Below are 72,089 nucleotides of genomic sequence, written 5' to 3'. Positions count from 1 at the left end.
TGGAGAAGGGAGACACAATATCGAAGTACTTGACCAAGTTCACCCAATGTCAGGATGAGCTTAGAAGTGTTGGTGTTACAGTTTCTGAAGATGATATGGTGAGCCTAGCACTTCTAGGCCTTCCCAAGAGCTAGCACAACTACCAAGACTTAGTTAATGGAAAGGAGAAGCTACCAGAGTGGGAGCGTTTTTGGTCCGAATTGGTGCAAGAAGAGATTCAGTGGAACACCAGAGATGGGACCTCATCCAAAGAAGTGGAAGATGATTTTATATTAGTCAAAAAGAAAAAGAAAGCCAAGGGAAAGAAGTCTCGAGGCAAGGAAGGCAAGAAGGAGGACTTATCCAACATCAAGTGTTTTCATTGTCACAAGTTTGGGCACTATGCCACGAAATGTCCACAAAAGAAAGCAAGCAAGAAGGATCCTTCAGTAGCATTAGCAGGTGAAGCTCTAGCTTCAAATTTTGAACTTGATCTTACTCTCACTACATGCATGGAAAGCACTGTAATTGGAAGCATGTAGTATCTTGGCATCAATGCCTCGTTCCATATGACGGGGAATAGAGATCTCTTCAGTGACTTGGAGGAGAAATACCTCAAGCATAAAATAGAGTTTGAAGATGATGGGGGGTATAATGTGACCGATATCAATATAATTACTTTTCAGAGGGAGTTGACTCCCCTCTCAGACTCATATATGTGATGTATGTTCTAAGACTAAAGAAGAATCTTGTTTCTGTCGCGGTATTGGAAGATCATTGCAGTGATGTGATATTTAGAAAAGGAAATGTTTTCCTTAGACACATCACCACAGGACAGGTGAAACAGATTGATGTGCGATTCAAGAACCTACATGCACTTGAGGTACAAGATGCATGCAAAGCCTTGAAGAGCAAGGAAAAGGTTTGAGATTTGGAGGTTAAGAGGGAACATGAATTACCTCTCAACATGCAACCTTAGAAGTAGCCTCAATAAGTTATGGAGCAACCACAATTGGAGAAGCAGAGAGGAGACTGAGTAGAGACATCCACTCAAGCAAAGACCTCTAGTAGGGGGAAATTTTGAGCCAAGTGGGTAGAGGGAGCACATGCAGCCATACCTCCAGGTGTGAGGTGGGGCGATATGAAACCTTAGTCCAAGAGTTTCAGAAATTGGGTAGGATCCATTGAGGTGTTTTTTTCTCTCATGGATCATTACCTTGCTACGGAGGGCCCACAATATTCAGTAGCAAGAGAATCAATGTGAGTCAGATACTGAGAAGTACAAAAAATGTTGACAATAGAGCATGATGCTCAGTAGCAGAGTAAGCATAAACACAATTTTCCCAGTAGACAGTTGCAAACACAATTTATTCAGTTTATTTTGTTTGGATTCTTTTTGGTTGTAAATGTTGCAGTAGCAAGAACAACAATGACAAGTGTTGCATTCAGAATATTCCAAAGGTACCAGATTAGGATAGAGTTGAATTCCTTTCTTGTTGAGAGGGAGTGTTGAAAATAGAAACAAGAAATGTTAAATATAACATCAAGAAAAAATACTAATTTAATTTTTCCTTGAATTAAATTGGGAATAAAATTGTAATTCCACATCTCATGACAACTTATAATAGTTAACTAAGTTAATTTGACTTAGTTGGCTTAGTTAATTCAAGTTGAGGGTCTAACTAGAGTCATGTAGAGTGTCTCCTACAATTAGCAGCTCTAGTGGAGTTTATTTTGAGTTGTAATTATTTAATTTAGTCTAACTGAGTTAAATTTAGTTGAACTAGTTCCAACTAATGGAAGAATTAGTGGGAGGTCTAGTAGTGGGTGTTTACTGCGGTAGTGGGGTGCTGCCTGTAGTAGTGGGGTGTTGCCTACAGTAGTGGGGTGTTGCCTGAAATACAATAGGGTGCTGCCTGAAGTGCAGTGTGGTGTTGCTTGTAGTACAGTGGGGTGCTTCCTGAAGTGTAGTGTGGTGTTTCCTATAGTACAGTGTGATGTGCTTGCAGTCGAGTGTGGTGCTACTTGCAGTGATCAACTAGTAATCTAAAGATTCACTCATAATTAACTCATTCATGTAAGATCAGAGAAAGACTAGTTGAGATTGGAGTTTAGGGACAATGTACTATCAGTTGTAAAATCATATAAATTAAACATATGGTTTGTGCAGTCAGAGGAAGGCCTATGAGGATTGCACAATTCATAATTGAGGAATTCCCCATTAAATAGGGGCTAATTCCTTGAGGAAAAATGTAAGGAATTAGGAGCTTGGAGGTTTGGAAATTTGGCTAAGTATTGGCCAAAGGCAGTTAGTCAGGCAGAGGATAGAAGATACTTGTGCAGGTTGAGCTCAAGGTTGAGTAGAGCGTATTGTATTCATCCATATTCTTTGACTAGAAATATACAAATAGCATGGGTTTTTAGTAGTGGCTTTCCCCACAAAACTAATATGTTATGTCCGATTTAATTATTTCTCTTATATTCTTCATGCTTTCATCGATTTTTTATTGTTTCCACTGAGGAGTATAGTAGATTCAAGTCAATTGTTTTAGCATATTACAATTTGTAGTTTGAATCTACAAGGAATTTCTACAATGATGATGGTGGATCTAGTTTGAAAATGAGATGAAATAGAGGTCCACAAGGGCGTTGAAGCCTCAATCAAGTTGGGGCCTAGAGAAGGTTGGAGCCTCAATCAAGTTGTAGCCTACAATGAGAAGATGATTGCATCTTTAATGTTGGTGCCTCAATGAGGTTGTATCCTATCGCAAGTGGCTACTTACATATTTTGGGGAAAGTTGTCTCCCTCATGTTGGGGCCTACAAAATTGATGGAAATAAATTACAGATTGAGAAGAAGAAGAGTTGGTGGTTTTATCCCATTTGGGTTTCCACCTAAAAATTTGTGTCTCCTTGTGATGTGACGACTTCTCATGTTGTTTCTAGTTATGCTGCATTGTGATAATTGATGAGATGATGTTTATGATCACTTCTAAATGGATGTGTGATTAATTAAGATTGTTAAATTGTAAAATTGTCTTCACACTGATTCATTCCCACTCTCAATGTGGTATTTGGGCCAAAAATTCTGCAATGGTGCACTTGACTACTTTAAGGATTACATTGAAATAGTTAGCCATAGATTTTGTTGTAGCAATTTGGGTGCGATTTTGGGAGGAGGGTGGTGGAGGGGAGTCTAGGCCCATAGAGGAGTTGGCTTTACCTCTTCTACCATCTCTTTGGCTTCAGGATAATATTTGTCTAACCATCAAATGCCAAGAAGGGATTAATGGGGTAAAATGAGGGAAAACAATATTTGAAGAGAAGATGGAGTGGAAAGACAAAAGAGAGGCCCAAGAGGACTAGATAACTTCATGGAGAAGGCTCATATTGGATAATGAATATAAGAGTAGGTGGTTAGGGGAGGGTTAATGTAAAAATATAGACGGACGCCAAAGAGGGATGACCAAGCGATGGTAGATAGAAAAAGATAAAGTGCAACAAAGAGCTAGAAGTAGGGTAGGGGAAATAAAATAACTACAAAAATAAAGCTTGAAATCACTATAAATTCAAGGGCTAGCACGATAGCTAGATTTCGAAGATACATAACCTAAAATTTATATAATAAAAAAAATCGTTGTGAAAATGAAAAATATCAAAGTTACCTTGAGAACGAAGATGTGAATTTCTTCTTGTCTAGGCCTTGACTTGAAAATATTGAAACTTGGACATTGCTAAAATTCCATAGACCTTAAATATGCTGGTTGCTAAGGACATCACTAATAATAAAGACTCTTCGGGCTAGTTTCCTAGAACACGAAAAAAATCATTATTTATCATAACTCTTTTATTTATGCATGTCTAAAAACATCTATTTCGTCTTGTATATCTTGTCATCACAATCACATTTAATTCACAATGTATAATATTTAACTTCAATAATCTAATTTTCTATTTTTTTGGGTAAGATTATGTAGTTTATATTAGTTTGCAAAACAAGAAGAAGATTACATAACTGTTTTTCTTTTACTACTAGTTTTCCACTTGGAAACCAAACCATTAGTAAAGATTCATTTTTTTTGCATTATTTATCATTGAGGCAACCAATTTGTCACTTAAATTGTTAAGACAATTAGACCAATTACATAACCTATAATTAACTATCAGGGAAAAACATAGGTAGTACTAAAATTATAAATCAAAATATAAACTAGAGAGCTAGCTCACTTGATCATGTCATGCTGTGGGAGAGTCCACCTGGATTGGTGGGGGAGATCCATTGTTGTCATCAAAGGGGGAGAAGATCATGTCTGCTTTCTTTTTGGCCAAAACATAGAATTTCATGTTTAGCCTTTCAATTTTCTCCATCATTTCTTCCATGCCATTCAAGATCTCTTGCTATGTATCAAATCATTCAATGAAGGCTCTACTATGAGAGTTTTGATGTGCCAAAAAATATTACCAATTGCATGTAATAAGTTTGCTTAGACCTGGTACATGGGCCTATTTCAGGAATATAGTTCCTGGTCTCCCTTTTAATGTGCTGATCAGAGATGAATTGGCATTCTTATCAAACTTCTTCCTTCACTTCTGTAATGGTTTCTTGACTACTTCAAGGATTACATCGACATAATGAGCCATAGATTTTCCTGCAGTATTTTGGGCTTGATTTTTGGAGGAGGGTGGTGGAGGGGAGTTTGGACCCACAAAGAAGCTAGATCTGCCCCTTTTACCACCTTTGTGGCCTTGTGATAATATTTTCCTAACCATAAAAACCCAAGAAGAGATTAAAAAGGTAAAATTAGGGAGAGTGAGATTCAATGAGAATATGGAGAGGAAAGACAGAAGAAAGGCCGAGGAGAACTAGAGAGCTTCAGGGGTGTTATAGACATATTTGGGCACTGCAACCCCAAACTCATATGTCCATAAACCAAGGGCTCTTTAACCCCTAAAAGTGTTGTTTCATACCCTAAAGGATCATGGTCAGCTGATTACATCATTTCCCAGAAGTTCCACCTGAAAAGCCACTTAGAACTAGCCAAAATTGGACCATACTGACTGCTCGATGGTCAAGGTGCGATGCATACTGGCTGCTACACTAGCCAGGTGCGATGCATACTGGAGAGGCCTTTTGTAGGGTGTGATGAGTGAGAATGGACAAATGGTAGAGACAGTTTACTAAGTGGAAACTCATGGAATCTTCTAGAAACTTCTCCCATGACACTTGCCTCTCTGAATTCGCCCAGGGATGAGTAAGAGATCAATGAAATCTCCAAGTGGAACCAAGAACTATCAGTGGAATGACACTAATAAAAAAACCAGAGCTGACTCACACCCTTGCAAGACATCTATAAATGGATCCCTCATCTGAGAGATCTGGAGGCTGGAATTTTGTATTTTGTAAGGAAGTGCTGTTGGTTTATCTGTGAGAAGAGACATTGTATTGTTGGGTGATCTTGCTTTTCATGAGGTGAAGAGGGCTTTGATGCTGGATCAGACAGCTGGGTTGTAATCCTCTCTTCTACTATTAATAAAGTTCTTTGAGTTTTCCTCCATATAATTGTGTATTTTTGAATGGAATTATATGGTTAATGTGTTTCTGATTCTGCATTGTTTATGATATTATAGATCAAGATGCTTTGATGGTGTTTTGTTACTTTGACTCTATAGGTATTCTCTGAAGTGGGACAAGTAGGAGAGGAGTGGCAAGCTCTATCAAGGGAGAGATAAATCAAGCAAGGAACCAAGCGGAAGATCCAGGTTGGTCCCCTTTGCTTCCCTCTTATCTATCATACATAAAGGAAATCGCAAATTGCTTTGATTGTTTGTTTCTAAGATAGCTACCCGTCTTAGAGGGACTAGCAGATTGAAAAGACACTAGTTTTCCCGGAAATAAAATGGAAACTCCACTGGGAAGCGAATATTTTGTTTGTTTGTTATGGTTGTTTGCTTTATAAACTATAGATAGAGCCTGAAGTTAGCGAGATAGCCTTCGAACCGCCTTTACTATGCAATTGCGAAGTAGATGAATGCTGCTTCAGTCAATCTCTGGGTTGGTTTATGAACTGAACATCTAACTTACAAGCATTTTAAACGCCCTTGTGGTAGCTCAATAACCTCATAAGATCATACCCATGTACTTTGTTCTTTACTGTTCATAATAGCTCAGCCTTAATCCCTAAACTAAGTTGCAAATTTGACCAAAAACCCAACTCAGTTTTGCTCCCTGGCCCATCACACTTTTTGTCAGTGGAAACCAGTATGCATCGCACCTCCCGTGTGTAGCAGGTGAGATGCATCCCTATTTCTCTGAAGGATAGGTGCGATGACTGAGTGATCTCATTTGTCTCTTAGAAATTTGGTTTTTTGTCCTTGTTTTCAGCTCTGTTTGATTGTATTGCTGCTTATGATCAATATCTCATTACTGAAGCCTCCTTCCTTTGCATACTTCAACCTCCATTGATTATGATTTGTAATTGTTTTTATGTATTTGCCCATCATTTACAATCCTTCTTTGTCAAAATTAGCTTAATCGAACTGTCGTTTTTGATGCAAAAAGTGTCGTAACTGTCATTTTGAGTCAAAAGAAGAGTGTCGTAAATTCTTCCTCTTCTAGATAGTTGATTGTAATTTCGTCATTGTATTTGATTTGAATTGTTAATATTTGAAGTGTCGAAAGAAATTTTCTATTCGAAATCGAAAAGTGTCGTTTTATTCTTCCTTTCGTTTTTTGAAAAGAAATTGTTGAAATGTCGCTTTAAAGAAAAATAATTCAGATCTATACTTAGTTTCTTTCTTGGCATTCTCACATTAAGGAAACGAAAAACAAATACATGCATTTGCATTTGCATTTAGACTGTGTGTGAAAAATGATTTAGGAAAAGTGCATTTAGTGTGTGCTCTTTTCTCTTTGTTGAAATAATCGTAATCTTCTTTCCTTAGTAGCTAGGATTTTCATTGCTAAAAGAAAATAAACGATTGTTTATCATTTTAGATTGCATATTTAGGAATTTTACATCTACATCATGTGGTGAACTTTGAAAGACAAACTTCTAAACAAGATCAACTCTAAAATAAATCTCAATGAACATAAAAATGCTTTGGAACCTAACGCAACACATCTAGAAGTCTAGGCTAGAGACGTGTTCCGGCGTCGTAAAACTTGGTAACTATCGTTTTCATCGAAGGTTGGGTGATTCCTCCTCTTTGATATGACAAGTGCTAGTACGAACTTGTGCTCCCCGTACCGTCGAGTATATATTGGGAGACCACAATAGGTTGATATCCTTTATCCATAGGAAGCCATGTCTGCCGCTCTATCGATCGGAATGCACTGAACACAACATTCGGGAAGATTGACTGCCGTACATAAGTCCCTGGTAATTTCTCTTTAATTTATCACCAAGGTGTATTTTGCAGTTTTGCGATTGGTTTGGTAATCCCTCTGTCTAGATTTCCAGAGTAGTCAATTTCGTTCCTTTTCGACTCCTTAAAAGAAAAGGTCCATCTGAGCACTTGTCACTTCTTGCTCATTAAAAATCGAAGGAGACTAGAGTTATCTTTAGCTTTTTCTCGACTCTTAAAAATTGAAAAAGAAAAGTTGTGTCAAAGCGTCATTAAAATTTATTTAATATGGAACATCTTTTTCCCCTTAATTTTGATTTGATCAAGTAATCCGCAATCGTGGAAGAAAGTCAATCAAAACCCCATCGTTTGCGGAGACTAGCGAGTCAACTGTCTTTGACTTCGGAGACGAAACCATTCTGGGCAAAATGGTCTCATTTAACCGAGTCCAGTTCACTTGATTTATTTGAAACTTGTGTTTCAACATCGTCAGAGACTACAATTACTCCAATCATTTCTGGTACATTTGCCTTTACAGAAGAAACTCCGCGATTACAAGAGGACATTAGAACTGATCCTAGTGTAATGGTAGACACTTTTATACCTGAGATAGCTCCATCTAGAGTTGAACCAGAGACTGAAGTTCACTTACCTGAACATCTGGAAGTTGAGTTCCAGAATTCAGAAGGTGTCACCCCTCCAGTATCTGTTACTGTAGAAGCTATACCTTCTTTGGCTCCAAAAATATTTTACAGACCTGACGGTCTACCTCTTCCACCTGGACTGATTGCCATAGAAGAGATAGTAGAGGATCTTCCATCCAGTACTCCATTGCATTTTGGAACTGGGATCCACTTATATCCTTCTAATCCTGAAGTTAGTTCTCTTAATAATCTTTCATCACAAGTTCCTGTTGAATTGCTAGGAAATCTTTTGGATAGACTAAATATGTCTGAGCAACCATCAACATCTAGGACTGTGTCAACTGACACGGCTACGGTAGAGCTTCCTGCTGCCATTCCTACAATGTTTTCTGGTATACCATCTGTCCCAGCTAGTTATCAACCACCAGCTGAAGTCCACTTAGGGACTGTTTTGACGACATGGTCTGTTCCTATTTCTTCATCTGGAATCTCATCTGGTATTTCTTATGTTGAAACTCAACAAATTGATCATGTATGTTAGTATCAATTTGGGCAGTCCATTCTTCAAAGACCGATCTATCCTTTAAGCACTGGATTGCCACCATATGGGGGGCAGTATGCCTTTTCATTGTTCCCTCCTGGAGAACAACCATATGAGAGCTTACAACAAAATTCAGGTCAAACTAGAATTACATCCAGTGGTTGGGTACCAATACTGCCTCAACAACCAAGGGTTGTATATTCAATGCAACCGGTCCAACCTGTGTCGAATATTCCCACTACACCTGCTATTGTGACTGTATCGCAAATACAAGCACTACCTGTTGTGTGTCAACCTCAAGTCTCTCAGGTTGCAATACAACAACCTCTTGTCTCTGCGGCTCAATCACAACCTCAGGTTAGTGCCTCCTTACCTGGAATGACTCAGGCTCAAACAGGTACCATCACTCCGCATCTTGGTCAATCATCCAGTATTGGGCAATAGAAAATGGTCCAACAACCATGGCTGGTACAATATCAACAACTGCAATTCCAACAAACATACCGAGGACCTGAGCAACAAGGCTTTGTAGGTAATGGACAACCCCATTTTCAAAATGGTTATCAACATCCATACTATAATAATTATGCCCATCAACCTTATCAAAGTTATCAACATCAGATACATTATGCTGGTATGCAAAGACCTACTGCTCAGGCGATTCCATCTTATCCTGGGTATGCTTCGCCAAACCTGAATCAACAGTTGCCTTTTGTAGAAACTCTAGAATTACCAGATCTGAACTGGCTGACGAATGATCCAATTGCTTACGCCCCTTGGTGGCCAACGATTCCTCATAAAATTCCCTTTGATATTCCTAAATTCAATGGAAATCCAGGTGAAGATCCATCGAATCATGTAATGACCTTCCATTTGTGGTGCTCATCTAACACCCTGAATGATGATTCGATTAGGCTTCGCCTTTTTCAACGAACGCTAACTAGTTTGGCAGCAAAATGGTATATTGAATTGCCTAGAGCCTTGTTTGATAACTTCAACACCCTTGCCACAACTTTTCTAACCCACTTTCAGTTACCCATAAGGTACGAAACAGGAACAAAACTCCTTACCAACTTTAAATAGACAACAACCACTCACATATCTTATCATATTCATGAGTGGCGGCGTCGTCGTCGAATGGTAAAGACGTATGTTCCTGATCATATTTTAGCTGAATGGTTTATAAATTCATTATTGCCCTCTATTACAGAGGATGTGGCTAAGGGAGGAGTTGTCACTGAAGAGCAAGTCATTGCTCGTGCACAATATTTAGACTCGATCTATACTTAGTCTGGCATGCTCTATGACAAAATTCTTGACGCTCCTAGACCAGAATTTTCCATTCCTCCCCCTCCTAAATCAAACAGGGGCTCTCATGCTGGCGATGACGTGATCGGTACCACAAGCACGAAAACCGCAAAGGCTACATCTAAAAAAGCCCTAGCAGTTTCTAGTCAAAAAGCAAATGAATAATCTCTTGCCTCGGAGGTTAATGCTGTGTCATCTGACAAGGGTAAAGAACCAAAGCAACCAGGAGGCAAGAAGAAAGGGAAAAACAAAGAGAAGAAATAAGAAGATTCAACTCCTGAGAAATCTTCTGGAAACCCTACTGGGCGAAAGAAACCTAATCAGCCGTGTTTCATATGTGATGAGGACCATTATACGAGAGATTTTCCACGTCGAGCTGAGGTCACAAAGTTTTTAAAGACTTCAAATACCTCAGCGGTATTGACTGATCCATTTCCAAACCCAAAAACTAATCTGGTTGCTATTGATCATGCTTCCCCATCCCAAGTGCTTATGCTATCCATCTCGAAACAGCAAAATGATGCTTTGATATCAACAAGGAATAAAGATTATGGGAATCCACAGTTGTCAAACAACAAGGCTACAGATCAACCCAGTAGTTCGACAACAACTTCACCAGAAGTTGTTCCACCCATCATTCCTGAATTAACTATAAAACCGCCAAAGGGAGTAGTACATAAATCAACATTTAATCCTTGTGCCCAAGTAGCACATAATTATAATATAGTGGAGGATCTGACACAATCGCCATCCGCTATGTTGACACTTGAAGTACTGCAGAATTGCCCCTCCCAAAAGCAGGCTTTGTTATCAGTGATAGGTGGGATTGATCTGGCAAATCCCAATCAGGTGGCCTTTAATCATAAAGGATACGAACCTTAGTTACCGACGCAACTCGCTTTCCTTATACAAGGAAAAGCCCTCAACAAAACTGTTCATCGAACAATCATTGATGAGGGGGCATCTACCTGTATTATGTCAATGAGTTGCTGGAAAACTTTAGGCTCGCCACCCTTGTTACGACCATCAACGACATTAAAAGCATTTGATGGAAGAACATACATGCCATATGGGATATTAAGTAACTTGCAAGTTGAACTGGGGGGCAAGACAATAGAAATTGAAGTCGAGGTCATTGATGGAAACCTTGACTACAATATCCTACTAGGCAGGGCCTGGATTTATCCTATGGCTACTGTTGTGTCAACATATTTTAGGAAGATTGCATTTCCCTTTCAAGGCGGAATTACAATAATTGACCAACTAACCTTTTTCCCCAACATTTCGCAAGTTACTGAAAGCATTCCATTGATCCATGGAAGTTATCAATCTCTTCAAAATATCGGAGTAGGTCTCCTAAAAGAACCTTCCTTAATGGGTAATTTTTCCCTCCCGCCTCTGATTAATCTGGCAGAAGTGGCCACAGTGGAAACCTATCACATGATATCTTCTACATTAACAAAGATTAAGAAGAACTCTGACCATTTTGACAGTGTGGATCATCGCTAGGTGTTGCCCCCAAGCCCTATAGCATTGTTGTAGCAATCAATTTTTTGGGCATGGGCGGTGAACCCAAATCAACACTTAGCAAGTATTTGGATAGATAGGTATCTAGAGTATGGCGCCTCTTCCGATCCTTGGTCTCATGTACATTCTACAGACGAAGGAATCATTCAGTCAATGATGATAGGAGAGGCACCATGGGAAGATCACCACCATCGTTCCCAACTTCAAGATAACAACGAAGATTATTCTAGTGACCTTAATCATCCTTCAGTTTTTGATTTTCTATCAAATACTGTAAATACGGTGGATTTTGAGCGAAATCTGTCCAATATTGAAGAAAATATCGCCATTAATATCTCGACCAAACCTAATGTTGTAGAGAATATACATGTTGGAAAATCTTGTTCTCCTTTAGAACTGGAAATATACTGTGCTCTCTTTTGTGAATTTAGAGATGTCTTTGCATGGTCATATGAAGAAATGCCAGGCATTGACTCGAGTATCATTGAACATGAAATAAAGATGTATCCAGATGTCAAACCAGTAAGACAACGGCTTTGACCGGTTCACTTGAAGAAAGCCACTGCCATTAAGGCAGAAGTTGAAAAATTTTTGCATGCTGGTTTCATTTACCTTGTTCCTCTCACTGATTGGGTATCAAATATTGTTCCTGTGATGAAAAAGCAAGGAACAATTAGAGTGTGCATCAACTATAGGGATGTAAATCAAGCTTGTCCAAAGGACAACTATCCTACACCCTTTATCAACCAGATAATTGATGAATGTGCCAGATGCGAAATCTTTTCATTTTGATTTTCCGGATACAATCAAATCAATATCTGCCCACAAGACCAGTCAAAGACTGCATTTATATGTCCATGGGGCACATTCGCATACCATAAACTACCTTTTGGTTTGAAGAACGCAGGGGCAAACTTTCAGAGGGAAATGAACTACGCCTTCCATGACATCAAGCACATTGTTCAACCATATCTCGACGATCTACCGGCTCATTCACGAAAGCAGACTGATCACCCGCAGCATTTGAGAGCTATATTTCTACGTTGCCGACACTACAAGATACGACTCAATCCACACAAGTGTGTGTTTTGTGTTGGTTCTGGTCAGTTACTTGGTTTCGTAGTTTCTAAGGACAGAATTTGACTTGACCCATGTAAGGTTCAGGCAATCATTGACATGCCTCTACCTTCAAATTTGCTTTAGATTCAGAAACTCCAAGGGAAAGCAAACTTTCTAAGGAGGTTCATTCCAAATTACACCGAACTTGCTAAAGGTTATATGCGTCTTTTGAAAAAAGAAGTACCCTTCAATTGGGATCAGGTTGCGCAAGCTCCCTTTGATGCTTTAAAAGGTTCCCTAGTAAAAGCATCATTAATGTACACTCCTGACTATCAAAAAGATTTTAACCTGTATCTCGCTGAAACAGATACAACCATCGCCATGGTTTTAGTACAAAAAGACAATGGAATAGAACAACCTGTGTATTATTTAAGCCGTAACTTAAATGATACATAAAGAAATTACTCCTATGTTAAAAAGCTGGCTTTAGTAGCTATTCAAGTAGTACAAAGATTTCGACACTATATGCTCTTTCACAAAATTACCATTTTGTCATATTGCAATCCTATGACCTACATTTTGTTGCATCAATTGCAAGGGGGCAAATATTCCAAATGGATAGCCATTTTGCAAGAGTTCGATATGGAATTCACCAAATCTAAATCAAAGAAATCTCTAGTCTTCGCGGAGTTACTTTGTGACTTCCCATCACCGTCCAATGATTTAACATCTAAAGCATCAATCATGGATGAAACTCTGTTTCTGATATCATCAAGCGACTCGTGGTATGGAGATATATTAATCTATCTCCAAACCAAAACCTTTAGGCCGAACACCTCTTGCTCGGAACAACGACGTATTCGATACCAAGGAAAAGACTACATGATCGTCGGTGATACACTTTACCGTCGTGGTGTCAATACAGTTCTGCGAAGGTGCCTCACGCATGAGGAGGCCGAAAAAGTCCTGAATGACTATCATTCAGGTGCATGTGGGGGGCATCTATCTGGTTACGGTACTGCACAAAAGATATTATGAGCTAGTTACTTCTGGCCCACTATCTTCAAAGATTGCATAATTGCAGTCAGAAGTTGCGATGCTTGTCAGATTTTTTATCGCAAAACCAGATTATCACCTGCACCGCTGCATCCAGTAGTTTTTGTTGGGCCATTTGCTAAATGGGGCATAGGTTTCATGACATGTAACCCCACCTCGGTTGGGGGGCATGGGTATATCATAGTCGCAGTCGACTATTTTACAAAATGGGTTGAGGCGATGCCTACATTAAACAATAGCGGTGAAACGACTGCTCTTTTCTTTCTCAATCATGTAGTCTCTAGGTTCGATGTTCCACAGGCTATAGTCACAGATCATGGATCGCATTTTCGAAATCACATGATGATTGAATTGACTGCCAAATTAGGACTGTCCCATGATAGTTCTACTCCATATTATCCACAGGCTAATGGATAGGTTGAAGCGATCAACAAAGTCCTTAAGCGCATGCTGCAAATAATGATTGGAGTCCACAAACGGAATTGGCATTTGATCTTGTACTCAGATCTGTGGGCATATAGGACTTCAGTAAGAAATGCGATCGGATTTACGCCTTTTCAGTTGGTGTATGGTCTAGAAGTTATCTTTCCAATTTAGTGTGAAATTTCATCTCTCAAGCTCGCAATTGATATACTTCCCGAAACTTCAGAGGAAGAGGCTCATTTCTTGGAACTAATCCACTTGGATGAAACCAATCATGATGCTGTGCTGGCTAACGAAGCGCATAAGAAACGTGTCAAAGTGCAATTTGACAAAAATGTCAAGCCTCGTGTCTTCTCGGAAGGTGACCTAGTCTTTCTCTACGATCAGGACTATGATAAATTTGGAGCAGGTAAGTTCGAACCATTATGGATGGGCCCCTACATTGTTAAATGAGTATTAACGAAAGGAGCCTACGAGCTGGTAGATTACGATGGGATTCCACTGTCGCAACCCCAAAACGGGTTGTATCTTAAGCGTTACTATGCTTGATCAAGTGTAGTAATCCCTTTGTAGATATGCTTTTGTTATGTTTTTGTTTTCGTCAAGAGTTTTCATTTTGGTTAGGTTATCCACTTTGCATTTGTTGCAGATGTCGGACCTTTTGGAATCATTCGTTGGGTACGCCGACAGAGCTAGTCGTAGTACGTGGAACCTATCTTCTACAGCCTGGGCCATTTTTTCTCCAAGTGGCGAGTTGGTGAGTTTCAGGGGGATATGTATTGGTCGATCAATGAACAACATCGCTGAGTATAATGCGTTGATTGAGCTTCTCTTTGATGCCATTTCACATGGCATACGCCAACTTGTTGTCAGGTTAGATTCGTAGCTTGTCATTCTATAGCTTACGTGCGTCTATTCCGTTCGGAACCCAGCTATTTATCGTATGTTCCTAAGAGTCAGGATTTTGGAAAGACAATTTGATTCCATTCAATATCAACATATTTCTAGAAACTTAAACACATTAACTGATTCATTAGCAAATTATGTGTTAGATAGACATTTGCAGCATTTGTAAAGAAAAGCATTTCACATTAACATTTGCATCTGGATCACATAACTTAACCAAAATAAAACTCCGAAAATAAAAAATATATAACTGTTTATAGTTTTTACAAAATGTTTTGTGTCTAAGACAAAATTGGTCACATGACCAAGAAACTAAAAAATGAATGCAAAAAAGCATCCTAGACTAATGATGCTGGTGGTAACATGTCACCGCCTGTGCGGTCATACGCAAGAGCCTAGTCCATCGACTTGGCACGCTAGTAGTGTGGTGCTGTAGCTTCAGAGGTAACCCGTCGGTCCTCACATCCTGAATACCAAGATTGAGACCCTTGATCTGATCCTGCAGCACTGCCAGTGTCTCCGCTATGTCTAAATCACGAAGGACAGCCCTCCCTACAGCTTCTCTTGCTGGAACATCAGCTGCCGCCCTTGGGTGTGCCGCTGGTCGCATCGGCCCTACATCTGCACAAGTATATGGGTTCAATTAGTCTTGATAACATTTAAAAACACAAAAACATTATAAAATTGATAAACAAAAATGTGGTCAAATCATTTTTACCTATCACACTCCACTGCTCGCTAGCCGGTAACACCAAATCCAGGTCACCTTGGAAATCCATCCCGACATATGGATACTCCACAAAGACCATCTCCTGACAGTCGAACCACTCAAAGAAGGCATCAGAGAAATAAATATGTGACTGACCAGCATGTCTGGCCATGAGATCAACCCACCTCTGCATCCGTGGTTCCCTCGGCGCTGGAAATCCTAGTGAAATGTACTGAGGTTGCATCAGTGGAATCCTCTCTAAGGCAAAAGCAGTCAAAATGGAACCATAGCCAAAGTTATTGGATCTTCCATTCTTTACCTTGGAGAGCTGTTCTTTTATCATCGGAAGTACTGCCTCGCACCAGTTGAATACCTTTGGTTCCAGGCATTCCAGGGCACACTGTACATAAGATCTGTTTGCCAAATGAAGAGTCGCGCTACCAGCCAATCTAGCAAAGGTGAATAAAATGGTCCTTAAGGACTGATCAGTGACATCCCGAATATTGATCTTGTCGTCTCTGCTAGGCTGAGATCCATCTCTGTAAAACTAACGGATATAATCTCTCACAGATTCACCCCCACGGGTGGATCCCGACAGTGAAAGAGGGGCACCACACCTCGATAACCCCATCAAAAAGTAGATATCCTTGACTGTTAGTGGAATAGATTTGCCTCTAATCTAGAATGACTAGTTGATCGGATCCCAAGCATCGAGAAAATACTGCAACAAACTGATTTGTTGCCTCATGCTAGATATACGGAAGAATTTGAGCAAACCACAGTTTCGCAATGTAGTAACAGTACCCTGATCATGTAAGGCAATCCTGTTCTCTTATTCATGTTCATTTTCACGCCATGTAATGACCATCTTGATCCAAAAAATATCTGAGTCATAGACAAAATATGAATTAGGATCCTGATTTGAGCAAAAACAAGCAAAATTTTCATGAAAAATCACTGTGTAAAGTTTCCTTTCTGTGCCCATCGCACCCTGCCTGTTAGCAAGGTGAGATGCATATTGACTGGCCAATGTCTAGCTTAGTATGCATCACACCTTTCGATGTAGGCCAGGTGAGATGGGTGGAGAACGAGTTCTTCAAACCCCAAGGGCCCAAAAGCAGGGAAAAGCTTGCTCAAAATCAGAAAAGAATGGAATGAAAATGAAGAGCTCAGGGTTGGCTCCTACTTGGTCTTGATGGCGCGGAGAATAGTCCACCGGATCTCATGAAATCAGCTGATGAAATTTGAGGGGGAAAACCACTCCAGAGCTCCAAAATCCCAAATTTGAAATGAAATGGTAAAAATGAGAGGTAAAACTACTTTTTATGTTACTATTCACGTACTTCAAGTAAAATGTTAGTTTTCTAATTCATTTTTCAGGCATGTATATGTATTTCTAATCAATTTGATGGAGCAAGTGAGCAGGTTGAATGACCGAAGAAAGAATCTAACGTGTTAAATGGTAAATCAAACGTCTTAGACCATTATCATGAGCAATGTTTTCGTAAGGTTCAAGCTCGTTAAAAAATAAACCCGCCTATGAGCATAGTTTCTCCCGGCTCAAGCTCATTAAAAAATGAATCCACCCTTAGTAAATAACCTTTGTGATTGCCTTGCTATCAGCCTTTTGAACCTCGGTTGTGTTCCTACCGTCACCTCCATTCTTTTGGCCGATCATATGCTTCCACTTGATTGTTTACCCTTTTGAGAAACAGTTGCAATGAGTGGTCTTGTTAGCCACCCTCTTCACACTGCCATGTTTCGAGAAGTTCCAAACTTACCTGGAACTAGTTGCTACCCAAAAACACCACTCGTTCCTAAAAAATGAGTCTCTTTTAAACTCTTTTTAGACTCATTAAATATAAAAATATTGTCGAGCTATTGGCCTTTCCAGCTCGTTAAAGTAAGGGGAAGCACCATCCCTCCTATACATTTTAATCTTTTTGGACCTGAGGGATTATTAAACAAAAAGATCGAGCACTTGTCTTTTTCAGCTCGCTAAAGCGATCGAAAAGTCATCCCTTTCGTATTATTTTATACTTTTTCAGACTTAAGGGATTATGCTACGAAAAAGGACTGCTAGAGTTTCCTTTTCGTCCCTTTTCAAACTCTCTAAACATGAAAAGGACCGAGTTATATTTGTCGTTAAACTTGTTAAAACAATAACGACAAACTTGTCCATACAGACAAGAACGAGTTTAATTGTCGCTAGGCTCGCTAAAATATAGCGACAGGTTTGCCTGAAGGGAAAATTATAGAACAAGCATATGTTATCCTCCTCAAGCTTGACAAAAATAAAGAGGTACTAGTCAGCAATGACTTGGGAAAAAGGGAAGAAAACTTGAAGAATTTCATTGGTATCAGGTCTCTCTTGAACATGACACTTTCACTCCATCACCATGATTGAGTCGGGTTGAATTATTCCGTTCACCAGTCATATCACCATAGGTCCTCCGTACCATCCATCTTTTGGGGTTAACGCTACCAAACCATCTTAGTGTCGCCGACATGTTCAAGAGAAGTCATTCAGAGAATTTACCATCCAGCAAATGCCTCGTCCGCTGCAATACCTTCACCCTTCATTTTTCATGGCCGCCACTCCTGAACCTTGTATCATTAGATCGTTTTCACCTCCAGAAAAATCATTTGCTTCATTTTGTGTCATAGATGTGGGATACATCAAGGCCCTCCTACGACGGGTCACTTTTTGTCAACATCAGCTCATTATCCAAGAAGTTGACTTAGAAACAACCCTTTCAGTACTTTGAAGCTTGCATGCCTCAATGACAAGTTTCTCACTTCCGACGATAGGTTTACATCAATGAATTTTGACTGAAAGATTTTGCATAGTGTTCGACAACGGTTCATATATTCACACCACATGAATTGTACTATAGTACCTTGAGGGTCATTATCATTATCGGTGATTCCTTCGTGCCTGTTAACAGCTTACATTATCGGCTGGTAATCATGCGATGTCTTTCCATGTTCGACTTCAGAACATCTTTTCACATGGATCGACTTGTACATCGGGCAAAGATTGAACGAGTTTGAAGACCCAAGATCTAGTTTCATCCATCCGGGCTGTGATATATTCAAGAAAATAAAGACATCAATTATACACAAAAGCTGCACAGATAGTCATCTAAGCCAGGGAAGATGACTCTTCATGTGAAGAATCACCAGTCAACAACAACAGATGATTGTCTGTCCTATGTACATGAAAATGAATTTATAAAGCTGAGCATGGGAATGCCCGCCTCAGCTAGATCATGAAAATAATATGATGATGATGTATTGTATTGTATCTTATACAGGTCACCTTCCAGTTCGAATACCTCAGATCCTCATGATAAAGCATTTCACCCGACATCAAAAGATTTACGACCTCATGCTTTAGGGGGCAACTGTTATAGACATATTTTGCCACTGCAACCCCAACTCATATGTCCATAAAACAAGGGCTCTTTAACCCCTAAAAGTGTTGTTTCATACCCTAAAGGATCATGGTCAACTGATTACATCATTTCCCAGAAGTTCCACTTGAAAAACCACTCAGAATTGGCCAAAACTGGACCATACTGACTGCTCCATGGTCAAGGTGCGAAGCATACTAGCTGCTACACTAGCCAGGTGCAATGCATACTGGAGAGGCCTTCTGTAGGGTGCGATGAGTGAGAATGGACAAATGGCAAAGACAATTTACTAAGTGGAAACTCATGGAATCTTCTAGAAACTTCTCCCATGACACTTGCCTCTCTGAATTCGCCCAGGGATGAGTAAGAGATCAATGAAATCTCCAAGTGGAACCAAGAACTATCAGTGGAATGAAAATAATAAAAAACCTAGAGCTGACTCACACCCTTGCAAGACATCTATAAATGGATCCCTCATCTGAGAGATATGGAGGCTGGAATTTTGTATTTTGTAAGGAAGTGTTGTTGGTTTATCTGTGAGAAGAGACATTGTATTGTTGGGTGATATTGCTTTTCATGAGGTGAAGAGGGCTTTGATGCTGGGAGGATGATGCTGGATCAGACAGCTGGGTTGTAATCCTCTCTTCTACTATTAATAAAGTTCTTTGAGTTTTCCTCCATATAATTGTGTATTTGTGAATCTTGTCATTTGTGAATGCAATTGTATGGTCAATGTGTTTCTGATTCTGCATTGTTTATGATATTATAGATTGATATGCTTTGATGGTGTTTTGTTACTTTGACTCTACAGGTATTCTCTGAAGTGGGACAAGTAGGAGAGGAGTGGCAAGCTCTATCAAGGGAGAGAGGAATCAAGCAAGGAACCAAGCGGAAGATCTAGGTTGGTCCCCTTTGCTTCTCTCTTATCTATCATACATAAAGGAAATCAAAAATTGCTTTGATCGTTTGTTTCTAAGATAGCTACCCATCTTAGTGGGACTAGCATATCAAAAAGACACTAGTTTCCCGAAAACAAGGGGTAAGGCACACATCAAACAATGACTACAAGAGTAGGAAGTTAGAGAAGGGGTAAGGGAAAAATAGATAGGGGGCCAAAGAGGGATGACCAAGAGGGGATAAATAACAAAAGAGAGAGTGAAATAGAGAGCTAGAATTGGGGAAGGGGATCTAAAAGAGAAATAAAAATAAAATTCGAACTCACTGATAAATTTAGGGGCTAGCATGATAGCTACAATTTAAAGACACAAACTAGAAATTTAGAATTGAAAACAAAAGATTCACTGTAATATTAAAAAATATCAAGGTTAACTTGAGACTAGAGCGATGAATTATTTCCTATCTAGGCCTTGCCTTGATAGTATTGAAACCATAGGACACTATTAAAATTCCACAAACTCAAAAGATGCTTGTTGCTAAGGAAATCACCACTAATAGAGATTCTTTGGGCTAGTTTCATAGAACATAAATACCACCCAAACCATATATCTCGTAGCTTATAGAAATCATTCCATGAAATGCAGTAAGAAATCAGAAGAACATAATCCATAAACTTTCATGGATATTCCACTAGACAATTCATCACAATAGATTTGATAAAATAATATTTAAAAAAAAACTGAAATCTATTATATTAGGGTTTTATTTCTCTTTAGATTTCTAGATATGTACATTACTCTTAATTGTGAATGCATGCAAATTAAAATTATGCAAAAAATAGAGAAAAAAGAAATAAAAAATCACAAACCATGATTTGACACAAGTTATAACCTAGGAAACCCCTTCATGAGAAAACCCAACTGGAAGGTGAGGCAACTCTCCTCTCTTTCTCTGTTTAGTAAATCACTGTGAGTACAAAGAACTATGGTCTATGGTCCATGGGATACTATAAAGAAAAAATCTTCTGGGTGTGCTCTCTCCCTATCCCTTTTGGATATTTTTTCACATATATGGAACAAAATATCTCAAAAATAATTTATCCCCTCTTCCTCCTAGTGGTCTGGTTATAACACAACCCAATAGCCTACTAGTGGTTAGGTTTGAATACCTCAAATTTTAACCAAAGTTTCAATATGGACTCTTCTAGAATATTCTTCATCATAATCACGTGGTCAACCCATTTTCCATGAGGTATGGGGGTGATTCTTACATTGTTTAAAGGTCTCTATTTGTATAATGTATAAAAAGGTGTTGCACTAAAGTGGCAAAACTTTACTGCCCCAAAAACATTATTTTATGCCTTAAATGCTTTCAGAAGGTTTTCAACCCCAATTTTCTAGAATGGGTCCCTTTGGTAAAAAAGATCCTATGAGATAATTCCTCCACTCTTTCCACTTTGAAAGCATTGAGATAGATGAAAAACAATATAATGATCCAATATGGATCATACCTCCCCATTTTTGGGATGATTTTTGTCCACAAAAGATTTTACTAAATGAGGTGAGGAAATTTTTCCTCCACCTTCTATTGGGTGTAGCATTTAGCTTTTCTTGGATGTTGTCCTTTCAACCTAATCTTCCAAAGGTCATGGTGCCCTTGTCTTGTAGTTATAGATTTCTACAAAATTGTATCTTCTGTTAATTTGCCTAGGCATTTGGTGCTAAATCTTCTATAGAAGGTAGGACTTGTTCATCTTCTTGATCTAGCATGGAAGACTCATAGACTTTCAGATTCTCTACATTCAAAATTGAGTAAATGTGCATGTATGGGGGTAATATGGGTATATAGGAGTTATCTCCCACCTTTTATAATATCTCAAAGTTTCCATATCGCAAAGCCTTGATTTTCTTACCAGGACCTTGTAGCCTCTCGTTGTTTAATTGTAACTATACTCTATCTCCCATCTTGAATGACTTCTATATTCTATGCTCATCATGCATGGACCTATATTTTTCCTATGACTTCTATAGTGTACCTATACCTATATATGGATCTTCCTCATCTTCTCAGCAATTTTTTTTCTATACCTTGCATTAAGACCATGCCCATAACATACCCACTCACATCTATCTCCACTTTGCAGAGATACTACAAGTTTGGTAATGCCATAATGTTGAAATGTGGCAACAAGAATATTCCATTTTAATTTGTCCTTGAATTAAATTGTGAATTAAAATCGAATTTAGTCTTAACAACTACTTGGAAATAGTTAATGAAGTTATTTTGACTTAATTAGTTGGAGAAATTCAAGTTAGAAGTCTTTCTGAAGTCATGCAAGAGTTATCCCTTAAATTAAGGAGATAAGATTGAGTTATATTTGAGTTGTAATTAGTTAACTCAGTTTACTGAGTTAAGTCCAGTTAAATTAGTTCCAAACTGTTTGAGGAACTAATAAAGAGTTAACAGTCAGTTGATGCATGCATGCACTCAACTAGTGTACTCCAGTTAACTGAAGATTCCCTCATTAGAAACTCATGCATGTAGAAGGAATCATTCCTTGAGGATTGCACAGTTCTGACAGTGTGTGAGAGAGTGTTCCACTTGGTTGAAGGTGAATCATCCTAGAGGAACAACACAAGGAAACAGGAGCTTGGAGGGAAGAGAGGAAGGCTTGAGAGAAGCTAAGATTTCCTGTGAGCATCTGTGAGGATTGTACTGAGAGCTGGTTAGCTGTGAGAGCTAAGGATTTGTATAATTCCTATGTATTTCCACCTTGTATGATAATACAGATAATGGGGTTTTTAGCTGAGGCTTCCCCAAAGAATTTTCATGTGTATTGTGTGATTGATTTTTCTTCTTCTGGTTATATTGTTCAGCTCGATCTTTAAGCTTCCCCAAATTGATAGTAGAAGTAGGTTATAGTATTTTTCTTTGATTTATATTGCATTATCGGGTTAACCTACAACATATTTTCTTCATGGTATCAAAGGAAAGTTTATCAGAGTTGTGAACAGTATAGTGAGAAGAGAATTCAAAGTTTGAAGTTCGAGGTTGTAGGTGCAAATCGAATTCATATCATACTTCAAGGTTGGCCAATGGCATTCTATGGCTTGAGACTTGAGCATGCCTTGGAAGGTAGCTTGAATTACATAGCATGGAAAGATAGAATGGAGGTTGTATTAGAAGAAAATGGCTTGAAGGAATTCATTGATCAAGAAATCCAAAATCCAGCTTCAAATAATGCACAAGAGCTCGTTGAGTGGAAGAAGTGTGTGGTGAAGGCGAGATGGATCATCCTTGAGGGAGTCCAAGACCATATTGTCTCGAGTCTCCATGGGAAGGATACTCCATTTTCAATGTGGAAGACATTGAAGGACCTCTACCAGAATAGTAGCGACCAAAGGAAATTGGCGCTCAAGGATAAGCTTCGAAGAATCAAGATGGAGAAGGGTGATACTATTTCCACATACCTGAACAAGCTCACCACTTGTAGAGATGAACTTAGCAGTGTGGGAATAACTACTGTTGATGATGATATGGTGAGCCTTTCTCTCCTTGGCCTTCCAAAGAGTTGGAATAGCCACTAGGACTTTGTGAATGGAAGGGAGAAACTGCTAGATTGGGAATGACTGTGGTCGGATCTTATGCAGGAGGAGATCAGGAGGAGCACACAAGATGGTTCTTCATCCAAGGATGATGATGAAGAAAATCTTACCTTAGCAACTAAGGCAAGGAAAGGGAAGGGGAAGGCTTCCCATTCCAAATCGAATTCTTCTCATGGAGGGAAGAAGGGTGACAAGTCTAAAGTGAGATGCTTTAATTGTCATGATATGGGACATTATGTGACTAATTTCCCATCGAATAAGTCCAAGAAGGGATCCTCAGAAGGATCGGAAGGTGAGGCATTAACCTCTTAGTTTGAAATGGAATTTACCCTCATCACATGCATGGTGTCATCGATGATGGTTTGTGTTTGGTATCTTGACAGTGGAGCCTCATTCCACATGATCGGTGATAAAATTTTATTCAGTGCCTTGGAGGAGAAAGACCTGAAGATGCACATAGAGATGGGTGACGATGGAAGGTATAGTGTTTCAGGAGTGGGCACAGTTTCTTTTCAGAGGGAGCATGGAGCTCCTACCACCTTGATAGATGTGAAGGATGTGCCTGGACTGAAAAAGAACTTGGTATTGGTCGCGATGTTGGAGGAAAAAGGCTACGATGTTGTCTTCAGTAAAGGAAAGGCATTCTGAAGACACATAGCCATGGGTTAGACCAAGAGGATAGGGATTCGGGTGAAGAATCTCTATAAACTAGAGGTAGATGATTGTGCAACATTGAGTATGAAAGCAGAATTGGTGCAAAGCTAAGACATTGGCGAGTTGTGGCACAGGCGGTTGGGCCATTTGCACCATGGGGCTTTGAAGACAATGCAACAAATATCTACAGGACTTCCCAAAGGTAAAATTGAGCAAGTTGACACATGAAAAGGTTGTATCTTGGGAAGGTACACCAAGTCTTCCTTTCATGATCGAGACAGTCGAGCAAAGGGTATCTTAGAGTGAGCTCATACAGATGTGTGTGGACCATTCTCGACGGCATCCACAGTGAAGCAAAGGTATTATGTGATTTTCATTGATGATTATTCTTGTAAATGTTGGATTTATTTCATGCAGAAGAAGGACCAAACCTTCACAAATTTTTGTGAGTTCAAAGCTTTGGTCGAGAAAGAGTTAGGGAAGAAGATCAAGGCCTTGAGAAGTGACAACGGTGGAGAATATGTCTCTCAAGAGTTTAAGGACTTCTGTGCAGTGGAAGGAATTAAATGAGAGTTAACGGCACCTCATAACCCACAACAGAATGAGTTGGCCAAGAGGAAGAACATAACTATTGTAGGGGCAGCACAGGTGATGTTGCATGACCAAGGCCTACCACTTCACTTGTGGGCTGAGGCATGCAACACAATGGTCTATTTGTAGAATAGAAGCCTGCATCGCATACTTGGGATGAAGACACCAGAGGAAGCTTTCTCTGGTAAGAGACTAGATGTGGGTCACTTCAGGACCTTTGTCTCATCGGTATATTGCCATGTGACAAAGGATGTACGAAAGAAGCTTGAGCTGACAACAGAGTTGGGGATACTTGTGGGGTACACTGATACACCTCACAACTATCGGGTGTACTTGCCTACCAGTCGGAGGACAGTGGTTTGCAGAGATCTCAAGTTTGATGAGAAGAAGGCCATTCGAGTTTCCCTTGAGAGGCAGCTCCAACTATAGGTTGTGGAGGAACTGTTGGTTCCTAAGGAGGAGGAGCCTCAGACTAATGTGGAGTAGCCACATGCAGAGGTTCCACTCAAGTAGAGTCTCCAGAGATGGACGGAAGCGCACAAGAGAAGCTAACAGATTGTTGAAGGATACGAGAGATAATGTGGGAGCACCATCTTATCAGCACAGAAAGAGGAGGTCACCTGAGAGATACACTAGATACATGGCCCTTGCTGGGGAATGTGTTGAGACTGAGCCATCTTCCTTTAAGGAAGCAGTGCAACAACCGATTTGGGTTGATGCTATGGTGGAGGAGTATGACTCCATAGTTCATAACAGTGTTTGGGATGTAGTTCTAAGACCAGAGAACAAGTTAGTTGTGAGTTCCCATTGGCTTTACAAGGTAAAGCAAGCTGCTGATGATAGGAGCATCATGTTGTTGCAGTATATTTCAACAGAGGAGAAAGATGCTGACATTTTGACAAAGGCATTGTCAAAGTGTAAATTTGAGTTCCATATAGACATGATCAGGGTGGCAGATAATCCCTTTCTTGTTGAGGGGGAGTGTTGAATTGTGGTAACAAGAATATTCCAATTTAATTTTTCCTTGAATTAAATTATGAATTAAAATCGAATTTAGTCTTATCAACTAATTGGAAATAATTAACTAGGTTATTTTGACTTAATTAGTTGGAGAAATTCAAGTTAGAAGTCTTTTTGAAGTCATGCAAGAGTTATCCCTTAAATTAAGGAGATAATATTGAGTTATATTTGAGTTGTAATTAGTTAACTCAGTTTACTGAGTTAAGTCCTGTTAAATCAGTTCCAAACTATTTGAGGAACTAATAGAGAGTTAACAGTCAGTTGATGCATGCATGTCTATTCTAAGAAAGATCCAGTTGAGATTAAAGTTAAGGACAATGTACTATCAGTTGCATGTGTTTTTTATAAAGAAAACTCATGCATGCAGAAGGAATCATTCCTTGAGGATTGTGCAGTTCTGATAGTGTGTGAGAGAGTGTTCCACTTGGTTGAAGGTGAATCATCCCAGAGGAATAGTGCAAGGAAATAGGAGCTTGGAGGGCAAAGAGGAAGTCTTGAGAAAAGCCAAGATTTCTTGTGAGCATCTGTGAGGATTGTACTGAGAGCTGGCTCGCTATGAGAGCTAAGGCTTTGTATAATTCCTATGTATTTCCACCTTGTATGATAATACAGATAGAGGGGTTTTTAGCTGAGGCTTTCCACAAAGTATTTTCAAGTGTATTGTGCGATTGATTCTTCTTCTTCTGGTTATAATGTTCAGCTTGATATTTAAGCTTCCACAAATTGATAGTAGAAGTAGGTTATAGTATTTTGCTTTGATTTATATTACATTATGGGTTAACCTACAATAAATTTTCTACACAGAATTGGTGCTTGACTGATCTTCTTCTTTAGCTCCTCAATGGCCCTTTGCTTACCATTTAGCTACTGGAAGCTATTTCCACTTGTTGTTATGGCATGAAGTGTCACTTCTATCGCTGAAAATGAGGCTATGAATTTCCTCAAGTACTATGTTGCCCAAAGGAAACTCCTAACCTCATAAACATTAGTAGGCATCGAACATTTCATGATGGCCTCCATATTGGAAATATCTATCTTAATCTCTCTTCCACCTATCACATACCACAAATACACTAAATAGTGCTATGCAAACTCACACTTCTTGAGATTTGCTAGTAGCTAGTGCCTGTTTGGATAAATCAATACTAAGAGGGGGTTGAATCAATATTGAAGTAAAATTTAACAATTTTACACCTTTAATTTTTGAAGCAATTGATCAAGAAGATATAATCATAAAAAATAAAGCAAAAACACACAAGAACATAAGTGACAAAAATGCTTAAGGTGGAAACTCTCCAGCGGAGAAAAACTACTGTACTACTTGCTTGCTTCTACCTTCTAGCACCCACTAGCTAGGAGAACTAACTCCTTTTACAAGAATTTGTTGGCAGCCACCAACTAGGAGCACCAACTCCTTTTATAATAATTTGTTGGCAGCGACCAGCTAGGGGAACCCACCTCTTTAATAATTTATCAAGCCACCACTTGCTAGAGCCACCAACCTTTGTAAATACAACTCAGAAAATAAACAATTGGACAATACCATTTATCTCTTCATTAACACATGAAGAAACATATATAAAGTTAAGAAATATTTGCTACAAACACTTCTGCCACTTCTTTGAGTTGTTACAACAAGATGCTATGGGATAAAATCAATTCTTTATCCTTTCCTTCACTCCTTAGCATACATAACCTACATCAACAACTGATTATAGTAAGCATAGAAGTTAGATAAATATAGTTATCAAATTCAACAAGATGCTACAACCATCGCTCCTTTTTCTCCAACACAATCAACTCACAAAGATGCTTCAATACACCTCACACTATAAAGAGATCAAACCTCAAAAATGGACATGACATAGGAATTTAAACTAATTCACCTAGTTGCTAAATAAGACCAAATAAAATACATGAATACATTCCACTTCTCCTTTGATGACCAAATCAACCTATAATGTTCTTTTTGACTGAATCAAATGCATTAACTATGTTCCAACATTTTTCCTACATGAAAAGCAGTCTTCATATTACTCAACAATGGCAGCCATATGCACATATCAGATTTGTCCTCATCATAGGCCCTATCACTCGACTAATTCTCCATTAATTCCCATTTCTTGAATGTTGTACATGTAGGCCGATGTAACTCCAAGGCTAATATGATATTTCACATTATTGGTTCTGCATTCAACCATATGTTTGACCAAAACAATTCAAAATAACACATAACCACTTAGATTGAATTATTGGACCAAATAAAATTGGCATGTGAACTAGATCAAATTGCAAATCACCAAATCAATTCATATCTAGTGAAGCACTAATTTCCACCTTGTCATCTTGGACAATATCAAAAACCATAACCAAAATAAATGCATTAATGTACATTATAGTAGGATAATCAAGTGTGACTATACCAATAAATTAATGGTGACGAGATCAAGTCGATTCCTTCGCTACCAAATAGACAGGTACACCACTATCGAGCGTTGTTCACATAATAAATGATGATGACTCGTGCTTCCCAAAACCACTGGAAACACATGTATTTTATTGGCCCACAAAATTTTCTATTCTCAGAGCATGGGTCATAGGGCCTTGCACTATTGTCAATGCATAATCATAGAAACATGAACGTCTACTCTAAACTCCATAACTACCAACATTGTATATATTACATTTCCATCTCATAGGTTCTATGAGAAACAACAATTTTAACTATAAGGAAAGAGAGGTATCTCCAACACCATACACATTTACAAAAGTTTACTAAAAAATTAAAATCGGTATCCATTGCATGAAAATACCATTAATCTAATAGATTAGAAAATTAGTCATTTCCATATTATTCACATTCATCAGTAGATCCACAAGCCTCTATGTAAACTATTGACTGACTCAATGTTATCACACCTTGTAGTGCATAAACCCACATTCCCAAAGCAGTGCCCCATATCTTGAGGGGATCCTCTCTATTTCAAATAGATAAATAGCATCTTTTGAGGGTCTTTCCAATTTGTAGCCATAAGTTTTGTATTAATTTCTATTTCCAAAATTGGATTCCATAATCAATGACTCAACATTGGATAAGTACCAATAATAATCACTATCATATCTCTACTTTTCCCAAATGAATTATGTAGTCCGTAACTTGGATTTGTAGCTCTATCAGTACACGAATATGACCTACACACTAATTGTTGAATTTTTATATAGCAGCGGAAGTTATTTCGTTCCGGATAATAATTTATAATATATATTATATTATGTAAAACAAGATATCTCTGTCTCTCTCTCTCGATATATATATATATATATATATATATATATATATATATATATATATATATATATATATATATATATATATATATATAGATATATATATTTATACACACACACACAACAATAATTAATTAATATTGAAAAGACATGTCTATTAATGAAAATACACCCCAACTATGTATATATATATCGGGGCCCTCAATTGTAATAAAAAATCAATCAATATCGCATGTCAATCTAATAATGTTTACTCAATCATAAAAACGTAATTAAGGTTGATATTTTTTCATGTGTGTAATTGTTACTCATAAGGAAATAAATACTAAGATCAGAAAATAAGAAAGAATTCAACATGATATCAGAGCCACGTTAAGAGCCCATGGTATTTTCCAAAACAACTTCGTAAAAAAAAGGAGAATTAAATATAGTTTTTTTTTAATTAATTTATTTTTATTGTTATGTTTACAAGTCCATGATTTTGGTAAAAAATTTGTCCATGGTATTTCCTGCCATATAAAACAAAACAAAACAATTTCTTAAAGTGAAGTGCATGTTAAGACAAAACTACTCCATAGTTGGAAATAAGTTAATTTAATTTTCCATTTACAAGATGGTGTCCAATCTTAGAGTAGAAGATAGGATATATACAACACACAAATTCATATCATGGAAGAATAAAATAATTCTCATCCTACAAGAGAATGACCTCTTGGATTATGTCAAGAAATACCTCCCAAAACTAGAACAGGAAGAGGCCAAGCACAATCATAAGAAGAATGTGATCAAGGTCAAGAGGATCTTGTTAGATTCAATCAAAGATTATATGAAAGGAAGAATACAAGAAGGAAGCTAACTCTAAGGCATCAACTCAGAAATGTAATGATGAAGAAATCATATTCAAAGAGTCACACACTGTCCATGCGAAACTAACCTATGAATGCAAACAAGGAAACAAACCAGAAAACAAAGCAAAAAGAAGAAGTAAATGCGTAAGAAAACAAGAAAGCAAACAAACAAACATGCAAAGTGAGTAAGCAAACATGCATGCAAGAAGACAAACCAAAAGCAAACACTACTCCTACTCCTAAGATAGCGATGCATGAGTCCACTGACGTGAAGTGATACTTCCAATGCAGCCATTGACGCATTGGTCGACCCATGTTGGTGAAGGCATGGTTGCGAACAACACAGCTGTGCAAACCAGCAAACATGAAAGATATAACAATGAAGACAAACACACTTTGAGCTTAAATGTGTCCACAGAACATATGTGAGTGCAAGTGCGTGACATGCAATCCGTGGAATTATCATGGTGCTGTGCTATAGTGTGTGCAGATGTTAAGTGTATGCATTCTCTTGACTGTGACATGAAAGCAAACATGAGGAAGGTAGATCACCTACGTTGCGCAAGTGTGCTTGCTGTGTAATATTCCTCCAATGCATGAGCGATGGGATCTTGTAGTTCAAGTGGAGGAAGCATAATCTATGTGTGAGATTGATCATCAGTGCATACAGATGAGCGAGGAGCCATAGGTGTTTGAACAATTTCTTGATCAGAAGTGAAACTAACCTCAGGACAATGAGGACCTGACATAACCATCAGCTCAAGCTGAAGTGCCTTGACAGTTTGCGGGGTTTCGGCTTTGTCCACAGATATATCACCGTAGACCAATGTCTTAGACATATTAACAAAAACTGAATCAATATCATGATCAGATGAATAATTATAGAGATCACAGAAATCAAGATTAGAAAATTCAGGATGTTTGTCAGCATCCTCATGATTTGATGAATCACACAAAGGGGTAGATGAGAAGCAAGGATGTTCACCCTCTACGTTTCCAGAAATAACAGATGAAAAATCAAGTGGATGTTCAATGAATGAATGGTCCTCTCTGTTGTTGGATGATGAACTAACACACGATGTGTCCTGCAAATGATCAACAATAGGTGCATCAGTGGATGGAGATACACATGAAAAATCATGGATGGCAGGATCGTCAAGGATGTCAGGAAAAAACGGAGGAGGTACGGACAGAGAAGGATGGTCCTTTGTTGCCGGTGGATGTTCAAGCTCCCAGTCATACTCTTCATGAATTCCAGTGCATGTTGGTTGTGTAACACCAACTTCGTCGATGGCTTGATCCTCATTCACAAAAAGTGTAGAGTCTAGAATGGAAGAACACAAGACAATGTCATCTGGAGGATCATCCGAGTATGAAAACGAAGGTTGAGGTACAAAATGCATGTGACAACGCAATGGATTCACAACCAAGCTTGCGCAAAAGGAGTGATGTCAGGAGGATGTGACAGTTGAATAGATGTGTATGTATGCTTCCTTGCATCACTCTGCAAAGGTGGAGCTATTTGATGAGGGGATAGTGGACAGTCACTTGTGACAATGACCGTGTTTGTCCATGATTGCGCAACTCCATCACCGAAGTATGATGAGTGGGGCTTGATCTTGAACTTCTTCTTGGGATTGACTGATTTGTTAAGACAATATTCAAATCTGTCCCAAAGATATGGAAATTTCATCTAGCTTTTCGGAGCTTCAAATTGCAAATCATAGAAGCGCTGCCAAAAATTCATAGGTGATTCATTTGGGGCCTTCCATTTTTTTCAAGAGGTTCTGGATAAAAATGATGGAAAGTAGATTCAATGAGATCATAGAACTGGTCAAGTGAGTGCACGTTTCCAGGAGGCAGACTGCAACACCACCATTGTGGGGATTCACGAAGTGTGTATGATAGCAACAAACTTACCTCTTCTGCATAGAACTTGTCTACATTCTCAAGTAACACATAGAATTATTCTAAGTACTCAGGCTAGGCTACTTCACCTTCACCATCATACACGAATTCGGACAAGAGTTCAAAGAATTCCCTGGTGATGTTGAGAGGTTTGGCATGCGAAAGACATCGTGGAGGGATGAGTGCGATAGAATCCATGTTAGATGTGCAAAGGTTAAAAACATGATGAGAGGACACATCTTGTCATCTGGCTCTCCTTCTAGCACCAAAAATGTTGACGGTGTTGGACCCACCAACATGGTTAGGGATCTCCCCGATAAGAAGTCCCAACTAGATCTCAGACCGTTTGGTGTAGGAGTCCCAGCAGTGGGTTGTACGGTATTGCCTTGACCGCGGTTGTGTGTCGAGGCAAGTAATATATCCTTGTTGGTAGCAAGGGTGTGACATATGCAACAAGTCAAGGAAGGTGCATGAATGGTTCTAACACATGGAGGGTGAGGTGAGTGCGCCCCTTGGAAACCTGTGAAAGCACGGAGTTAAGAAGGAAACACACGAGTAAACATGCATCACAAATTGGAAGGAAATTGAGCTGACAATCCAAAGTGATGGTTAAACCAACAACACATTTCAGTAAGATTCATACATACATATACAGAAAGAGGCACACATGCGTAATCAAAGAGATACATATATCATTTAGAGTAAACAAGATAGCTGAAATACAATACGACATATGCATGAAATGTGCTAGCTCTGTTATATTAAGAAGTGAAAGTTACAGTCATACAGTACAACCATGAACGACCACTAGTCCTGACAGTGGAACGTTACAGTCACTGCCACTTACTCCAAAGAGATGTACTAGCTATGCACAGTGGAGAAGCCAAGGCTCATTACAATACTCTCCAAGCTTTCTCTAAGATACTCTTATTAGAAGCTTGACTGACCAAAAGCCACTACAATGAGTTATGAGGTAGTATATATAGAAAAGGGTGGGGTGACCCTTGAAATTCCCCTTTGTGACTATTCACCTACCCTCATGACTCTTCAACTACTCTATGGTTGTTACATTCGACTGTTAATACTTGAACTTCCACTTGACAAGACGTTACATACAATCTGTACATGTAACCATGTGAGACAAAATAGGCTTGAGAAATCCATGCAAGCTATCACTAACACTTGAACAGTTGTGGTAAGACCAACTCTTCGACATCTTCATGATGATTGACGGTGGCAAACTGATGCCAAGCTTGGTCTTCAGTGATGGTGTTCGCCCGCTCAATGGTGACATCCTGCTGAAGTGAACTCTTGCCTCCATTGCATCTAGGTACACTGATATGGCTCCTATGTCCAACTTGTCTGATAACATGCGCATCATCGTCTTGAGTGCAACTGGACCAGCAACATACTGATGCATAGTGTCTATGCTAATCTCCGAGTGTGTGCTGGTGACCATGCACATCAACTTGTCAAAATACATGTTCAACTCCAGTCGGACTTGATTCTTGTCTTCGCCTTGGTGAGTATGCCAAATGGTTTGGATCGCATGCGTGCACACAATGACATCCATGCTCTTGAATACCCTTGCATGTGATCAACAACATTGTTCACCCTGTCTGCAACATGTTGGCTGCTGAATGGATCTATAGCCTATATGGGTGCATTTTCATCTGTCTGTGGATGTTGCGCCTCCTGCTACAACTCCTTCTCTCGTCTGTGCAGCTCCTGTTCTTCCTTGAGTTGCTAATTCAGCACCTGCAACTCCTTCTATGTTTCTCTTTCTCCCTTCATGCGATCCTCTTATCATGCCATCACCTCATAGCCTTAATCTCCAAAGCTACTTTCATCACAAGTGGATCTACTTGATCTTGCAACTTTGTTCCGCCTCCACACTGTCAACAAGCCTCCTCTTGCATTTTTCGCATGCGGGTGTGCTACCTTCTGCGGTTGTTGATGGTGCTTCTCATTGTGATGCCGCTACTATTTCATCTTGATATCCTTGTCCATGAACAACTTGATGTCTTCATAGATAGGAAAGTTTATAGACACTTTATCGATTGCATGCCCCGTTGTGCTCTGAACGGTGTCTTCGACTTTGCTCTCCTGCAAGCCAATGTACCTATGCTATTGAGAGGCAGACGAACACCTATGATACATAGAGACATCGAAACACTCATGAAAATAAATCAATTATTCGAAAACCAAAACAAACTGAAGGACTGACATGCAACATACTTGTGTGACTGTCTGTGAAGATTGCGCAATTTTCACCCGGAGGCTGGGAGACTAACTACCAAAACTGCGCAAGGCATAGTCTGGGCTGTCGGGAGGCTCACTAACTACTGGAACTACACAATGAATAGTCTAGCTTGGCTTGCTGAGGACTGAAACTCTGCAATGCTCAATTTTAGTCAGCAATGACTTGCAAACCAGCGAATTGCATTGCGCAGTTTCTGGGGCTAGTAAGGCGCTGGCTCCCAGAATTGCTGAATGCAAGCTTTAAGGTTAGTGCTGGGCTAGACTTGCACAATTTCTAGAGGGAAGGCAGAGCCTTCACTACGAGAAATGCACAATGCTAGCTGGGCAATGCAAGGTTCGGGCAGAGGTAGCTCAGACCCGCTGATGGGTGAGTGGGAACATGAGAAGTATGAATGCATGGTGATACTGAGTGTAAACAAGAGTGAATGATCATGCATCCAAATAGTAAGTGCAAGATTCAGAAAACAAGAAAGCATGCATGTGTGTGAAGCGAGTCACGGCAACAACAACCGCCGGTGCAAAATATTTTCATGCATGCGATAACAGTGAGATGCGAACGAAAACTAAAACGATGCTTCTACAAGCTAACATACATTGAAACTACAGCAAGTTCTCATTGAAATCAAGAAGACAACACTCACATAAGCTGAAACACAAAAAGCGACAAAAATGTAGCACAAGACATGCATGGCGGGCTTACCCCAAAACAACTGAGTTGAATGTGCCGACGACTCCTAGATGCGATGTGGGATGTCAGAGCTGCAAGATCGATGTGAGGAGTGAGCTCTGGAGCGTCCGGTTCATAAGTTTTGATAAAATCGAGGCTATGACGCACATGCCAAAAATAGAGGAAAAGCGACACTTGGCGGGAGGTTTCTAAAATGAGCATTTCATGTAACCTCCAGCTTCTAAAAATAGATCCCTAAATCTAGGGATGCCTTTGCATGCTGCCTTGGGAAAAGAAGTCCATGCATGCAAATCAGTTTTGCTCGGTCTCAAAGGGAACCGGTCAACCTGAAGGCACATGCATCGGTCTGCGAGCTTGGGATGAAAATTTGTGCAGTTCCTGGGCTGAGCTGGGCTAGCTGTCCTAGAGGGATTGCATAATTTTTGGGGTCAACAGGTGACTGCCTCCTAGAATTGTGCAATTTCTGGGCTGAGCAGCAATGCTGGGTTAGATTGCGCAGTTTTCTGGTGGAAGACTTCCTGACTGCTCTGTGCAATTTTGGAGCCCAATAGGCTGCCAGGCTGATTTGCGCAATTTTTGGAGGGAAGGATGGTTCCCCTCCAGAATTGTGCAATTTTCTAAGGGAACCCTGACAGACTAATTTGCACAATTCTTGAGCTCAGCAGGATGGCCAGCTGATTTGCACAATTTTTGGAGGGAAGGCTAGTTCCCCTCCAGAATTGTGCAATTTTCTAGGGGAGCTTCTTGGCTAGCACATGGTCTAAGTCCGGAAAGACAACCTATGAGGGGAGTGAAGCAAAATGACATGAACAGGTTGACAAGACATTGAGAAACAATTGAAGCCTATATGCTTGACAGTGCAAGACATGCTGGTGAGGATGGTTGGTAGGGAGGGTCCAAAATGAAGCTAAGGAAAAATTTTGGAGGGTGTTTGTAGTCGTTACATTACTTGGTGACACACTGGTAGAACTCTAGCTCTTTAAATGGACCTTGTTCATGAAAAGTAAGTCTAACACCTCCGTAAGTATTGTTCATTTCTCTGTTTGTCTTGGTTTCCACACTTGCTTTATTGTAAGATGTAGCATCTGCCAAGCCCTTAGTCGGTCGAAACACATTCCAAGACAATTCAACATAGTTGTTTCGATTGGGGATGAGGGGTATATTGGTGCACAAGTCATATGATCATCAGAGTTTTAGTTTCATCTTTGGTGTTGCTCCGCTGCCAACAGCCTGTTGTGGTCACCAACAACCCCCCTTCTTCACTTGACATTAGCAATAACATCAAGCAAAGAGGGGACCCTGAACGAAAATCCCAAAAAATACTTTTTCTAAAGTTTTTGTATTTCTCTCCCTAAGGCTCAAATCGCATCGCATGCCTCACACGTGCCCCTTAAAAGAAAAACCTCCGAGCAATGCGATCGCCGATATGCGATATCGCAAATCGCAAGCATCACGCTATACGACGTAACCATTAAACGAGAACTTGCGATATTTGTGATTTGCGATCTGCGATGGCAGCAATTTGCGATCTGCGATGGCAGCAATCTGCGATCTGCGACCTGCGACCTGAAAAGACTTATCACACGATAGACCCATGCATTAAGCACGCGCCTTGAAAGAATTTAATAACCGCATGCTTAAGTATCTAGGAATGATTGCGTTACATTTATCGAAGAGTCAAGTTATGATGAATGTCAGAATTATGCATTCATTAGAGATTAATGCTTTCACGTCAAGTCTTTTCATTTCACTTCCCCTTTGCGTAGACTGCAAGACACGCAACTGATATAAGTTTATATGCAGGAAACATCTGAGGGAAAGAGGAAAGCGCCAATCAGATAGCAGAGAGAGAATGCCTCCACAAACGGATGCCGCATGCAGCAGAACCGCGGATTCCAGGCTATCAGCCAACCGGCACTGATGAAATTAGACTATCCAGGACTCAGAGTCAAAGGCGCACAAAAGCAGCATGTTCAGAAAAGATCCTAAAGCTCAGACCGGGTAAAGCAAAAAGAGAAACGCAAGTGAAGAAGGACGCTTCAGGAAAACCTGGAACAAAGAACGGAAGAAATTCTCGACATAGGGACTTGCCCATACAGCACGACTCCTAACCCACTCAGTCATTCGCACGACCGGAAACCGAAAAAGGCAACAGCAAAATCAGTTCGAGAAGAAACTGGGACACGCTAAGTATACACGCGGCGAATACACCCAGCTAGAGAAAGGTTTTCGAAAATATCTTCTGGTATGCCGGAAGGAAGTGCTAGCTCCTGTTATTTCCACTTTTATCTCCCGAGCGAAACAAGAAGGCGGCCAGCCGACTCTTCCCAGGAAAGCATTACACTGTTGACAGCACTAAAGAGAATATACAGAAACGGTCAGAAATTAGATTTTAAGTTTAGAAATAAAGTTGCTTTTAGTAAAAGGGCGGTCATTTGAGGCCGATTCCCTAATTTCATGTAATTAAGATTGATTAGTTAGTAGTATTTAACCCTTCTCATGGTTTTTGGAGAAGGGTCCGAAAATCTGTCAAAAAACTTATCCTCAGAACATGCACTTCTGCACCCTCAGAGGAGGTTTTTGATGAATGGATGGATCGAGATTTATTTATGTTTGCATTTTAATATCTGTTACTGATGTTGCACTTTTGTACTCTTAGCAGATGTTAGAACAAGTAGAAATAAATCATTGTTACTTGAAGTTTATTAGTGAAGTTAGTCATAAATGGTACTTTTATCTCTTGGCTAGATTCTGCTAGTATTCCTAAAGTGATATGTGGCTGAGTTCTTTGTATGTTATTGCATGAATGTCTGCATTACCATTTGGCACTTCTGTACGGTGGGGTCATTTATTTATGTTTAACATATAGAAAACTGATTATGCGATATGCTGTTCACAACTACTCTGCCTAACTTCTTATGCAGAATGGTTTATCTTTATCGATTTATATTCTGATATCAGTTGAATGATCTTTATTACCGGCTGCTGTTAGAAATCTTTCTAGATCGCATAACAAAAGAAAAACACCCCGGGTTAGCGTAGATTAGATGTATTTTTCTTCATTAGATTACATTAGCATAGAGTTAATTTAGCAGTTAGAATTAAGACTAGTTTAGAAGAACCCCCCCTAGATTAATACCATCAGACTCTACGCACACACACACACCCATCACATTGGGAAACTGGTCCCATTACCCCCAGTCGGACCCGCTATTCCAAACGGGCAAGGAGCCGCCAACCAGGTTCCGGACCGGGTGGGTATCCCCCTTGTTGTTGACCCGACCTCGGGGCCCTCAACATTTCTGGCGCTAGAAGGAGGGCTTAGCTATGAATGGCACATAATTCAAAATCCAAATACCATTCTAAGAGCAAATCACCCTCACCAACTTCCCCGACTTCCCCAATACGACTAAACTCGGAACTGGAAGCCGCTCGGACATCCACTGCTGCTATACATCCATATACATCAGAACAACTTATTTTCGATCCCCCTGAAGTTCAAACCTTGATCCGTAAACTCCAGGGATTCTCTATTTTTAACCAGAAATCTGATAAATCTAAAGGCAGCTTGACTTCGCAATACAACCCTGCTCATCCCCTGACCCGATTGAAGAGTAAAAAGTTTGGCATTCAGCCAACTGAAATCCCTCTCCCCACTAGGAAAAGAGCAAGGAAAGCATTTCAAGAGTCTGACAGAGAGACTCTTTCATCCACCTCATCCATTTCAACTCCCTCTCCGCGAAGTCAACCACCCACATCTCCACCTCAAATCACTCATCCATCTTCCGCAACCCTTCCCCCACAATCGTCAAAGATAATAACTTCTCTATCTTCTCAACCTCAAAGATCATCTTCTACACTTTTATTAACCAGCAACTCAGTGATGGCACAATCTCCATGGAACAACCCTGGGGCGGTTTTAATGCCTCCACCCCTGAGTCCAATACCTGCCCATCCCGAGAAGTGGTTACCAAAGTTCAATCCAGAAACTGGAATGCTAGCTGAAGAACATATCAATAATTTCATGCTTTCTGTTAATCTCAACGGAGTTACCAACGAAGACGCCATGGTCCGACTCTTCCCCTATACGATGCAAGGGACGGCCGGGTCATGGTACTTTTCACTACCCTCCGGATCTATCACCAGCTGGGATATTTTTCAAAATCAATTTCTCACCAAATTCGGCGATGATAGATCGACAGCGACAATGATCAACAATCTGTCCAATCTTAAAGCTGAGGCTCGGGAACCCATTAAAGATTTTAACTTACGGTTCAACAAGATCCTCAATAAAATCCCCGCTGCTTCCCAACCCAGCGAGGAAGTAAGATGCGAATGGTACATCACGGCCTTACCTTCAAACTTGGCCATCTTCATAGATAGGGCAAGCAAGACAACCTTAGTCGAAAACTTGGCTGAGGCATTGGCAGTCGAAAGACGCGTAGTAGCCCTAGAAAAGAGATCTACAATCGAAGAGCGTAAATCTAAGAAAATCTCTTTCAAAGAAGAAACCAAGAAGAAGCAAACGAAGGATCCTTTCGACATGGAAGGATTACAAAAGGTATTAAAGGCCATGTCAAATGAGATGATTGATATCAGGAAACAAGTAGCAGAATCGTCCCCAAGAAAGCCTTTTAGGAGTTTTAAGAGAAATCCTCCTATGGAGACGAAGCCACCCAGCGTGGTCTCTAACGTGGAATCTGAAGAAGAAGAAGAAGAGAACACCATTGAAACGCATACCGACGATGAAGAAGTGGTGGAACTGCAAGGAATGTGGGATTTCATCCTCCCACAAGAGGAAGATCAAGAAGCACTTCCGGTTAGCACAAGAAGCAGAAATCAACTTGATCCTCCCCAGACTACCCCAAAACAGAAGGGCGCAAGCCCTCCAGCAAAAGAAAAGGTCGCAACAAAGAAGACAACCCCTAAAGCGACCTCATTTAGCCCAGTCCAATCAGAGCAATCGCCTCCATCAAAGACACTAATAGTGTCGGATGAAATGGAGTATAACATCATCGACGACATGAAGAAGACTAGGGCTAATATCACCCTGTACGAGCTGAGCAAATTGAAACACCAACAGAAGATCATGATGAAAGAGTTACACGCCGTACCTACTGCGCCTCTACCTACAGCTATAGCTTCCCATAATATAGGAAGACCCCCAATCAACGCGATCAATAAAATCGATCCAAATGACATCGCTTTGATTGGAGGGAGGTCTAGATCTCACACTCCCCCTTTCCTCCTCACTTACGAGATCTTTAACAGAAACGTGCATAACTGCTTGGTTGATTCTGGTGCTTCCACCAATATTCTACCCAAGTCAATATGTGCCAAACTTAATGTTCAACCGCAAAAATCCGCAGTGCGCATAGTTCAACTTGATCGATCACAAGTCGAAGTGATAGGCGAACTTAATCAAGTGAACATAAGACTATCGTCCAACCCCAAGGTATGCCAGGTCATCGATATTCTAGTTGCTGACATCCCTGAATTTTATGGTCTAATTCTTAGCAGGGATTGGTCCGAGAAGCTCCACGGATATTTTTCGACTGACTGGTCGCACATGTGGTTACCCTTCAGCGGGAAGCCAAATCAAATAAAGGTTGAACGAGAACTGCACCAAAAGTACATAGTGACGGATCTGGAGGGAGAGAACGAAGCCATAGCATACAACAGCAGCATCATAGGCAACTATTCGGTAGACTCTTTCCTTGGAAATTTCAATGCTCACGTATCACCATATTTAGAAAATTCAGTCGTATCCCAAGTAGAAAACTTTTCCCAGACTGATGATTCAAAATGTGTTAGTTTTTTAGATAACCCTGTAAATACTTCTTTATTTTGGAAATTATATTTTGATGGCTCTAAGTCCAACGAGGGAGCGGGAGCAGGATGTGTCTTGATTAGCCCAGACGGAAATAAGACCATGCTCACATGCAGACTAGAGTTCGATTGCACGAACAACACAGCGGAATACGAAGCCTTGGTACAAGGCCTATACAAAGCAATCGGCTCCAACGTCAAATATCTTCAAGTCTTTGGAGATTCCAAGATCATCGTCAAACAGGTATGTAACACCATACACTGCCTGTCTAGTCATTTAAAGCACTACCAATCTTTAGTGCAAGATCTCACTGCGCATTTTACAGCATTCAATATTTCATCAATCCCAAGACTTCACAATGCGAGCGCAGACCTGCTAGCAAACGTAGCCTCCAGACTCATTCCCTCCGAAGACTTTAGTCCAGATAGGTTTTCGATAGAATTAATTTTTAAACCGTCTATCCCTGACAACATCACCAACTGGAGAGTATTCAATGACGACCCAGGCATCGTAAGTTTCCTTACCTCTGAAGGATCCTACTCAAACCAGATAATCGACGAGGACTGTCATGACCACCAAATACAACAAAATGGCACTGATAACGCCATACCCAAATCAGTGGTCAAATTAGAAGATTTGTATGACTTAAAAAGTCGGTTCAAAAGGTCAGCTAACGCCAAACTTTACAGTTCAACTCTGAACTACGAATCAGTGAACTTAGGAACCGATGAGAAACCCCAAAACGTCAATCTAGGCCAAGGCCTAGCTCCTGAAGAAAAATCAGCATACATCCGTCTTCTACGACAGTACAAGAACGTCTTTGCCTGGAACTACGATGAGCTGAAAACTTATAACACTTCTATCATTCAGCACACTATCCCTATGATCGACAACGAGAAACCCGTCCAACAGAAGCTCAAAAAAATCCACCCCAACCTGGAAAATCAGATAAAAACTGAGCTGAATAAGTTGTTGAGAGCCAGAATAATTTTCCCGGTCAGACATTCCAAATGGGTATCCAACATGGTACCTGTTAGGAAGAAAAACGGAGATATTAGAATCTGCATCGACTTCCGGAATCTCAACAAAGCCTGTCAGAAGGACAATTTTCCCCTCCCACCTATGGAGCAAATATTACAGGCTGTAGCAGGCTCAGAATTGATGTCTTTCCTGGATGGATTTTCAGGATATAATCAAGTACTGGTACACCCAGACGATCAGCTAAAAACCATCTTCCGAACTAAATGGGGTACCTACGCGTATCGAAAGATGCCGTTCGGTCTGATCAACGCCGGCGCTACTTTTCAAAGAGCTATGGATATTGCGTTCAAAGGGTTAATCAATAAATCAGTAGTGATTTACCTGGATGATATAACTGTGTACTCCAAAAAACGAAGCGACCATCTCAAAGATTTGAAGAAAATCTTTCAAAGATGTTTAAGGTATGGAATCTCGCTTAACCCGAAGAAATCTTTTTTCGCGTTGAGTGAAGGAAAATTGCTAGGGTTCATAGTGTCCAAATCGGGCATTCACATCGAACCTGCCAGAATCAAAGAAATTTTCGAGATATCCATGCCCCATAACAAAAAGACCATGCAATCTTTCCTAGGATAGATCAATTTTGTGAAAAGATTTGTCCCAGATTTTTCACGTATTATTTCTCCTTTACAAAAAATGATAAAAAAGAATTCAAACTTTAAATGGGGTCTAGACGAGCATGAAGCATTTAACTTAATCAAACAAGCCATCATCGACGCTCCATCCCTAGCAACCCCAAATTTTTCAGAACCATTTGTCTTATACACGTTCGCCTCAGAACATTCTTATGCTGCGATCTTGACCCAGGCAAACAAAGAAAAGGCAGAAGCCCCAATCGCATTCCTTAGCTCAAACTTACAAGGTGCTGAGCTGAAATATTCGGACGTAGAGAAACAGGCATATGCCGTCTTTAAAGCAGTCAAATATTTCAGACCCTTCTTGCTAAAAGCCCATACCAAGGTCATAGTACCATTCCCGGTGGTGAGAAACCTCCTGATTCAGATGGACGTGGGTGAAAAGAGAGCGAATTGGATCACCGCCTTGCAAGAATACGACTTGAAAATCAAGCCGGCACACATCGTAAGAGGCCAAGGCTTCTGCAAGATGTTAGCTGGAGCATCGCAAATCCCCGAAGAATCGCCTGAAGAGGTACACGCGTGTGAGGTAAGCCTAAATGACGCAGAATCATTTTATGCCGACATCATTTATTTCCTAAAAAACGGATATGCTCCATTTCACCTGGATCACATCAAAAAGAGAGCCCTGAGGTTAAAAGCTAAACAATACCAGCTCGTAAATGATGTCTTATTTAAAGCAAACTATGATTCTGTGCTTCTTAGATGTCTTGAGAAAACTGAAGCCGAAAAGGTTTTGCAGGAACTCCACGATGGACCAGCAGGTGGACACTATGCTGGAGAAGCCACCGCACACAAAATCTTACGTGCAGGATACTACTGGCCCACGATGTTCAAAGACTTGTACAATCACGTGAGAAAATGCCAAGTCTGCCAGACTGCTGCAGGAAAACAAAAGAAGTCATCCATGCCATTGCAACCGGTTAACATCGAACAGCCGTTCAACCAATGGGGCCTGGACATAATAGGTGAGATCGTTCCTCACTCCTCTAAACAGCATAGGTATATCCTCACTGCAACTGACTATTTTACTAAATGGGTAGAGGCAGTTCCTCTCAAGACAGCTAATTCTGAAAACATTGTTGAATTCATAGATCAGTTTATCATTACTAGGTTTGGATTGCCAACGGCCTTAATATTTGATAACGCTTCATATTTTTCTAGAAATACCATGACTGAGTTCGCACTCAAAAGAGGGTTCAAACTGAAGTATTCTGCCAACTACTATCCGCAAGGTAATGGGTTGGCTGAATCAACGAACAAGAACCTGATCAGGATTATCAAAAAGACAGTTGACCAAAACCAAAAGAATTGGCACAAAGCGCTGGTAAACGCCTTATGGGCAGACAGAATTACCAAGAAAGCCTCTATCGGGACTTCTCCCTTTATTTTGGTTTATGGGAGAGAAGCAGTTCTTCCTACTCACTTACTCATTCCCTCTTTGTCCTTAGTACAATACATTGATGAAGTACCTACTTCTCCCTTACAACTAAGGCAAATGGAGGTAATCAAGTTAGAAGAACGACGAGAACAGGCCAAGAAAACCCATGCTCACCACCAAGCGCTGATAAAATCCTCTTTTGACTCGAACATAAAGACCAGAAAAAACTTCCAGATGGGTGATTTAGTTTTGAAGTGGGATAAGGCTCACGAAGAAAAGGGAAAACATACGAAATTCCAGAAGCTATGGCTTGGTCCTTTTCAAATCGTAGAAGTCATAGGCCCGTCGACTTTTGTGTTGCAGGACTTGACAGACAGGATAGATTCTCTGCCTGTAAACGGACAAATCCTCAAAATGTATTTCCCATAGAAGGTCATCCTTTTTTTTTTTTTTTTTTTTGTAAGATAGTTTTAAATTTTCATGTTAGTTTTCATTTTTCATAGATAGGGCTGGTTGTGAACGATCATAAATAGTATTCATGAAGAAACATACCATTTCTGTATCAGATTTTGATTTCACTTGTATAAATAGCAAAACTTTTCGAAAAATCTGACTTTTATTATTGACAAATAGAGTTAACTTTAACCTGAATATGATGTTAGTTTCAAACTTCACAAAGAAGCCTGGGATGAGAGTAACTTTCGGCAAAAAAAAAAAAAAAAAAATTGTTTTATGCCAATGCTATGAAAGGTATCATCGATAGCAAAATAGCTATTCTCTGCAAAACTGCTGTTCTTAAAACTCTATTATTGTCGTCCAGAGCTTTCTTAAGGAAAAACAATGACTTCCTCCCTGCTAAGGAGAATCGCAGCATCCAGAGAGACAATCCAAGAAAACACTATATCTCAAAGAATAAGAGGTCTCATCACGAGCCGGCTTATCATGATCACAGATATTATAACTTGCTGACTTTGCCACTACTGTCTACCAAAACAGGGCAACGACTCAAGATTGTGCAATCGAAAGACAAGGGGTCTCATCACGAGCCAGCTTGTTCAGCAAAAGTGTAAATCAAGTGAATGACTGTGTCATAATTTGGCCACCAAACCAAGACATTGTTCTTTAGAGAATAAAAAAATCAAAAAAGAAAGAAAAAGTGTCAAAAGGATTTTTCTCTGGAATGTTGTAAATAACCTCAAGCAGGAAAAAGGATCATTGCTGGATAACATGGTAACCCTGTCGAGGCTATGGACGCTTGCGGGCAGCAGAGGCTCTACCTACGACAAATGAGCATACTTTACAAAGCCAGTACGCAGAGAAGACCTTATTTTGTCTTTGAGGAGACTGAGTAATGACTAGGTATGAATACAAAAAAATAACCCAGGGGAAACAAACAATCAGAATGAAATAAGAAGTTGTGACGAAACATCATTGACAGGATAAAAGGTAATACTCTATCTGTCCATAACAAAATTTAGGCATAAGAAAACTTTTCTGTTTTGGAAGTGAAAATGCAATAGAACAAGCAGAGATAACTGGTTCTTCACAGTGAATCGCCATTGTTGTGGTCACCAACAACCCCCCTTCTTCACTTGACATTAGCAATAACATCAAGCAAAGAGGGGACCCTGAACGAAAATCCCAAAAAATACTTTTTCTAAAGTTTTTGTATTTCTCTCCCTAAGGCTCAAATCGCATCGCATGCCTCACACGCGCCCCTTAAAAGAAAAACCTCCGAGCAATGCGATCGCCGATATGCGATATCGCAAATCGCAAGCATCACGCTATACGACGTAACCATTAAACGAGAACTTGCGATATTTGTGATTTGCGATTTGCGATCTGCGATGGCAGCGATTTGCGATCTGCGATGGCAGCAATCTGCGATCTGCGACCTGCGACCTGAAAAGACTTATCACACGATAGACCCATGCATTAAGCACGCGCCTTGAAAGAATTTAATAACCGCATGCTTAAGTATCTAGGAATGATTGCGTTACATTTATCGAAGAGTCAAGTTATGATGAATGTCAGAATTATGCATTCATTAGAGATTAATGCTTTCACGTCAAGTCTTTTCATTTCACTTCCCCTTTGCGTAGACTGCAAGACACGCAACTGATATAAGTTTATATGCAGGAAACATCTGAGGGAAAGAGGAAAGCGCCAATCAGATAGCAGAGAGAGAATGCCTCCGCAAACGGATGCCGCATGCAGCAGAACCGCGGATTCCAGGCTATCAGCCAACCGGCACTGATGAAATTAGACTATCCAGGACTCAGAGTCAAAGGCGCACAAAAGCAGCATGTTCAGAAAAGATCCTAAAGCTCAAACCGGGTAAAGCAAAAAGAGAAACGCAAGTGAAGAAGGACGCTTCAGGAAAACCTGGAACAAAGAACGGAAGAAATTCTCGACACAGGGACTTGCCCATACAGCACGACTCCTAACCCACTCCGTCATTCGCACGACCAGAAACCGAAAAAGGCAACACCAAAATCAGTTCGAGAAGAAACTGGGACACGCTAAGTATACACGCGGCGAATACACCCAGCTAGAGAAAGGTTTTCAAAAATATCTTCTGGTCTGCCGGAAGGAAGTGCCAGCTCCTGTTATTTCCACTTTTATCTCCCGAGCAAAACAAGAAGGCGGCCAGCCGACTCTTCCCAGGAAAGCATTACACTGTTGACAGCACTAAAGAGAATATACAGAAACGGTCAGAAATTAGATTTTAAGTTTAGAAATAAAGTTGATTTTAGTAAAAGGGTGGTCATTTGAGGCCGATTCCCTAATTTCATGTAATTAAGATTGATTAGTTAGTAGTATTTAACCCTTCTCATGGTTTTTGGAGAAGGGTCCGGAAATCTGTCAAAAAACTTATCCTCAGAACATGCACTTCTGCACCCTCAGAGGAGGTTTTTGATGAATGGATGGATCGAGATTTATTTATGTTTGCATTTTAATATCTGTTACTGATGTTGCACTTCTGTACTCTTAGTAGATGTTAGAACAAGTAGAAATAAATCATTGTTACTTGAAGTTTATTAGTGAAGTTAGTCATAAATGGTACTTTTATCTCTTGGCTAGATTCTGCTAGTATTCCTAAAGTGATATGTGGCTGAGTTCTTTGTATGTTATTGCATGAATGTCTGCATTACCATTTGGCACTTTTGTACGGTGGGGTCATTTATTTATGTTTAACATATAGAAAACTGATTATGCGATATGCTGTTCACAACTACTCTGCCTAACTTCTTATGCAGAATGGTTTATCTTTATCGATTTATATTCTGATATCAGTTGAATGATCTTTATTACCGGCTGCTGTTAGAAATCTTTCTAGATCGCATAACAAAAGAAAAACACCCCGGGTTAGCGTAGATTAGATGTATTTTTCTTCATTAGATTACATTAGCATAGAGTTAATTTAGCAGTTAGAATTAAGACTAGTTTAGAAGAACCCCCCCTAGATTAATACCATCAGACTCTACGCACACACACACACCCATCACATTGGGAAACTGGTCCCATTACCCCCAGTCGGACCCGCTATTCCAAACGGGCAAGGAGCCGCCAACCAGGTTCCGGACCGGGTGGGTATCCCCCTTGTTGTTGACCCGACCTCGGGGCCCTCAACACAGCCCTGGATAGTACTTGGTGGAGTCACGCAGGAACACAAGAATTGCTCCGCTGTCAACGAGCCTAGTCAATACCCCGATGAAGTTACTTGCATCACCTCTCTGCCCATGAAGCCTTTCTCTTCTTTCACCTTATTCATTTTTCATTTTTCTAAAATTTTTCACATTTTCATTTTTTCATTTTCATTTTCATAACCATGCATAACACTTATTCATTTCATAGGCAGAAGAGGGATCCCAACTTATTGAGAGAAGAAGAGTTTGTTCCTTCAGAGAAGTAGTTTATATATACCTCTGATGTGCTTGTTAAGGTTTTCCCCCTCACCTTAATCTACTTGACCCTGTGTGCTCCATGCTAGCTGCTGAATGGATCTATAGCTTGTATGGGTGTAGTTTCATCCATCTGTGGATGTTGCACCTCCTGTTGTACCTATTCCTACTGCAACTCCTTCTCTCCTCTGTGTAGCTCCTATTCTTCCTTGAGTTGCTACTTCAGCACCTGAAACTCCTTCTCTATTTCTCCTTCTGCCTTCGTACGATCCTCTTGTCGCACCGTTGCCTCATAGCCTCAATCTCCAAATCTACTTTCGTCACAGGTGGATCTTCTTGAGCTTGCAATTTTGTTCTGCCTCTGTGCTTTCAACAACCTTCCTCTTGCATTTGTCGCATGAAGGTGTGCTACCTTATGCTACTGTTGAATGTGCTACTCTTTCTGACGCTGCTGCTATTTCATCTTGATAACCTTGTCCATGAACAACTTGTTGTCTTCATAGATAGGAAAGTTCATAGGCACTTGATTGACTGCATCCCCAGTTGTGCTCTGAACGGTGTCTTTGACTCTGCTCTCCTGGAAGCCATTGTACTTGTGATGCTAAGAGGCAGACGGACACTTGTGATACTTGGAGACATGGAAACACTCATGACAAGCAATCTGTAAGTCAAAAACCAAAACAAACTGAAGGACTGACATGCAACATACGTGTGTGACTATTTGTTAAGATTGCGCAATTTTCATCGGGAGGCTGGGAGACTGTTTGTTGAAACTATGCAAGGCATAGTATGAGTTGTTGGGAAGCTATCTGACTAATGTAAATGCGCAATGCACAGTGCAGCCTGGCCTGCTAAGGACTGAAACTGCGCAATGCACAATTTTAGTCAGCAGTGACATGCAAACCAACAAACTGCATTGCGCAGTTTCTTGTGCCAGCAAGGCACTGCCTCCCAAAATTGCGCAATGCAATCTTGGAGGTTAGTGCTAGGCCATAATTGTGCAATTTTTGGAGGGAAGGCAGAGACTTCACTTCCAGAAATGCACAATTCTAACCAGGCAAGGCAAGGTTTGGGCTGAGGCATTTCAGACCCATCGAAGGGCGACTGAAAACATGAGAAGTCTGAATGCATGGTGATACTGAGTGTAAACAAGTGCTAATGAGCATGCATGAAAATAGTAAGTGCAGGATTCAGAAAATAGGAAAGCATGCATGTTTTTGAAGCGAGTTTCCATAATGACGACCATCATTGTCAAACAATGTCATGCATGCGAAACACTCACACAAGCAGAAACACGAAAAGCGATAGAAAAACAATGCAAGACATGCATGGCGAGCTTACCCAAAAACAACTAAGCTGAATGTGCTAATGAATCATAGATGTGATGCGGGATGTCAGAGCTACAAGATCGATGTGAGGAGTGAGCTCTGTAGCTTCCGGTTCATAAGTTTTGATAAAATCAAGGTTATGATGCGCATGCCACAAATTTAGTGGAAGCGACACTTGACGGGAGGTTTCTAAAATGAGCATTGCATGTAACCTCTAGCTTCTAAAAATAGATCCCTAAATCTAGGGATGCCTTTGCATGCTACCTTGGGAAAAGTAGTCCATGCATGCAAATGGGTTTTGCTTTGTCCTGAAGGGAATTGGTCAACCTAAAGGCACATGCATCGGTTTGTTAGCCTTGGATGAAAATTTGTGCAGTTCCTGGGCTAAGCTGGGCTAGCTGTCCCAGAGGGATTACACAATTTTTGGGGTTAACTGATATGAAAATGAAACTAATTGTATTTGTTGTTCAAGGTATTCATTTCCATTAAATTATATGTGCAAACTGTTACTCATGTCTTGCAATTGAAACAAAGTGTTTTTGGTAAATTTATGAGTCTTATGTGTGAAGGAGTATTATTTCATTTTACTGTTTAGCATATTAAATCTGAAAAACACAGTAACATAAAATCACATAATATAACACAACAGCTGATAAGGCAGTTCACCCCTCCTAGGCTACATCTGCCGGGTCCAAGGCCCCCAAATGGGCATGTCCTTGCTCTTATTAGATGCTCAAATTGGTTATACAGTGATAAGAAAGCATAAACATGAAAAATAAGCTATGGAAATGAGTTCAGAACACAGAGAACAGTAAAGAATGACTTTTGTTTCACCTCCAATGGTTAACCATAGCCCAATACAGCTCCAACACTCCCTAGGCCTTGATGGCTCTCCAAGATTCTCTGCTGAAAAAGTACCTAAATATCAGCTCTGTTGGCTCTGAAAACTATACCATTAGCTCTGGAATGCTCAGAATACCCAAAATCAAAAAAAAAATTGCTCAAAAAGGTTCTCCCTAGTGAAAGTTATGATCAATTGAAGTTTTGTCCAAGTTGGCCTAAGAAGACTCCACTAAACTTGGAGTAACTGTAGTTAACCCCGCTAACTTTGGCAAACTCCGCCGAGAATGGTGCACTCCACCGAATATGTTGGAACCGTTAGAGGTTACATTTAATGTTTGGGGTAGTGGTCACATGGACCAGCTAAACCCCCACCAGCGGAATCGTGGACGGTTAGGAAATCAAACATTAAATATAATTATTGAGCTATAGTGATTAAGAACCACTCATAGCTCGCCCGGTTAGGCTGTCCGGCTGGCAGTGCGGAGACCCAGGGTCAAATCCTATGGACTGCAATAAAATTTTATGTAACCTTCGCTTCTCCAACCAAGGGCCATGTGGCAGCCTCTTGGCAGACCACGTGGTGCCCATTGATTGGTCTTCCCTATACACAGTCATTCTCATATCCAACCTCAGAATGCCAAGTCTCGAAACATGATTGGCCAGCAAGGAATATTTTGTGGAATATTCATTTTTTAATATTTTCCAAAGTCAAAAGTAAACCCTAGTCAAACTGATTTTTGAAGGAAATTGTAAACTTCAAACTTGAATAACTTTCACATACAGTGTCGGATTTGAGTGCCGTTCACGGCTACAGGATCATATCGACAAGGCCTATCCTGTCGTTCTGGTTTCAACCAATTCTGAGCAATTCAAAATTTGAGCATTTTTTCCACTTAGGACATGATCACCTGATCACAAACAGGTGACTGCCTCCTAGAATTGTTTAATTTCTGGGCTGAGCAACACTGGGTCAGATTATGTAGTTTTCTAGAGGAAGACTACTTGAATGCTCTGTACAATTCTGGAGCCCAGCAGGCTGCCAAGCTGATTTGCGTAATTTTTGGAGGGAAGGCTGGTTCAGCTCTAGAATTGTGAAATTTTGTGAGGGAACCTTGACAGACTGATTTGTGTAATTCTTGAGCTTAGTAGGCTAGCCAACTGATTTGCACAATTTCTGGAGGGAAGGCTGGTTCCCCTCGAGAATTGTGCAATTTTACGGGGGAGCTTCTAGCCAGCACATGGTCTAAGTCTGGAAAGACAACTTGTGAGGGGAGTGAAGCAAACTGACATGTAGAGGCTAACAAGACCTTGAGAAACAACTGAAGCCTATACGCTTGACGGTGCAAGACATGTTTCTGAGGATGGTTGGTAGGGAGGTTCCAAAACGAAGACAAGGAAAAATTTTGGAGGGTGTTTGTAGCCACTACAACTGTTCCATATCACAAGAAGGATACATCTAATATTAGGTGTTACAACTATCAAAAGTTGGGATACTTTTCTTACCAATGTTCTCAAGGGAAAGGAAAAAGAAAACATCATGCACATGCAACAAATATGGAGGAGTCTATGTCTCATAAAAAGACAAGGGAGACAAAATATGAAGAGTATGTCTTTGTCTCAACTCTCACAGATACCATCACTCAAGGAAACGATATTCGGCTACTAGATAGTGGTGCATCCAAGCACATGACTAGGTTCCATTATTCTCTTACAAATTTTTCAAAGAGGAGTTCATCCCTTCACCTGGAACTTGTAGATGATTCAAATCATGCTGTAAAAGGAGTAGGAGAGACATCCTACCAACTTGATTAAGGTAACTCCTATTGAAAAGTGGGCAACAAGAAATGCTAAATTTAGAATGTGCTAAAAATAGAATTTCTAAAAATAGAATGTCTAAAAATAGCAGTTTGGCCAGTGAGGTCATTGGCCACCTTGGGTGAGAGGTGAAACTGCTAAAAATTAGAAAGTTCTAAAAATAGCATTTCTGGGTCCCTTCCTATTTATAGCAGTCCCTGGTCTATCTATAGGAAGTAAAATTGAATTTGGTCTTAACAATAGTTTAAAATATTAACTGATTAATCTCCATGAGTTAATTAGTTGGAAAAATAAAACTTGAAGTCTTTGTGAGAACATGAAAATTAGTTGTCCCACTGATTGAGGAATTTATCCTTTATTCTCTCCACTAATTGAGGAATTAAGTATGAGTTCTATAATGAGAGAATCAGTTGACTTAGTTCTAACTAGTCAAGTCTAGTTAGATTATTTTAACAAGTTGTTAAAATAATAAAATATAGTTTGTTAATGCTTTCATGCATGTGACAACTATTATTTTGGATAACTGAGGATTCACTCATGGATAACTGTTACATGTCAGTTCTGTCAGAGACCCAGTTGAGATCAGATGAGGGACAATGTACTATCAGATGCTTGGATCTTCCCATGGAATATTCCTTGTATGCAGGAGGAACTAGTGTCCTCAAGGATTGCGTAGTTGGACCTATGGTTGACAGCAGGTATGATTTGGGGCCAATGCTCACATGTTATGAATTGGACCCCAATCAAAATTGCGCAAGGAAATAGGGGATTGGTGGACTTGAGGCCTACATATTGAGGCATAGTGAGTCTATGATCTTCATCTTTTGATTGCAGAGAGTACAGGATAGCTCTTGAGTTGATATTTTTTGTAACCAGAAGAGGATTTCCAATTGATTGACAATATAGTGTTGGGGGTTTTATGCTGGTGCTTTCCCCAATGATATATCTGTGGTATGTGTGATTATTTCTCTTTATCAGTTATATGTGTTTATGGTTGATGTTGCTCATGAAATCATTTTTGCTTCCGCTTAGTGTTTTGTAGAAGTAGCTCATGTGTTTTGCTTTAGTACATTGCATTACCAGTTTGATCTACAGGTGAAATTTCTACAACTCCATTTCAATAAAATATGTATTTCTTGCACAAGATTTAAAGAAGAATCTTCTCTCTATCTCTGCTTTAGAAGATAAAGGCTTGATGGTAGCTTTTGTTGATGTCCAAGTCCTTCTATGGCGTAAGGGTTAGAGTATAGATTCATCCAATGGGATTGGATTCCAAGAGGAAGGATTGTATAAATTAAAGGAACAACAAGCACAGGCTCTTGTAGAAAATAATATTAGATCTAGTGAACTATGACACCAAATACTTGCTCACCTCAACTATAGATCCTTTCAAATTTTGAGCAAAATGGTCACAGTTATACCAATTATGCATGTGGAGCATGATGGAGTATGAAGGTTGTGCACTTGGCAAGAATTCCAAGGGAAGTTTCCCAATAAGTGACAACAGATCTAGGGGATCTTGGAAATTATACATTCATATGTATTCAAAAAAATGATTGTACCATATATATGTAAATTTTTATAGTATGTCCCTTTTATTAATGATTTCTCATGCAAAACATGGATCTATTTCTTGAAATAAAAATATGAAGTTTTCAATAAGTTTCAAGAATTCAAGGCTTTAGTAGAAAATCTCTTTGGAAGAAATATTAAAGTTTTGAGGTCAGATAATGGAGGTGAATACACCTCAAATGAGTTAAAGTACTTTTGTAGAGAAGCATGGATTAAGAGGGAGTTGACAACTCCATACAACCCCCAACAAAATGGGGTTGTTGAGAGAAATAATATAACAATTATAGAAACGACTAAAGCAGTGATCCATGACTAGAACATACCCATGTATTTATGGGTAGAAACATCAAGAACAACGGTATATGTGTTGGACAGTTGACATTGTCTGGATGGCTATTGGCCTAGTGAATATATCTACAAGTGTGTTGGCATTGATGTCAACAGTCATGCTGGGGAGATGTGTTGGGCAGTTCACATTGCTTAACTGTTGGTAGGAGTGTTGGAATTGATGTCAACCAGAATAACATGGATACTTGTCGTAGCAGATGTTGGAATTGATGGTCAGGATGGAATCCCATGATCACTACAGGCTTCATGTAGAGAATCATCATAGCAACATGCTTATTGGGAAAGCCATAAAATGATGACTACTATGTTGGTCAGGATGGAATCCCTTGGTAGTTGCAGGATTCTTGTAGAAAACCATCGCAATAGCAGGCTTACTGAAGAAGTCATAAAATGATTACTATAGTAATGGCCCAGATGGAATGGGAGCCATTGGCTTCATGTTGAGAATCATCATAGTAGCAAGTTTACTGGAGAAGCCATACAATGATGACTTTGGTGAATGGGAGTTCAGGATTTTAGGAATAGGAAAGAGAGTCAAGGAGAAAATAGTGATAGATATTTTGCAGCAATTTTGTAGGAAAAAAATGGGCTTAAAGTATACATTAGACCCTTTTCGTTGATAACTACTATGGAAGAGCTTTCCAACAGTGTGTGGAAGTCCAAAAATGGATTCCTGGATCAAAATATATGGTACGCCGAAGTCAAGGGACTTGATGCCTTGAGGAGGATGAAAGATCAAAATGTCAGAGGTCATCAAATTAGCACATCAAAATATTAGGGGTCATCATATCGGCACATCGGTGTATTGTAGGCCTGAGCACATTGAGATCCGATATCAGAACTCCGGAGCAGGCTATATTGGAGGTCAATGTATTAGTGCATTAGAATAGCAAAGATCTGGATGCCAGAACATCAAGGATCATAATTTTGAAGGTCAGAGCACATTAGACATCAGAGCAGGATTTATCAAAGGACGGAGGATATCGCAACCCCGAAGATCATCAAATCGGAACAATGGAGATTGGAGTATCGAAACTTCTTCAAGTCAGTAAAGCGCATAAAGTTGCGATATTAGTAAGTTTCGATAAACCTTTAAAAGCATTGAGGAATACCAAAGGAGGATTAATGAAGGATTTCATTGCAAAACCAAAGGTTGATGGGCCCTCTTCTCTCTCCTCTAGTAGGATACATGGCAGCATATGATTGGATCTGATAAGCTACATCGGAAGCTAACGTCAGCATGACATGGCAATATGACAGGACACGTGGAAAGCATATTTAACCTTATTGGGTATTCTAATGAGCTAGAATCAAGTGACACGTGTCACTACTAAAGAGTCGCCACATGGAATGATGTCATCATATCAGAAGTCGACAATCGGAGGATTGAAGATGTCAGAACCCTATAACAGTTGGTGTGTTGAAAAGTTCCAATATAGAGGGCTTCTGATATTGGGCTGACACATGGTCATAAGAGCTCAAAGAACCAAGGGTGGAGAGTAGTTAATAAAGAGATAATGGTTCCTGGCAGGAGACTGAAGGCATATCACCTTAAGGTTAAGTGGTAGGTCACAACTCTCACTCCTCTGATGAGTAATGTTGTGAGGGCTAGGCAGAAGGAGCCAAGATGAAATCGGAACTTCGTAGAAGTTACTATACAAAGGGGGCTCTGATATGGCATTTAGATGATGGTCATTGCTGTGTTGTGTTATTCTTTCCATGACTAACCCACGTAGTTAAGCGGGGGGTTAGAGGGGGGGCAAAGCCCCCCCTTCGTTGTGCCGATTGCGCAATGGGGGGGGTCAAAGGGGGGTTTGAGGGGGGCGGGTAGCCCCCCTCTACGGGGTTTGGGGCAACGCCCCGAATTTTTTTTTTGGACCCTATATGAGGTTGGGCGGACCTACCTATGGTTTTGTGCATGATTTTCACAAATGGTTTTGGACGCGATGGTTTTCGGTCCATGGTTTTCGACATGATGGTTTTCGATCCATGGTATTGGATGCTTCAACATGTATAAATATGTGTTGTAGCATTAAAAGGAAAATAATGAAAAATAAAGCTGGTAGTCATGGTTTTGGGATCCAGGGAAAAATCTTTGTGTATATGTGTTTTATGTGTTATGCTCTCACATTTTTTTTTTTGTGTTTTAGAATTTGTATGCAGGTAATTTCTGTAGGGGTTAAAACCTACGTTTGGTATCAGAGCTATTTTGGCTTCAAGGGGATACTTTTGTTGTTGAAGGGTTTCGCTCGAGCCTGAAAGAAGATGGTGAGCAGTGGAAAGATAAAGATCGAGAAATTTAATGGTCAGAGTTTTGAGTTGTGGAAACTCAAGATGGAGGATTTGTTGGTGGACAAGGATCAGTGGATTACGGTAGGTCCGGGTACTAAACCAACAGGAGTGTTCGATGAAGAATGGAAGAAGTTAGATCAGAAGGCAAAGAGAACAATATGATTTTGTATCTCAGATTCAGTATTGCTAAATGTATCAGGGGAAGCTATGATGAAGGCTCTGTGGGACAAGTTAAAAGGTTAGGGACTTTGTACCAATCTAAGTCTCTAGTGAATAAACTGTTCCTACGAAAAAAGATCTATAACCTGAGGATGAAAGATGGAGACTCGGTGACAGAGCATCTAAATGCATTTAATACTGTGGTAAGTCACTTATCATCTGTTGATATCAAAATTTAAGATGAAGATAAGTGCATTAGTTTGTTGTGTTCTCTACCAGATTCGTGGGATAGTTTGGTTATTGCAATAGGTAGCAATGCAATTGCCTTGCAGTTTGATGAAATAGTCTCATCCTTGCTGACGGAGGAGATGAGACGGAAAAATATGGAGAGCCAGAATGGTGATGCCTTGTCTGTATGAGGACTGTCCCAGAACAGAAATAAAAATAAGTCATCGAGTGGGAGATCTAAATCTCCAGGAAAACCTGTAAAGGTGGTGTGTTGGAAATGCGGAAAGGAAGGGCACTACAAAAGGGATTGTAAATCTAAAGCTCCTAAGAAAGGAAAGGGATCTGATGATGCTCATTCTGCAGAGGTGAAAACCACCTCAGATGAAGGTGGGGATGTGTACTTGGCTTCTTCAAGTACACATGTAGATCATGAGGCATGGTTGATTAACTTAGGTGCATCCTTTCACTTCACTCCCCATAGAGAGTGGTTTTGCGAGTATGAGAAATATGATGGTGGTGATGTCTTCTTAGGGGATGATAGGAAGGCTAGAATCCTTGGTCTTGGAAAAGTATAGTTGAAGTTGCAAGGTGGAAGGGTTAGAACACTTCCGGGTGTTCTACATATTCCTGCATTGGCCAAAAATTTGACTTCTGTAAGCAAGTTGGATGATGCAGGTGTAAAAACAATGTTTGAGAAGGATACCTGCAAGATGGTTCGGGGAGCACTAGTATTGATGCGGGGAGTTCAGATTGGAACCTTATACAAGCTGCAAGGTAGCACTATTGTTGATGGGTGCAATAGTTCTCCCGAAAGTGGAGTAGAAAATCTAGTGGTCTCTCGAGACAAGACCATGTTGTGGCATCAAAGGCTTGGACATATTTGAGAGAAGGGCCTTTGAATACTTCATGGTAAAGGTATGGTAGAAGGTATGAGTAATAGCTCTCTGGATTTTGATTTCTGTGAAAATTGTGTATATGGGAAGCAGAATCCGGTGAGTTTCCCCTCTGGTGGTAAGAGGGTGAAACATATATTAGAGCTTGTGCACAGTGATGTGTTTGAACTTGTGAAGGTTCCATCATTGGGTAAGTCTGTGTACTATCTATCATTTATAGATGAATTCTCAAGGAATACATGGATATATTTCCTTAAGAAGAAATCTGAAGTCTTTGATAGGTTTAAAGAATTTAAGGCTCTAGTGGAAAACCAGACAAAGAAGAAGATAAAGGTGCTAAGAACAGATAATGGTGGAGAGTTTTGCAGTAAGGAATTTGAAGAACTCTGTAAGAAGTGTGGTATAGCATGGCAGAAGACTACTCCAATACACCTCAGCAAAATGGAGTTGCAGAAAGAATGAATAAGACGTTGACGGAAAGGGCAAGAAGCATGCTCAGTGGTGTTGAGTTAGGACAAGAATTCTGGGCAGAGGCAGTGGAGACAACATGTTATGTGGTCAATAGATCACCTTCATCAATGTTGGAGGATAAGACTCCACAAGAGCTATGGACTGGTAAGAAACCCTCTCTTTCACATCTGAGGGTATTTGGATGTGATGCATATGTACATGATCCAAAGCAGAAACGAACCAAGTTGGATAGTAAATATGAAAAGTGCATCTTTATTAGGTATAAGGATGGTTTAAAGGGTTATAAGCTTTGGAACCTAGTAACAAGGAAGGTTGTGTACAGCTGAGATGTGGTGTTCAGAGAGGTGAAAGATGCTATTAAACATGAAGTCCAACCAAAGGAACCTGAGAAGATAGAGTTTGAGCTAAAGGAGGAAGAATCAGACTCTACATCAGAGGAGGAATCAGAAGATGAAGAGCCACAAAATCCGGGTGTGAGAAGATCAGTTCGAGAAAGAAGGCAACCAAAAAGGTATAGTCCATCTGCTTTCTATTCAAATTTTGCTTTATCTGTTACTAATGATGATCCTAGAACTGTGAAGGGAGCAGTAGATTCAGAGGATGGAAAACTTTGGAAAGAGGCCATGGTTGATGAAATGGCATCTTTACACAAAAATGAGGTTAGGATCTAGTGGATTTGCCAGCTGGAAGGAAACCCATTGGTAGCAAATGGGTGTTCAAGAAGAAGACAAATGCAGAAGGAAAGGTGGAGAAATACAAAGCTTGGTTGGTAGCAAAAGGTTATCCCAGGTGCCGGTAATTGATTTTGGTGATATTTTTTCTCTTGTTGCCAAGGTAGCTTCTATTAGATTACTTTTATCTTTTGCTGCTACTTTTTATTTTGAGGTAGAACAGATGGATCTGAAGATAACATTTCTTCACAGTGATCTGGAAGAGGAGATCTACATGAAGCAACCTGAAGGCTTTGTGGTGAAGGGTAAGAAATAACTTGTATGCAAGTTAAAGAAGTCTCTACATGGGTTAAAACAGTCACCAAGGATGTGGTATCAGAAATTTGATACATTTATACAGGGACTTGGCTTCACCAGAAGCAAAGCAGATTACTGTGTGTATTTTAAATTAATTGGTGAGCATGTTATTTATCTGGTCTTGTATATGGATGATATGTTGCTGGTTGGAAATGACAAAGAAATTATCCAGGATTTGAAGACCCAATTGTCCTCCAAATTCGACATGAAAGATCTTGGTGCTAAAAACTATATTTTGGGCATGGAAATTAAAAGAGATCGGGCAAAGAGGAATCTCTGGTTAAACCAGAAGAAGTATGCCTAGACAATATTACAGAGGTTTAATATGTAGGATAGTAAACCGGTGAAGGTTCCTATTCCTGTAGGTGTAAAGTTATCTGTTGAACAATGTCCCAAGACACAAGAAGAGGAAGAGGATATATCTCGTGTTCCATATGCAAGTGAAGTCAGTAGCCTGATGTATGTGATGGTCTATACTAGACCAGACATTGCACATGTAGTGGGAGTATTGAGCAGGTTTATGTCAAAACCAGGGAAGGAGCATTGGACAACAGTGAAGTGGGTTTTTAGGTATTTGCGTGGCACTAGTGATTATGGTTTGTGTTACCAAGGAATACCAGGATTGGATATAGTTTTGGATATCCGTGGCTTTGTTGATGTGGACTGGGCTAGAGATCTGGATCAGAGAAGATCTACAAGTGGGTATGTGTTTAACCTATTTGGAGCTGCAGTCAGTTGGATGAGTAAGAAGCAATCTGTAGTGGCACTATCAACTATAGAGGCAGAATACATGGCAGCCACTCATGCAAGCAAGGAAGCAATTTGGTTGCAAAGATTGTGTTCAAGTATGGGGTTAGTACAGGGAGCTATAAGGATAGACTTTGACAGCCAAAGTGTAATTTTCTTGGCAAAGAACCCTGCTTACCATTCAAAGACAAAGCACATTGATGTTCAATATCACTTTGTGAGGGATATGATAGAAGAAAAAAAGGTGTTGCTGGTAAAGGTGGACACTTCAAAGAATACTGCAGATGCATTGACAAAATATGTGAGCTCTGAGAAGTTCTCTTGGTGTAGAGAAACAATGGGTGTTGCAGGGTTGGATAAATGACTAAGATCTCTTGTGGCCCCTTGTGGAAAGAAAACAACAAGTGGTAGAATGTTGGGTTGTGTTATTCTTTCCACGACTAGCCCACGTAGTTAACCGGGGTGTTAGAGGGGGGGCGAAGCCCCCCCCCCCCCCCTTTGTTGCACCGATTGTGCAACGGGGGGGTCATAGGGGGTTTGACAGGGACGGGTAGCCCCCCTCTACAGGGTCTGGGGCAACACCCCAAGAATTTTTTTTTTTGGACCCTATATTAGGTTGGGCGGACCTACCTATGGTTTTGTGCATGATTTTCACACATGGTTTTGGATGCAATGGTTTTCGGTCCATGGTTTTGGATGCAATGGTTTTTTGTCCATGGCATTGGATGCTTCAACATGTATAAATATGTATTGTAACATTGAAAGGAAAATAATGAAAAATCAAGCTGGTAGTCCCAGTTTTGGGATCCAGGGGAAAATCTCTGTGTATATGTGTTTTATGTGTTATGCTCTCGCATTGTTTATTTTCTGTGTTTTAGAATTAATATGAATGTAATTTCTGTATGGGGTTAAAACCTACAGTCATGGGCCTGGTCATATGAGACAGTAAATGCTCCAAGAGCTAAATATATTGGAACTGAGGAGTATCATAGCATAGCACCACTATGGAGTAACCATGTGAAATTTCTCTGATGGGATAGTACAGAGAGTTAAAGGTGTATGGGTCAGCAACTATGATATTGAATGAAAAATAAAAGGAGTTGGTCTAAGGAATAATGGCGACTATCAAGGATCATTGGGTTAAGGAATAAAGGACCACAGTCTTCAGGGAAGAGTGTTGGGTCTACCTTGAGGTGAGACAAGTCATCTCTGTGCTTCGATGCACGTCTCAGTGAGTTAGGTAGATGAATAGGTCAGATACCGAAGAAAAAATTTAGATCGAAGGAGTTGGTTCATAAAGTCAGATGAATTTGTAGAAAAATATGATACAAGGCAATGAGGACAATGGTCCACAAATAATCCATCTCAAAGTACAGTCAAGCTGTGCGAAAACATGATCAAGCATGGAAAGCCTTAGTTGTAGGAGAGTTATTCACAAAGAGGATTGTGCCTGGTTGGAGTGTGTAGGTGGACTAAGAATTAATTCTCAGTATGGAGAAGACAGTCAAGTGACCATTCTCATGTTTAATGCATTGGAAGAGGCCAAGTTAGACGCAACAATAGAATGGAAAAACCATTATGAATTACGCTTGGGCAGTGTGAATACAGGACAAAAGTGTTAGCATTGATTAGTGGGCAACAAAGGAAGAAAACCTAGGAGATCAGATGAGAAAATGGGGGAAAGCAACATTGTTGTTAGAGAGCTAAGTGGAAAAGAATTGTGTGTGTGTATGTGTTGTGGTGTAAGGATGATAGATCCAGTTCTGCAGAGAAAGGCCAAGAGCGCCTATGTAGAGGTAAGAGACCCCGAGAGAAGATGCACTACTATGAGTAAGGCTGAAGATTCCTGTGGAGAGAAAGAATGATGAGAGATGACTGTATGCAGTTGAAGAGAAGAGAGAAGAGAGGACTGCATGGCCTGGTTGAGATGGTGAGTACTTTCAGTGAAACAATGAGTTGTTGTAGATCGTGCAGAGGGCCAAGAGCATTAGAGGGTTGCAAAGAGATGTGATGAGTGACTACTGTTGAGTAGATTAGTGAGTTATTGTAGAATGAGCAGAGTGGGCCAGAGGTTTTGAAGAATAAAGATGATATCAGGCAGAGTGGCTGCCAAATTACAGAGAACATTCAGTTCCTATTTTGGTGTGGGTTGGAGAATACACACAAGAAGTTGGTGCTTCCATCTATAGTGGGTGCTTGAGAAGGCTTGGGGGTTGGTGCTTGCATAAATCCAAGGAGATTCAAGTTGGTGCTTGCAAAAAATACATGAATTTGTTGCTTCACATGGTGCTTCTAGTAAGCTGGACAGGTGTCTACAAAAGGAGGTAGTTGGTGCTAGTTAACAATAAAAGGGAGTTGGTGCTTTCTGTGAGTGGCGGCTCACAAAACATATTGATTTAATAGAGTAGGTGCTCTTATTTTACATTAATAACAACAACAATCTTTGGTGGTTTTTTCCCGAAATGTTTTCAACGTAAAACCTTGTGTCTCATGTGCATGATGCTCATGGTGTGTGCTTGTCTGTTGATTTCATATTGCTGCCATATTATATGTTGCTATCGATTATGTGAATGGTTTCCAAGTTTGAATAAGAAAAGTTAATTGGCATAAAGAGTTAAAAAATTATCTTTAATACTAATTCACTCCCCTCTCAGTATTAACATTGTTTCCAACAATTGGTATCAGAGCCAAGTTCCTTAAGGAATAACTTAATCTCTAGAAGGTAGATCAAAGGGAAACAATGACTAATCGAGTTTGGAATTCCATTTTTAAATGGATCATAATATGAACTATAGAAGGTCAGAATGGTAGAATATTTAATGGCCTTGGATGTTGATATGTGGCTCTTTGTATTGCATGGAGAAAAGAATGCACAGAATGAAGAAACCCATAAAATTATCATGAAAGGGATATCTATGTCGGATGCTAATAAGGTGAGGCATTGTGAGTTAGCAAAGGAAGCATTGGATAGACTGCAATATTAGTATGAAGGAGATAACCATGTGGCTCAAGAGAAGGACGAAGAACCTTGTTGCTCTAGAAATGAGTCAGAACATGTAGAAGTTGCTTCTCATCACACTCGGGCTGATGATGAAGAAGTCCTAGAAGGGATATCATGCTACTCAGAAGGTAAGCTATTGTTGTGTGATCAATGAAAATATATAGGTCCTTCATTATCTATATGTACATGTGTATCACTTGAAGATATAGATAGCTATGCATCTAGTAATTGTAATGAAGATAGACCCACTTTAGTAGCAATAGAAAATGAGGAATCCTCAGAGGAATAAGAGAGATTCCGGTGTGCTCATCCATAGGAGAGAACAAGAATACCCCAAGTAGGTATGAAGAAGGGATAACCCTTAGAACCGTGGAAGATTCCATGGACACAAAGATGACTTTATATCTCCGCAATAACTCCACTAACACTTCTGATAGTGAAGAAAAGAATCTAGATGAAAGGATATTTTTTAGAAAAAAGTTGATCTTGGCTCTAAAGGAGATCAAGGACCTATCAGAGGAAAATCTCAAGCGAGAGGAGCAATTGAAAATCTATGAGCTTGATAATGAGAAGTTCAGCAAAACAATGGTTGAAATAAATGCTCAACAAGGAGAGGCTAGCATACTGAATGGGAGGTTAACTAATTAGCTGAGTGAGAAGGAAGCTTACTATGAGAGGCTACAAAATGAAGTATTCTCATTGAGACATGACTTAAAAAAGTCAAATAAAGAGTTGTCTCATTATCAGAAGCTCGAGGAGAGAAAGAAAGTCTTGGATAAGTGCTTAACAAACAAATATCCTCTCTCATCAAGGTTGGTTTGGGTTTCAAGGAAAAGCATATCTCCAATAAGGCAAAAGTTGAAGGGTTAAATTCCTAGGTAAAGGGAGCTCGAGGTTCCAACAAAAAAAAATGAAAAGAGGTTGTTGGAAAAAACAAAAATAAAGGAATGCAACAACAAAAAGAGAAGGAAATGTAGCAGTAGAAGGATAAGAAGAAAAAACCAGTAGCGCAACATAATAAACCTAGGTAGCTGGAAGAAAGAGTGCCAGGAAGAAATGCAAGTTGTCATGAAAGTCAGATGAATATCCAACTGAGATCCTTTCCTCCTCAAGGACAAAGCCTTCAAAGAAAAGGTAATATTTGTCATGAAAATCCTCTTTATGGGTATTTTTTTTCTTACAATAATTTTGGACATAAAGCCATAGACTGTAGATGGCATGCAAGGAAAAAATATGTTTCGGGTAGCAACAACCCAAGAATGCACAAAAATTCTAAGAGAAGGCATGTTGTTCGTGATAGGATTTTTGACAAAATCATTGTTAAAAAGAGTAACTCCTTTGCCCCGGTCTTAAGCCATGTTGAATGCTACAACTATGGAAATCCTAGGCACAAGAAAGCTGATTGCAGAAATGAGAAGAGAAATATGAAAATAGGAGGAATAAATAAGAAGAATGATCCTCTTACCCATGTGATGGACCTCTATAAAAGGAAAAAAGGAATCAAGAGGATTTGGCTGAAGAAAGAGGAGTTGAAAGAGAAGTTTCCTCTATCCATGCACAACCAAAAGAAAGACCAAACATGGGCAAGGAAGAAGCTAGAGAGTAATGCTTCTGTCAAGACTTGATCATTGGAGGTCTGGAAGAAGAAGGAGGGTGATCTGCTCAAGGGGAGTAGATCCTCTCTTTCTCTTCATTAAAAGAAGAGAAGGGCCCCAAGGGAGGTTGAGTAAGTCAGATGCATGAAGAAAAAAGAATGAAAAGAAAAGTGCATATGATTGATGAAGGTATGGTCATGCTATCTTGCTAATTACAAGAATAAATTGATTTATTTTGAATGTATCAGCATTAAGAGGTAGAGGCGGAGTGAAACCAACATAAATAATACCCAACAATATCTTAAGTTGTGGGAAGAATAAGATGGGTTGCAACAGAAGTGTGGAGTGACAAAAATCTCTTAGTCAAGTTAGGTCCACAGGATCAGTCCCAACACAAATGCATGAAAGCAGTTGCAGGAGATTATAGACCATTGGCTCAGGGGGAATTGTTTTTATAAGAGGTAGTAGGCAACAATTGTCAAAATCAGAAAGAAATATTGCTGAGAAAACGAAAGGTGGAGAAACATTTTGTGCATTTGGGCATTTATTTTTGAGAAAGAAGTATTGGAGTTTTCTTGGTAATGTATCCAATTTGTATCACTTATTTTGGTACAATTGGTATTAATTGAGTAAAAATCCCTATTATAGAAGTATGATCTCCAGAGGAGAAGTGGAGATGCTCAAATGAAGTGAGAATAGTATTGGAAGCAGCAACAGTAGTGAAGTGCGAGCCAAAATGCATGATCCTTAATTAGTGTTAGTGATACCATGAGTAGTCAGATTGGTATCAATTTATTTTAAATGACACAAAAGATGCATCAGTGGGGAGAGTAATCAGCTAGCAGCCATAAGGTGTCCAAGTCTGGAGGCATCCAAATCAGTGGAAGTATATGTTCAAGGGGAGCATATCACATATGCCGAGTTTATGAAGCAACAACAATGATGAGTCCTTAAAGAGATGTCTAAAAAAGATAGAATGCACAACTAGACTTTAGTCTTCACAACCAGTGATTGCATGGGGAGAAAAGGGAAGCATTGTATCCCCTTTCCATTGATGTCAAAGGGGGAGAGAGTTTGTGAAGAAGATGTGATCACCTGTGCAGAAGAGAGAAAGTCATTGGTGGCTCATGCAAGAAGATGTGTGGAAGCAACATGAGGTTTGGCCATAAAAGTGAAGATAAGGATGAAGTGTTTCCATCAATGCCGAAGGGGGAGATTGTTAGAAAGTTGACATTATCTGGATGGCTAGTGTCCTAGTGAAGATATCTACAAGTGTGTTGGAATTGCTGTCAATAGTCATGCTGGGGAGATGTGTTTGGTAGTTCACATTACGTAATTGTTGGAAGGAGTGTTGGAATTGATGTCAACCAGACTAGCATGGATACTTGTCATAACAGATGTGTGCAATGATGGCCAAGATGGAATCCCATGACAATTGTAGGCTCCATATATAGAATCATCATAGCAACAAGCTTCTTGAAAAATCCATAAAATGATGACTACTGTGTTGGTCAGGATGGAATCCCATGGTAGTTGCAGGCTTCTTGTAGAAATCATCACAGTAGAAGCCTTACTGAAGAAGTCATAAAATGATGACTATAGTAATGGCCCAGATGGAATCCCATGGGAGCCATTGGCTTCATGTCGAGAATCATCATAGTAGCAGGCCTACTGGAGAAGCCATAAAATGATGACTTTGGTGAATGGGAGTTCAGGATTTCTAGCAGAGGAAAGAAAGTCAAGGAGAAAAATAGTGGAAAATATTTTGCAGCAATTTTGTAGGTGAAAGATGGGATTAAATTCTACATCAGACCATTTTCATTGAAAATTTCTCTGAAAGAGCTTTCCAATGATGTGTGGAAGTCTAAAAATGGACTCGTGGATCAAAATATATGGCTTACCGAAGTCAAGGGAATTGATGCCTTGAGGAGGATGAAAGATCCGAATGTCAGAGGTCATCAGATTGACACATTGAAATATCAGAGGTCATCAGATTGGCACATCAAAATATCGAGGGTCAGCATATCAACACTTCATTATATTAGAGGTCCGATCACATCGAGACCCGATATTGGAACTCCAGAGAAGGATATATCGGAGGTTAGCATATTAGCACATTGGCATATCGAAGATCTAGATACTAGAACATTGGGGATCAGCATGTTATAGGTTAGAGCATATCAGAGATCAGAGCAGGCTTGTTACAGGGAAAAGTGTCTATATAGAACTGCTCTATCCCATTAAGGTGTGGCAGCTGCCTTAGAAACAAACAGAGAAAAGCTACTTTCATTTTTCCTTTATGAATTATAGATAGAGAGGAACAGAAAGACCAACCTCTGTCTTGCGCTAATCTCTCGATTTGATCCCTCTCTTCTTTGATAGTCCTCAGCTACCTGCTCCCTTGCACGCCTAGCTTCACAAAGTACCTGTAAGATCACAGAAGAATAGCACTATACAAAGACATGGATCTATAATCATAAACAATCTAGGATCAGATGTAAATTGACCATACAAATGTAGCAAACATCAATGACACAAAAGCATGGAGGAAAACTCAAATAGCTTTTATTGATAAACAAGAAAAGAGCCAAGAGGAGTTACAACTAGTTGTTCTGACCCAGCATCAACCTCCCAGCAAAGAAGCCCCTCTTCACCTCAAACAAATCTTAGATCACCCAACAATCTGATGTTTGTCTCAAGAAACCAACAACAATTCCTTACAATATGCAAAATTCCAGCCTCTAGATCTCTGGGATGAGGGATCCATATATAGATATCTGTAAGGGGGATGAGTCAGCTTGTGATTTGATTAGTGTCTTCTCTTTGATAGTTCTTGCTTCCACTTGGAGACTGATGGCCTCTTACTCATCCTTGGTTGAATTCAGTGAGGCAAGTGTCACAGGAGAAGATTCTGGAAGCTTCCATTGCCTCTCCACCTCACGGAATGACACTACCATTTGTCATTTCTCACCCATCACACCCCACAGAAGGGACTTTTGAAATGAAACGCACCCTCACAGTGAATTTGGGTGAGATGCAACACACTTAGCCAGTGGAGCAGCTGCAATGATCCTATTTTGACCAATTCTGAGCAGTTTCTCATGGAGAACTTCTGGGAGAAGCTGTAATCTGTTGACCTTGTTCCTTTAGGGGTTAGAACAACACTTTTAGGGACTTAGGAGCCCTTGATTTATGGACATTTCATGCTTGGGGTTGTAGGGCCCAAAAATGTCTATAACAGTTGCCCCCTAAAGTATGAGGTCGTTAATCTTTTGATGTCGGGTGAAATGCTTTATTATGAGGATCTGAAGTTCTTTCAATGCTGGGAGGAGACCTGTAATAAGATACAATACAATACATTATCTTCATAATATTTTCATGATCTAGCTGAGGCGGGCATTCCCATGCTCAACTTTATAAATTCATTTTCATGTACATAGGACAGACAATCGTCTGAGTGTAGATTGATGATTCTGATAGAGCCATCATCCTTTTGATAGGATGATTATCTGTGCAGCAATGATGTACATTTGATGTCTTTATTTCCCTGAATATATCTCACAGCCCGGATGGATGAAACTAGATCCGGGGTCTTCAATCTCATCCGATCTTCACTCAAAGTACAAGTCGATCCATGTGAGAAATGTTCTGAAGTCGAACATGGAAAGACATCGCTTGATTACCAGTCAATGATGTAAACTGTTAACAAGTGCGAGAGGAATCACCGATAATGATAATGACCCTTAAGGTACTGCAGTACAATTCACGTGGTGTGAATAAAGGACTTGGCGTCGAACACCACGCAAAATCTTTCGGTCGAAGGCCATTGATATAAACCTATCGCCGAAAGTGAGAAACTTGCCATTGAGGCATGCAAGCTTCAAAGTACTGAATGGGGTGTTCCTAGATCAACTTCTTGGATAATGAGCTGATGTCGACAAGAAGTGATCCGTCACAGGAGGGCCTTAATGAATCCCACATCAATGACACGGAACGGAGGAAATGATTTTAATGGAGGTGAAAACGTTCTGGTGATATAAGGTTCAAGGTGGCGGTCATGAAATAATGGAGTATAATGTATGGTAGTGGGTGAGACACAAGTGAATTCTCTGAATGACTTCTCTTGAACATATCGGCAACACTGATGTGATGGATTCGTAGCATTAACCCTAAATGTGGATGGTATGGCGTGACCATGGTGATGTGACTGGTGAATGAAACAACCCAACCCGACTCGGACATGGAGTGGAAGTGTCATGTTCAAGAGTGACTTGCTACCAACAAAGTTTCTTCAAGTTTTCTTCTCAATTTTCCCCCAGTCATTGCTAACCAGTACCTCTTTATTTTTGTCAAGCTTGAGGAGGATAACATATGCTTGTTCTATAATTTGCCCTTCGGGCAAACCCATCGGTATGTTTTAACAAGCCTAGCGATAGTGAAACTCGTTCTCGTCTATAGACAAGTTTGTCGCTATTAATTTTTTAACGAGTTTAACGACAAAGATAACTCGGTCCTTTTCAATTTTAGAGAGTTTAAAAAGGAACGTAAAGGTAACTCCAAAATTCCTTTTTCGTCATCTAATCCCTTAAGTCCAAAAAAGTATAAAACAATACAAAAGGGATGAATTTTTGATACTTTTAACAAGCCGAACAAAACAAGCGTTCGATCTTTTTGTGTAATAATCCCTTAGGTCCAAAAATATTAAAATCTAGAGGAGGGATAGCACTTCCTGTCCCTTTAACGAGCTGGAGAGGCCAATGGCTCGGCAATCTTTTCATATTTTATGAGTCAGTTGAAAAGAGCTTAAAGGAGACTCGTCTTTTGAGGAACGAGTGATGAAATGGGTAGCAGCTAATTCTAGGTAAGGTTTGGAATTTTCCAATCACGGCAGTGTCACAAGGATGGCTAGTGAAATCACTCTTCGCAGCTGTTCCTCAAAATGGGTAAACAATCAAATGGAGGTGAATGATCGGCCAATGCAAAAGTGGAGGTGATGGTGCAAACATGATGGAGGCTTTAATGGCTGAAGTACTACATTCATGATGGTTATTTACCGGGGAATAGTTCATTTTTTAATGAGCTTAAACGCAGGGGGAAACATTTTCTCATAGCTTATGTTTATTTTTTAATGAGCTTGAACTATGCGCTAAAACTGCTCGATGCGGGTTTATTTTTTAACGAGCTTGAACCCTGTAGTAACACTGCTCGTGGCGGGTTTATTTTTTAACGAGTTTGAACCCTGCAGTAACACTGCTCATGGCGGGTTTATTTTTTAATGAGCTTGAACCCTGCAGTAACACTGCTCGTGATAAGTTTGCATGCCCCCAGCATAATAATGCAAATCGAGGTGCATGCCCCCCAAGCTTCATTGCATTCAACTCGGTGGTTGGAATGAAGGTTTACCTCCGAGATCTTTGAAAGGCTCGACTTTGATTTTACGAGATCGTAATCAAAGACTCAATTTGGAAAGGGAGTCGTTTCATTTTTTAATGAGGTTGACACAGTAAAAGAACTATCCTCATGACTCCTTGTTTCATTTTTTAACGAGGTCGACACGAGATAAGAACCGTCCTCGGAGTCCACCATATTTACAATATTTGATAGAAAATCAAAAACTGAAGGGTGATTAAGGTTGCCGGAATAATCTTCGTGGTAATCCGGAAGATGGGAGCGATGGTGGTAATCTTCCCATGGTGCCTCTCCTATCATCATTGATTGAATGATTCCTTCGTCTGTAGGATGTACATGTGACCAAGGATCTGAAGAGGTGCCATATTCCTTAGACCTATCTATCCAAACACTCGATGAGCGTTGATTTGGGTTTGCCCCCCAAGCCAAGAAAATTGATTGCTACAATATTTCTAAAATGGCGATGATCCATGCTGACAAAATGTTTAGGAATCTTCTGAATCCATTAGATATAGAAGATTTCATATTGCGGGTTTCCACTGTGGCCACTTCCGCCAAATTGCTCGGAGGCAGTAGGGAAAAAGTACCCATTAAGGCAGGGTCTTTTAGGATGCCTACTCCAATATTTTGAAGCGAATGATTGCTTCCATGGATCATTGGAATGCTTCCCGTAACTTGTGAACTGTTGGGGAGAAATGTTTGTTGGTCGACGATTATAATTCTTCCTTGAAAGGGAAATGCAATCTTCCTGAAGTAGGTCGAAACAACTGCAGCCATGGCATATATCCAGGGCCTTCCCAGTAGGATGTTGTAATCGAGGTTTTCATGGATAACCTCAACATCAATTTCTACTGTTTTTCCCCCCAGTTCAACTTGCAAGTTACTTAAAATCTCGTATGGAGTGTATGATCGTCCATCAAATGCTTTTAATGTCGTTGACGATCTCGACAAGGGTGGTGAGCCTAAATTTTTCCAGCAACTCATCAACATAATACATGTAGATGCCCCCTCATCAATAATTGTTCGATGAACAGTTTTGTTGAGGGCTTTCACTTGAATAAGGAAAGCTAGTTGAGCAGGTAATTGAGGGTCATATCCTTTATGATCAAAGGCCACAAGATTGGAATCCATTGGGTCAATCCCACCTATTGCTGATAATAAAGCTTGCTTTTGGGAGGGGCAATTTTGCGGTACCTCAAGAGTCGACATAGCGGAAGGCGATTGGGCCAAATCTTCCACTATATTATAATGCTGGGCCGCTCTAGCGCGGGGATTAAACGTCAACTTGTGTACTACTCCCTTTGGTGGTTTTATTGTAAACTCAAGAATGATGGGTGGCGCAACTTTTGTCGAAGTTGTTGTTGAACTACTAGGTCGATCTTTATCCTTGTTGTTCGACAGCTGTGGATTCCCGTAATCTTTATTCCTTGTCAAAGCATCATTTTGCTGCTTTAAGATAGACAACATAAGCACTTGGGATCGGGAAGCATTTTGATTAGCAACCAGTTTGGTTCCCGGGTTTGGAAATGGATCAGTCAATACTGCTGAGGTTTTTGAACTCTTAAAGAGTTTCTTAACTTCAACTTTATGTGGACAATCTCTCGTCCGATGATCCTCATCGCATATATGACACCCCGCAGGGGGTTTCCTTTGCCTAGAAGGGTTTGCAGAAGGTTTTCCGGGAGATGACTCATCTTGCTTCTTTTTCCTCCCTTTCTTTTTCTTCTTTCCCCCTGGTTGCTTCAGTTGTTTTCCCTTGTCGATCGACACGGCATTTACTTCCAAGGCAAGAAGTTCCTCATTTTCATTTTGACTAGAAATCTTACGGGCCTTTTTAGATGTAGCCTTTGTCGATTTCGTGTCTGTTGCGCCAATCACTCTGTTATCACAAAACCAGTACTAGGGACTGCAACCAAGCCAGGTCTCATGTAACTGTTTCAGACCATACTTTAGATTAGGAATTAGCCTTCCTAATCAGAGAGGGCTCTCTCACAACTCTTGACAAAATCCTTCAAACACTAGATGGCTAACTCTTTATTTACTTATGAAAGCATAACTGGTTGGAAACACACCAAAAGATATCTCATTGGGCTATGGAGTCTATAATATCAAGTAGACAAGAAAAACACAGTGAACTCATAGAAATCAAGGCTCTTAGCATTACAAGTCAAACATATTCCACCACACATAGCTTGCTGTATACACAGGAAGTCAGAGCATATAAGTATGAATTCTGAGTGATTTCATACAACAAAACCATAAAATAACATAAGGTATAACACATCATCACTTCATTTGACCATGACAATCCTTCGAGAATCTTGAGAAGAGAATAACTCTGTTTTACTATTACTGTCAAAAAAGATCTTACAGTGGCCCAAAACAACACACTTTTTCTATTAAGTATCCAACCTTTTTTACATCTAAGTTATTCCTATATATAGCCTATCAAAACACTGCTGTACGAGACTCCTCATCAAGCATGAAGGGAGCTCGGGCTTTTGACATAAATGACCTTAACAATAACATAAACAAACTAATTTATTACAAGAGATATGATGCTACGAAAACAGAGGATTCCATCATATTGGCACTTTAAGTCTTCTTCCTTGTATACCCTGCTGTGTCCTTGGAGCTTGCCACCTGTAGTATTGCAATAATAACCATATCCAAACTTAAAACAGATTCAATGTATATACAGCTCCGGATACTTGATGCATAGATGACTCAACAACCGAAAAGAAAATGAAGCCTATATTCTTGGTTGCTGCCTCCCCTCGGTGTTCATATATTAATGATCCATCTTTAAGCCATTTAAACCTTGGATAGTCCCGTGTGACTGAAGAGAACTCATAACCCAGCCATCCCACAACTGGACAAGTGTATTATTTAACACCTC

This window comes from Pinus tabuliformis, chromosome J (assembly GCF_031772625.1).
Source record: "Pinus tabuliformis cultivar Carrire ecotype Pingquan chromosome J, CPIR1, whole genome shotgun sequence".
NCBI lineage: Eukaryota > Viridiplantae > Streptophyta > Pinopsida > Pinales > Pinaceae > Pinus > Pinus tabuliformis.
This window is presented reverse-complemented; position numbering follows the sequence as displayed.